Genomic DNA, 72,089 nt, shown 5'->3' with positions numbered 1-72,089 from the left:
CAAAGCTTCAGTGGATGTGTGACACTGGTACTATCTTTAACACGGATCATTTCTGAGTATATTTTCCCTCTTCTGGCTTTCTTTAAACTATTTTCTCAGGTTCTCTTCCTACCAGAAAACTAGATTTGTTCAGTCCTCCTTACTGAGTCATCACTTATCTGCTCCAGAAAGATGAAAATCCTTAAATCTATCTGGGACCATCTTGACCTTCTTGGTGATCTCAGAAAACTTCCATGTGTTCATTTATCACCTTTTTGCAGAGGAGTCTAAATCTGTGTATTGAACCCTTATCTCTATCTGAATCTCCAGTCTCACATTTTCAATTGCTTGCTAGATTTCAGTGCCTGAATATCTCAGCATCATGTTAAACTCAATATGTTCAAATAGAACTTATTCATTATGAATAATAATGCGTAATGAATTCAATGCAGATGAAAACATATTATTTTCATTTTTTTTGTTTTTGTTTTGCATGGCTTCCCCTTTTGTTCAGTTTCTTCTTTCACAATATGACTAATGTGGAAATATGTTTAAAATGATTGCACAAATTTATCCTCTATCTTATTGTTTGTAGTTTTTTGGAGGGGCGATGGAACAGAGGGTGAAAAGTTTGGATTTCAAATTTTTATTAAAAGTAATGTTGAAAACTAACTTTACATGCAAGTGGAAAAAATAATAGTATTTACAAAAATAGAATATCTTAGTCATAAAAAGAATTACAATTTAACTATTATTTATTAAATGCCTATTATATGAAAAGCACATATTCTTTATTAACCCCACCAACTCCTCAAACTTTACTATTCTTGTTGAACACACCTCCAAACCCATATTCATTGAGATTCAAAATGCAAAAGCCTTTGAATTGGTCTTATTTGTTCCAAGCTCCCCCTTCTGTAAATATACCTTTTATCTGCCAAAATAATCTACCACAGCTGTCTGTTGGAATGACTCCCCAGTTTTACAATGTCTTTGGGATAACATAATATGTCCTTTGAGTGGCACTTAATAGTCTTTGGTTTATACCTTCCAATTAACTTTCCAGCAATTTTATATACTACTTCTTTTTATCCAAGACAGTTTCAGATCAAAATGGAAAATTATTTGCTCCCCAATTCAGCTTGCTATCTTCCCCATACATTTCTTCATGCCTAGAATGAAGACCCTTTCCATTGCTACCATTCAGAAGTAGTGTCCTCCTTCAATTCAAGACCATGCCTATCTCCTCTTTCATTCAGCCTTATCTTATACAATTTGACTGATACTATCTTGAACTGTCATGTATTATATCATATGTGTTATACTTGTATCCATCTTATCCATATGCAGGATTCTGTATAAAGATAAGAGGAAAACTTCTTGAGGCCAAGAATAATTTTGTCTCCTACTGGCTAAAACAGTGCCATGCAATGACTTAATAAAAGTCTGTTGAATCAAAGAATATTATCTGAGAGTAACTTAGTCGTAATGTCAGCTAAATTTCTAAGATAAGATAGAAGAGTTCACTATTGTTGATTGTTTTAAACTAAACCAATTAATGTTAATTACAACAAAATAGTTACACTACAGGGATATTTTAAATGACTAAATGTGACTATATTCAGTCAAAAATGGCATGTCTTTCAGAGACTTCTAATTATTTCATAAGCATCTAAATATGGACTATTTTAAAATCATTAAAACCTTAGTCACAGAGTTTCCTAAATCTGGAAAGTTGACTATGGCTGTTAAACATTTCATTTTACAAAGTAAGACATAGAAGTCTTTTTTAAAGAAGCATTAAAATCTACTTTATTAAAATTTTTTTCCTGAATAATAATAATAATAATAATAATAATAATAAAAACCTGAGTTAAATATCTGGCTTCAGACACTTGTTGATTGTAATGACCCTGGACAAATTACTTAATTTTGGCTTGTCTGAGTTTTCTCATTTGTAAAAATAATAATAGTACCTACTTCTCATGGTTGTTGAGAAGAAAAAAATGAGACAATAATTGCATTGTTCTTAGCACAGTGCCTGGCACATAAATATTACATATTATTACTATTAAACATCTCAATATCTCTGTAAGGATAGGTGTAAAGATAATTGACTAGTTGCTATCTTTTCTAGTTCCTGGGATACTAATTTCTATATGTATTAAATTAATTTTAAGATATACAAACTGAAAATTCCCCCATAAAACACTGCGTTATTAATCAAAGGGGAAAACATCAAAGGAAAAAGTCACCAACCTTATATTTTCTAAGCACTGGAGCATTCAAAGAAAGAAGTGAGGAAAATTCCTTTATTCATTAAGACTTCATGATTTTACTTTTGTATTTACTTACAAACTTGCATTTTACTTACACATTTTACATATTTGCATATTTACTTATATAAAAATATGTTGTTCAACAAATATTAGACTATTCATTTAGATACTACAATGAGGCCAAAAATATGTGCAATGGTTCTGCAAAGAATGCAGAGATCATTGAATATAAAGATGTTAAAAGAATCTTTGAGTTTGGGAGTTGAAAGGGACTTGGGGGATTATTTAATCCAACTTCCTTTTCAATGATAGAATATCTACCACAATATTCTTGAGAGCTGATCTTCAAGTATCTGAATGCAACCAGTGATGAATTCCAATAAATTATAATGGATTATGAAATATGAAAAAATCTATGTAATAATTACAGTAATTTATTTACCATTAATTGTTTGTATGTCGATTATTACCACCATTTGGTATTGTTTGAGTTTTACAAAAATAAGGCAAATTTGTCCGCAACAAAATAGAAAGCAGCTCCTCTTTCCACTTTGATTCAATTAAATTAAATGCAAAGTTCTGCATACTGTATACACAACATGCATTGTACATTGTGCAGTGCCTTGGAAAAACAAAGATATGGTACAGAGCCTTCTCTCAAGGATTTCATGATGTAATATTGACAATGCCCTGTACACAATTGAAAAGGAAACCAGTCTTAATGGTCTAAATGCTAAGAAGCTGTATGATCAAAACGCTTATAGAAGTTTGAGGAGGAAGAGATAATTTTTGTTAAGGGACAGGGGATTGGGAATAAGAAAAGCTCCATGGAAAAGGTGGCACTTGTGATGTATCTTAAAGGATAAGAATAGGACAGATAATATTACATCAGTGGGACAGTAATTCCATTCCCAGTAGATAAATGAGAGGAAAGGATGAAGATAAAGAAAGAAAGCAGTTCAGCTTGGGTTATGGTGTATGAAAGGGGAAAAATAATGAAATGAATTTTGAAAGGTGAGGTAGAGTCAGACTGCGAAGTGATTATAATACTAGGACATAGCGTTATACTTTAGTTAGTGGGTGATGGGAACTGAATAAAGTTTTCTGAGTAGAGCAGTTAAGGAGCAAGTTTAGGGCACTTAGAAGATTCCTTAGACAATGGTATGAAGGATGGAGGATGGACAAGTTAGAGATAGAAACATTATTTAGAATTTTATTATAGTAGTCTAGTATCATAGCTACTATGGGAGTAGAACTAGGGAGATGACTATAAATGATATTGCGAATGTAGAATTCATAGGGTTTGGAAATTGATTGAATGGATTTGGGGCAAGGAGTGGGGTAATAAAAGAATGAAAGATAAACTGTGTTACTGAGATTTGTTTAGGCCAATCTAAATAAATTGAAGTTTTAGGGAGACAGTGGGAGGAAAAATACAGATAACCCTCAAATTCAAGAAAGCATAGCAAATCTGGAAAGGTCAGTGGTCAGCAATTAGCACCTCAGTGATACTGCATTATAGAAACATGTACTATTGTAGACATGATTAAGTAGCAAATAAAGCATAGCCTTTATTCTCCTTTAAAGAAAACAATGTAAAATTATTATAACATGTAATTTGCCATTGATTTGTCCTTATCAAATCATATAAAGCAGAGGTTTCAAATAGTCAGGAACTATATGTGGCCCACACCTTCCAACTGGGGCCTGAAACAGAGTAAAAAGTAATTTGGAGATATTCAACGGACTTAATTTCTATTTGAATTTGATACAGAGAACTGTGTCCAGTTCTGGGCACCACAAACTAGGAAAGATATTGACAAGCTGGACTACAGTAAGAACTTTGTATAATGTGGGAGGAATCTGAAGCTATGCCATATGAAGAGCAGTTGAAGAAATTATAAATATTTAACCCAGATAAAAGAAGAATTAGAGGGAAGAAAAAAAGAAAGAGAATTTGCATTGTAATTTTGATTGTATATTTGAAAGGAATAGCAAGTTGAATGTAGAAGATTTGCAGTTTGATATGCAATTGTCTTTTTATTGTGTTATGTTATGAAAGTGCTTGTTTTATTTCATAAATTATAAAAAAGAATTAGAAGATCTTGAATAAATGGTAACTATATTCCAATTTTTAATGGATTCTTACGTAGGAAGAGAGTTTTGGCTTATTTTACTTTGCTTCTATAAGGTAGACATAGGAGCAGTGGATAAAATTGTCATAGAAACAATAGAAACAAATTTGGGTTTATTACAAGGGGGGAATATCCAAACAATTAGAGTTGTTAAAAAATGGAATGGGACCCCAAAGAGACCTTCAAGTCAAGTAGAGTTGACAATGTGCCAAAGACATTGTGAATATGATTCGTTGCCTAGATAAACTCTGAGGTTCTTTTCCATTCTGTCTGCCATCTACTAGTCTAATGCCACCATGACCAAAATCAAATTCAGAAATCCTTTCTGCACCCTCCCTGGTTGACATTTTCCAACCTTTGTTTTAATACTCTGAAGCTAACATTTAATAAATTTGTCCTCCTTGAACCTAGGATCACAGTTAAGGTTTCCTTGATTTTTTAAACTATGGGATGCCCAGGGGTATTATATAATGGCCTGTTTCTATGATGTTACAGAGATTTGTTTGCATAACACATCTCTAAAGACATTTAAATAAATTCCTTATAACAGCAGGTAAATTGATGCTATAGGGCTCAGTGGGAAGTCAACTAAATCTCCTTCTAAAGAGGTGGTGCTAAGAGAGTGCAAAACTGTTCTGCTGAGGAATTTAGATGCTTTTTGAGGGGAGAAAAGGGGAAAAAGGACCCTATGGAAGTTACCACTGTTAGGAGCTGCCACCAAAGAAGCACTGCTGACAGGAACACCTGTTCCTGTTACAAAGTACAACTGGGAGTAACACATGCCAGCAACAGCTGTTAGAAACTTGTTTCTAGTAGCTAACCCATTGAAAATATCAGGCAGGATTAGACATGCTTGCTCAGAAGACCTGATTTCTCTGTGACATTAGAATTGGGTTCATTTTTGGAAAAGTCAACCAAACTCCTATATTTCCTTAATAACCTAAAGGGGGAAGGCATTATTGATCTTGTATGATATATGTGACAGAGAACAAAATGGCACCTCTTCAACAAAAACAGTGGATTTAATTAACAATTAATTTTAGGCCACATATGCAAGCTTTAAGCAACAAATCAAACCTATACATTGCCAATTATGGTAGTGTGGTTGAGAAGAAGAGTTGGGCTTTATGTTCAGTTGAAACCTGATCCCAACATATTCTATGCATTGGTCAATGTATCTTGCACATCTCGAAATGAAAATCCTAGAGATACTTTTTTTTCCAAATATTCATTTTTAATTCTCCAGAGCAGATGATATAACTCAGTATATTCCTTCTTCCTCTACAATCAGCTCCCCACACCATGCCCAAACATAATTATCTTGAAATTAAAACACTGTTTTCTGAAGGTATTCCATTATAAATACCATGGTCATATAGATTTCCCATATAGCAGGCTTATTTCCATGCTTATTTTTTCTTCCACATCTTTATTTTCTATACCTGTATATAAGTCTGCCAATTCTGTAAAATATACACTAAACTTTGTTCAGGAAAACATTTTTTACTAATGAAGATATCAAGAAGTATTTATTTTTTTAAAATGTCTTCTATAAGCCAGGTACTTGGGTGTATGATGGCTTCTAGTCTGAGAGAGTGCTGATCCCAGAGGTATTTCAAATATCACATGTCCAAAACAGAACTCATTATATTTCCTACTAAGCCCTCATCTCTTCTCTATTATATTAGAAGATACCAACATTTTCTCCATCACCCAAGCTAAAAGTCTGGATGTCATCTTCAATTCCTCACAAATCTTGATGTTCTTACACTCATTAAATTCACTAATTTTTCATGCATACAACTGGCATCCAAGTTTAGGCTGTCATCACTTTTCACTTTACCTATGATAATAGCCTTCTAGCTATTCCTTCAGCCCAGAGTCTTTCCCCACTTCAAAACATCTTACATCTTGCTCCAAAGAAGATTTTTTAAAAGCTGGTCATATCACTCCCACCCACCACTCAGTGCTCTTCAGTGGCTTCCTTTTTACCTCCATAACAATGTTTTATATGACATTTAAAGTTCTTAATAATTTGGACTTTTGCTACCTTTCCAATCTTTTTTTTTAACTTCACTTCCCCCTCCTTTGAGCTCTGTTATCCATCTACATTTGTGCTTTTGCACTTAGCCAAACATGACACTCCCATCTTTTATCTCCCTAACTTTGCAATAGCTATCTTTCATGCCTAGAATGCTCTGCACCCACTTTTGAATCAAGTAGTTTCTCTAGCTTTCTTTTCAACTCAAATCCTATGTTCCTCAAGAAGTCTTTGTTGTCCATGGCAGTTGTTAGTGCATTTACCATAGATTGCCCGTCCATCTACTCAGCTTTATGGTTGTTCTAAAATACCAAGTACGTTACTGAGATAACAATAAAATGAATTAATCTCAGAGATGTATAATCTCTATTCCCTAATATGCTCACTCAGAATTACTTCCCACTAATTGCATATGCCTACAGTCTGGATTGTGGTACAACTCAGCTCCATCCTCCCACCTAATCAATATTGTGGGGTGGGGGAGAGGAAAGGCTTTGTTACAAAAGAAATCAACCAGAGAATTACATGATGTAGAAAGAGTTAGAACTGTGTGGCACTGCACTGAGGCTAAAACAAAGCACCCAACATCCATCCAGGACCAGTTAGTTGCCCCCAGTAGCCACTTGAATGGAAATTGGGGTCAGCCAAACAAGAATTGCCCAGTTCTGGAGGAGGTTGTGAGGGATTTCAGGTTTTCAGGCCCAGGAAACTGCTTCCAAAGGGAAAAGTTAAAATGTGAGCAATAGGGAAATACAAGAAAATAGCAACACTGAATTACCAAAAGTCTCAAGAGTAAGAAAATGCAGCATAGATAAACTAATAGTGAAAATGTTCATAAGAAAATATTCAAAGGACAGAGCCAAGATAGTGGAGTAGAAGTAGGAACCAATGCAGCTCTCCCCTCCAAATCCATTGAAAACTTTTTATAAAATGACTCTAAACAAATTCTAGAGCAACAGAAGTCAGAAAATGACAGACTGAAGCAAATGGTCAGCCCAAGAAGGTTGGAAGGTTGACTGGAAGGACCTATCTCACCATGCTTGGGGCAGAGAACAGTTGGGCTTGAACTGTGCCAGCAGGGACAGAGCAGGAGCAGGCCTTAGGTGACTGAATAATGGTTGGCTGCTTTGGATTCCAGACTTCTCAACCCCCAAATGTTAAAAACAATTTCAGAGGTCAGTAGGAAGGGTCTTTCACCTGACTACCTGGGGTCCAGGCCCAGCCCAAGCCCCTGACACAGACGGAGTTCCAGTCCCAGGTTGGCTGTAGCCATTGTTGAAGTGGAGGCTGCTTCTGGAAAACTCCACTTAACAGAGCTCAAAAGTCAAGTAATTAGCTGGAAAAAATGAGTGAAAAGGTATTTTCTTGCATCACTAGTGATGAGGAAGATCAAAACATGAAGTCAGAAGAAGATAACAAAGTCAAAGTTCCCGCATCCAAAGCCATTAAGAAAAAAATGAATTAGTCTTGGGTCAGGAAATAGCTCAAAAAGGATTTTGAAAATCAAATAAAAGAAGCAGAGGAAAAATTGGAAAAAGAAATCAGAGTGATGCAAGAAAATCATGAAAAATGAGTCAACAGCTTGCTAAAAGAAACTCCCAAAATGCTCAAAAACATAGCACCATTAAAATTAGACTAACCCGAAAGGCAAAAGACATCCAAAAAGCCAATGAGGAGAGGAACACCTTAAAAAGAGGAATGGGTGAAATGGAAAAAAGAGGTCCAAAAGCTCACTGAAGAAAATAATTCTTTAAACATTAGATTGGAGAAAATGAAAACTAATCACTTTAAGAGAAATCAAGAAATTATGAAACAAAACCAAAAGAATGAAAATATAGAAGACAATGTGAAGTATCTTATTGGAAAAGCAACTGACCTGGAAAATGGATCCAGGAGAAATAATTTAAAAATTATTGGACTACCTGAAAACCATGATCAAAAAAAGATCCTAGACATAATTTTTCAAGAAATTATCAAGGAAAATTGCCCTGATATTCTAGAAGCACAGGGTAAAATAGAAATGGAAGGAATTCATTGATTATCTCCTGAAAGAGTCTTCCTTTCACTGGAATTGGCTTCAGGAGGGAATAACACACACACTCAATTACGTATGAACATTTTTCTTACCCTGCAGGAAAGCAGGGAGAAGGGGATAAGGGAGGAGGAATAATAGAAAGACAGTATATCGCGGGAAAGGGTGATCAGAAGCAAACACTTTTGCAGAGGGACAGGTCAAAGGAGAGAACTGAATAAATGGAGGGTGGGGCAGGATAGAGGGAAATATAGTTAATCTCCAACATGAGTATTATAGAAGTCTTTTTCATGACCACACGTGTATAATCTGTATCAAATTGCTTGCCTTCCTAATGAGGGTTGGTGGAGGGGGGTAAGGGAGAGAATGTAGAACCAAAGCTTTAAAAATGAATATTAGAGGTTTTTTTACATACAATTAGGAAATAAGATATATAAGCAATGGGGTATAGAAATCTTCTTACGCCACAAGAAAATAGAAGGGAAAGAGATAAGGGGGGAATTCAATGATAGAAAGGAGGGCAGATTGTAGGAAAGAGCAATCATAATATACATTGTCTTGGGGAACAGGTAGGGGAGAGATGGGGAGAAAATTTGAAATTCAAAATTACTTGGAAGTGAATGTTGAAAACCGAAAACAAATTTATTAAGAAAAAAATAAAATATTCAGATCCTCTAGAAGAATCCACACATCTATGAATGATTATAGAATGGAAATGAATGACTTTATTACCTGAAATTAATAAGCTTCTGCATGCAAACACACACATACACACACACACACACACACACACACACACACCGATAAACATTAACGTAACTAGAATAAGAAAGCTAGTGTTCAAATGAGGAGAAAAATACTCCATACATACATAAATGTGTAAACAATTTACATACATATATGCATGCATGTATATATGTGTTTGCATATTACATACATAACTGTAAGCTTAATTTTATGGGTTTGTGTGTGTGTGTGTGTGTATGTATATCCAAAAGCCAGGCCCTAGTAGATCAAGTTATGAGCAATTCTCAAAACAAAAAAAAAGAATTAAAAACTATTAGTGGGCATAAGGAAAAAAAACGCTTAAAATATTTAAAAAGAGAAACTCAAATTAGAAAACTTCACTCACTGAAAAATGCAAATGATAACAAAAGATGAGAAGGGCAGATGACTGCTCAGTATTTTACTTATGGGCTATGTAACCCAGGAAATATCTTGATGAGATATGGTTATGTTCCTTATTGAAACTTTCCAAAAGAACCTTCAAAGACCTTCTATAGTCCTTCAAAGGAGTTTTAGTCAATTGGACTTTCAATCCTACAGTGATATATTGCCTCATTTTTCCATTTTCTTTTAATTTCCTGGAAAGATATTAAATTCAACTGGATACAAAATTTAGGGCCTGACTCTTAGATTCACCAAAATTATTTGGAAGCTTGTCTTGAAATACTGGTATGAAATATTCCATCATCCTCAAGAGTATTTGGGACAGGAGGCAGGAGCAAGTGCAGATAATAGTTTTACCTACATACCCTTTCACTTTTAGGGATTTCATTACCAGAAGGGCCTTGTGAATTATTTAAATCCTGATATCAAATAATATAATAGGTGATAAAATATTTCTGGTTCATTGTTGAAAAACGTGAATATAGATAAAGTTCTTATCAAAGCAGAATTAAAACTGTGAATCTTTTGGTTAGCACCTATAATTGTGTAGCACTTCAAGTAGAAGCAGAAATAGACAAAGAGAAGGAAAAAACACATAAAAGAAAAAGAAGCTGAGACTATGACATTTAATTTATTTGGCCTGTAGATGGCATTGTTGAACTTTGTAAAAACTTAGAGAAGTCAGAAAACTGAATTAAGAAGAAAAAAATTAAACTTTTTTTCTCTTTTCCTCCTTCTCTTCTCCCTTTTAACCTCTCATATCCTTACTTCTGTCTCCCTCCATCCTTGCCCTTCACTTTCTCCATCTCCTCTTCCTTTTTTTTCTCAATCTCCATCTTCCTTCCTTCCTTTCCTCTATTTCCTTCACTTTCTTTTTCTTCCTTTTCCTGTTCTCCTCTCCTTTGCTCTGTCTCTGTCTCTCTCTCTCTCACATACAATTTTATAAAATAGAGTGATAAAATAACATGAAGATTAAATTTAAAATCCATATAAATCATGATAATGGATAAAATATATATCCTGATAATTAGATTGACAGATTAGTTAAACAAAAGCAAGAAGTAGAAAAAGTTTTACATTAAAATAAATATTACTTAATGTGACAACTATTAAAATTATTTTGTTACAGAGGAGAAAAAGGAAAAATAAATATCTTAAATTAAGGACTAGAAGTTTGTTTTTGTAAAATGGTGAAAGAGGAAAGACACCAGAATTTAGAAAGAGGAGACATCAGGCCAGCATTTGTGATTAAGTACTAATGGTATAGTTATGTGAAAGGTTAAAGATCCATCATCTCCTCTCTCTGGGGAGTACTTTAAATGCAAGTTTCATTAAAAAACGAACATGGTTGAACCATGTTTGGTCAAAAGCCTTACAACTCTTGGTGGCATACTTGCTTTGAATTATAAAATACAAACTCTCCTCATGCTCCAGGGATCATCTTGACTATTAAGAAAAATTTCTTTTAAAAGAACCAACTGAACATATGTAATACCTTACATCAAGATCATTTTCCATAATTTATTTATTAGTGAACATGCCCTGGAGTTTTAGGTCTATAAGCTTTTAACCTGAGTAGCATGAAAATGATGATATAACCAAACTTCTAATCAGAAATTTGAATATAGAATTTCAAAATTAGAAGGAAACAGTCAAAATTTAATGAACACTAACACTTTCCCCAATTTTAAAAAAATGAGGAAACTAAGCATTAGATTTGTGAGGCAACTTCCCTAAAGTCAAACAGATGATAAGAGGGAGAGAACAAATTCTTTTGGTCTTTTAGAATGTTTTTTATAGAAAGATTCCAATACTTTCCCCATTATATCACTTGTCATCTCCAATGTGCCATTCATGGGATTTCCACGGGAAATTTTCATTTTAATAGGTTGATGGCCTATTGTTTATTAAATCAATTTTAAATTACTCAGCCTAGCAGACTGGCAAAACTATCAGCCCCAAGATCCCCTCCACTTTTCCTGATGTTTTATTGTCCCATTGTATAATCCTTTTGCTCTCTATGGGTTAGTCTCCTATTTTTCTTTGGAGAAAAAAAAAAAACTTTTTCTTCTTTCATACTCTATCTTTGCCTCAAAAATGCTTTCATCGTCTGTCTTCCAGTGAAAAATATCAGCTCAAGTGAAAAATATCTTTGCTATACTGAGGCAGCTTTAAAGCTGATCACTTTCCTTACTAAATTTTGGTGCATCATCAACTTCCTCCCTCTGCAAAGGGAAAAAGAAATATAACACCCTTATAAAGAATAAGGACAATCAAACAGAACCATTTCCACATTGTCCGTATCTGAAGATACATTTCTCATTCTGTACCATCACCCTTCTGTCAAGAAATGGTTAGCAAATTTTCTCATCATATTCTGGTATTGCGGTTGGCTATTGAATTTATTAAAGTTCTTATGGCTTTCAAAGTAGCTTAGTCTTTGTTAATGTTCCGTTCCGGTTTTGCTCATTTCACTCTGCGTCAGTTCTTGCTACACTAAGTCTGAAATTGTGTCTTTCATTATTTATTATAGTGCAATAATAGAGCAAAAATGATTAGGTGTTGTGAAGATGGTGTTTTGTTCAGTAGAGATGGCACTCAAAGGACATGCCAATTCTGAAATCCTGTGATTTTAAAATTGATCTCATGTTAAGTGTACCCAAGACAAATGAGATTTTCTTATAAATTCAGTTTATTTGAATCTGTGATCCCATTACTAGTGCTTACTTCTTATTTCAATTAAGTCTGCAGTCCTTCCATACTTCTTCACCTTGTATAATGATTATCCACATTTCTGATTAATATTAAACCAATAATTATTCTGAATCTTTTAATACTTTGTGATATTAATTCAACAAAATAATTTTTAAAAACTCATAACTACCTTTGCCCACTATATGCTACATTGGCATGTTTGACAAACTGATACATACTTAAGTAAATATGTGTGTAACATTTATATACATATACACATATACATACACAATATGGATATATACATGCACACAAATATAATATACATGTGTATATACATATATGTATCATAAATATATGTCATATTTTCCTTTCTAAAGCATATTTTAAAAAATAATTTGGACAAATTTGATTAGGTTTCTTGCAGTTGTAATCATGAGTCTAATCATCTCTTCCTTATTTTCTTTTACCATTAAGAAAGAATCAGTGTGTCTCAAAAGGCAATTTCTATTTCTTAATTATACAATCATGTATGATGTTCAAGATAGTCTATCACCTCAGATAACTTGTCCTAAATCACCTAGCAGTGATATATATACATATATATGTATACATATCATATATATATATCATATATATAGTGATATAGCAGACTAAGTGATATATTATACACCAGTTTTGTTTAATTCATATATATATATATATATATATATAGTTTCAAGATGTACAGATTTTTTTTCTCTCCTAATGCCTCCCCTACAAATTACTTCATATTCATTTTGTATCTACCTAAATGTGAAAGTGTCCCTTCCACTCCACACACTAGAATGTAAGCTCCTTAAGGATATGGACTTTAATCACTGCTGATTTTTTATCCCCACTGGTTAATACAGTGCCATAAATGCTTGCTAATTGATTGATTCAAAGGATATCTTTTTTTCACAATGTAAGAAAAGCTTAAGGTTATGTCTCCAAACTAAGATAAAAGCTATTTACTTGTTCCTTTTTTACTCTTTATTATGCTTCAGATAACAGAAATGGCAGATTAGGAAACTACAAAGAGAAAGATATCGGCCAGCATAAGAAACAAATGTCCTCACGGGTAAGTTGCCCAACAATGGAATAAGCTATCTTGTAAGATGGTGATAGTTATATAATATGAAGTATTCATAAAAGGACAAACTACATTAAGGAATTTTTATAAGAACCATCATATTAAGTGAGAATTTGAACTTATATCTCCTTAAAAATGGTTCTTTTCTATTCTAACATTCTCTCTCTCTCTCTCTCTCTCTCTTTTTCTCTTTCCATACAAACCCACACCCACAAATACTTGTGTAGGCATGTGTGTGTGTGTGTGTGTGTGTGTATAATATTGTAGAAAAGGGTTAAACCTTCCTCATCACCACAAGCAGTAATTTTGGACCAACTGCCACTAAGAGATGCTTATAAAACCCTAAAAGTGCCAATACCACTCATACCACTGGTCCGACTTCCAGTCCAACTCTGACAGCCATTACTCACAGGAAAAAGCTACCATGGAGAAGACCAGCCAGTAACACCAATGATCAACCAACCAAAGTTCATATGGCAGGAAAAAGTACTTGGTTGAAGCAGGCAGGTACCCTCAGGAGAGAATGGAAAAAGTATAATTCAAGCATGTCAACTCATTGTCATCACCTTGCCATCATTTCAAAGCAGACCTTGAAGAATAGAGCCCAGAACCTTGAACCAAGAAACTTTTAAATAATAATACCCTGTAAACTATCATCCTTACTTTTATCCCATTACCCATGATTATCATTATGGGGAAAAATCAATGTGTAAAGAAGTTCTACCTTCTTCACCATCTCTGATAACAAACACATGACCATCTGTCACCTATAGATGGGCACAGGAGTTATGGGAGTAGAAGAAACATCCAAGACCACTGTGCCTATTTTAAATGTAGCTTTCACAGTCCTTATATTTGGAAGCACTGTCTGTGGAGACATAGTCGAGCAACTACTCCTCCAGATACTACAGTCACAGTTACTGAAGATATAAAAGGGAAGATGTTGATGCCAAAATCTTTAGCAGTGTAGAATGATTCAATGTCAGAAAGTGATAGTTAAATAGTGGAAACAGAATTAAAGAAGAGGCAATAACAGAATTAATAGCAGTTTTTCTCCCACCTTGAAGACTGTGACACTAAAGAATTTGACTTGCGGCAGATACTCTTCCATATTTATTGTCTCCCTGTTGAAATGTGAACCCCTTGAGAGCATGATTAGTCTTTCTTTTGCATTTCTAATTCCAGCACTTAACAAAATGTTTTGCACATAGTAACCACTTATTAAAATATTATTAACTAATTTGTTCATTCATTCATTAGAAATTTTTCTGTAGCTGAAATATTTTCCTATTTGTTTGCTTTTATCCATGACAGTTACCAAGTTTAAAATTACAACTTCCTAACAAAATCCACCATTTTCCTTCCCCTCTTTATCCTTTCTGTCAACTTGTTTTTTTCAAGCTATTTATTTATTTGTTTATTTACTTTTAGCTTTCAACAGACACTTCCAAAGCTTTTGAGTTCCAAAATTTTTCCCCATCTCTTGCTTCCACCCACCCTAAAACATCATGATTTCTGATTACCATTTTACCATTTCCCTCAATCTGCCCTGCTTTATATCACACTCTTCCCTTCTAATATCACCATCTCCTCTATTTTCTTGTAGGTTAAAAAAGATTTCTATATGCCATTGCCTGTATGTCTTATTCTTATTTTCCAGTTGCATGTAAAAACAATGTTTAGTATTCGTTTTCAAAACTTTGAGTTCCAACTACTCTCCCTTCCTCCCTCCCCACCCATCTCCACTGAGAAGGCAAGTAATTCAATATAGGTTATGCATGTGTAGTTATGCAAAACACTTCCCTAGCAGTCATATTGTGAATTACTAACTATATTTCCCTCCATCCTATCCTGCCCCCATTTCTCTGTTTTCTGTTTTGACCCTATTTGTCTTCAAAAGTGTTTACCTCTAATTAACCCCTCCTCCCATTTGCCCTCCCTTCTATCATTCCCCAATACCTACTTAACCCCTTCCTCCCTACCTTCATATATTGTAAGATAAATTTTCATACAAAATTGAATGTGCATGTTATTTCCTCCTTAAGCCAAATGTGATGAGAGTAAGGTTCATTCTTTCCCTCTCACCTCCTCCCTCTTCTCTTACATTGAAAATTTTTTTTCTGGCTTTTTTAATGTGACATAATTTGCCCCATTCTTTTTCTCTCTTTCTTTTCCTGATACACTCCTCTTTAAACTCTTAATTTTATTTTTTTAGATATCATCCCTTCCTATTCAATTCACCTTGTGCCTTCAATCTATATGTATATAATCCCTCTAACTACTCTAATGCTGATAAAACTCTCAAGAGTTACAAATATGATCTTTCATTGTAGAATTTCTCTTTCCTGTTTGCCTCGTTATGCTTCTCTTGATTCCTGTGTTTGAAAGTCAAATTTTCTATTTGGCTCTGGTCATTTCAACAAGAATGCTTGAAAGCCCTCTATTTCATTAAATTATCACTTTCCCTCTTAAATATATATTCAGTTTTACTGAGTAGGACATTCTTGGTTTTAATCCTAGCTTCTCTCACCTCTGAAATCTCATATTCCAAGCCACGTGATCCCTTAATGCAAAAGTGACTAGATCTTGTATTATTCTGATTAAATTTGCACAGTACTCAAATTGATTCTTTCTGGCTGCTTGTAATATTTTCTCCTTCGCGTTGATTTTCTTCATCACTCTCATTTCTTTTCCCAATTTTTGCTCTACTTCTCTTACTTGATTTTCAAAATCCTTCCAGTCCTTCCATGGACTGAGACCAATTACTGTTTTTCTTGGAGGCTTTGGATGTAGAAGCTTTGACTTTTTTGTCTTCTGTTTGTATACTTTGGTCTTATCTCCAAAGTAAGATTCAATAGTCTGATTCTTTTCCTACCTATTTACTTGACTTTTGAACTCTTTGTGAAAGTAGTTCTCTTCTTCCAGTAGGAGAGGTTTAGGTTAAGCCTCTTGATCTCCCCACAAACTGTGGACCTAGAACTTCAGAACCAGTCTCTGCCACTGACTGTGTCCTTGCTGCTGCAACCAAGGGCTACCTTGGGGCTGAGGCTCAACCACTCTGCTCTCTCACACAGGTCCCACAGGTTTTTTGCTTGCGTCTTTTATTAGAGATAATTTGCCAAATTTGGCAATGGTCAATGAGACTTACCAATTTATCTTCAGCATCTTGGGGTCCTGAAGTCTGGAAACCACCACAAGTCCCCAAGATTCCATACCATCAAGGTCTGCTCAGGTACCATCTGTGCAGGCATGGCCCACACTGGAAGTGCTCTGCTGACAGGGTGATATAATAGACACTTCCTAGTGACCTTCCAGGCTGTCTTGGGTTGGAGATTTGTTTCACTCTGTCATTCTGTGGGTTCTGCAGCTGTAGAATTTCTTTAGAGCCATTTCTTTATAGGTATTTAGCTGGGTTTGGGGAGAGAGCGCTAGCAAGTTCTTGCTGTTGCTCCGCCATCTTGGTTCTACCCTTAATTTTTAATTATATCAATATCCTTTGAAAATAAATTGATATTTTAAAGTTTATTTGTTTAATATGGATTTTATCTTATATTACATATATATATATTTTATTTATTCATTATTATGTGTTTGGTTTTAGCTTTTCTGAATATTTTAAAATTGGTTGATTTACTTAAAAAAAAACTTTAAAATTCTTCTAATATCTAATTACCAAAAAAAAAAAAAAAATTGATTATCTGGTCAGAAAGAGGGATTGTGGATTTTTTTTTAAATCTCCTGCAATACTTGCTACTTTTCTCTCCTAAATAAATATTTCAGTTTTCATCTAACACAAAACTTCTCTCAGGACTGGAGGCCTTCTCACTTTGGAACATTCATGTGTCCCTGCATTTTTCACAAACTGCATTTTCCCCATCTTAGGGAACATTATAATCTTCTGTAATGTTAATGTAAGGTTAATGGTGGGAGTGTGGGAGAAGAGTTAAAGATCTTCCTTGCCTATTAATAGGCCTCAATACTGTTTGTTAATTTCTACTAAGGCACTGGGTTAGAAGGTCCTGTCCTCAGGCTCTGAAAAGCATCTAAATGCTCTGAGGTGAGTTTTGCCTTTGAGATTTATTCATTGGAAGTGTTTCTTTAGCCAGACGAGACTTTGAGTAGCCACTAAGGAGCCCCTAGGCTTTGAAAACCCAGATGTTAGTGCTTCTTTTTCTGGTAACTACATATGTATGTAATAGTCAGACTGCTGAATCTGTCTGTTGATCTGTGATGGATGTATTGCTCATGGTCAGACAGTTAGAAACAGGGTTTGTCGGTCTTCATTTCTCTGCCTGTGTTTTCTCTGTCCATATATTGATTAAAGAAGATTGTTGACCCCTCAAAAGCTGCTTTCTTTTAGAAAAGCAGATATAAGAATCTATACAGCAGGCCCTCTTGTGTATACTGGGGTACTTGCTATTACATCCTTTTGGGCCTCCCATTTGGAGATGGGTCCAGGACAGTTAAATTTCCTTTTTCAGCTTCTAAATTCAGAGAATTAAATCATGCCTTCCTTTCCTGCCACTCGCATTCCCCAGTTTCAAGGTCCCCTTTCATCTTCCATTAGAATGTCAGATCCTTTTGGACAGAGGTTATCTCATTTTATTTGTTTTTATATCTATAATACTTAGCAAGCTGCCTAGAACAAATTAAGTGTTCAATTATAATAAATATATATTGTCTTGCCTTATCTATAGGGTGTGGATATTAGATAATATGATTATTACTAAAATGGAAGATAACAATTGTTCAAAACTATTTTTGTCGAAAATTCACATGACATGACCTGAGTTCATAAGTTCATATCCTGGTTTTCATACTTAGTTGTAATATATATGGTTACAAGTCACTTCATCTCTATGGACTTAAATATCTCTGCTGTAAACTCAGGATGGTAACAGCAATACTGTTTATCTCACAGAACTATTGGAAGAGGAGAAACACAATTTTAAGCTACTGTATGGATTTAAGGAATTTTGACCATAGAAAATAACATTTCCTCTTATGAGTCAAGGGTGCAATGGACATGAAAATATTTGGGAAACAAGATTTTTCTTCCTATTGTCCAAAATTGAGTTGCATATTTTAGAACCCCAACTTTACGTAGTTAATGTACATAAGTATATAGAATATACCTAAATATGGCATGTGCCTAATACAATCCCACGAAATACGGAGATATGCAAAAAGAGTGGGACTAAATTTTGAGTCTTAAATATTCTTCATAAGAGATGGTATGGCTTGGTATATGTCTTAGGGCAACTCTTCGATTCAGGAAGGAATAGATTTTAGTTCTTCCTCTCATAGTGGTGGCTACTTCATCAATGGAAATTCACTGAACTTCTGAGTGGACTAGAAAATTTTCTGACAAGCAAAATTTCCACACTGGAATATCTTACAATGATTAAGTCAAATGAGGAACAGAACCATATTTATGCATGGTTGTGCATATGCATGCATGTGTATAAATATACAGAATAGCAATTTCTATATTTTAATACACATTTAATTTTCTCTGCTGTTTTTTAGTCTATTGGTTCTATTTTTCATTTTCAAAATAGCTGGTTATTGGATTACCTTCTTTCTTAAGTGGACAAGATGTACATATGTGCAGGCAGGAAAGGGGAATCTTGAAATAATAAACAAATGAACAAATAAATGAATCAAAATGAATTGATAAATTAATTGATAAAAATAAATAAATAAAATAAAATACTCATCTTCTATAAGTATATGCTATTTAATATATTTTCACTGCATGGCCTATATAAATCATAATCACAAAGGATATACATATGTGGGTACCTTTTATATGTATAAATGTGGGACTGAATACACATTTTATGTACTATGTACAACATATATATATAGATAGATAGATAGATAGATATAGATAAAACACATGCATGCATGAGTGCCACATATATGTGAAATGTGATATATACATACATTTCACAAAAGTGAACATGTATGTACATGGTCAAATGTTATCTCTCATACCCTACAAATGAGTGGGATATACCTCATCTATATTATGAATATTGCTCATGCCTCTAATTATAAAATTTAATTAAAATTGAACTTTTCAATAAAAGGCTTAAAGATACCCTCCATACATTCACATGAAAATTTACATATACACATGTTTCATATACTTGGTTGGAGTCAGGAATTGGTAAAATATTGGACTAAATTGTCAGTGTAAAACAAATGCAGCATGAACGAATTTCAGTAGAGAAAGAATGCATACAGATTTCTAGAAATTAGTATTTTACATCATCTAGAAGAAATATTGTTTTTCATAGATACATGGCAACGTTTCCAGCGTTTCCTTAAACATCAGTAAGTGAAGTATTTCTATTGGAAGAAATCTTCATGGGTGATAGGAAAATTCTTAGTGACACAGACTTTCTTTTTTTTGGTGCAAAATGTAGCATTTTTCTGATGTATTACCTGCATGATATCTGTGTTTAATAAGTCAAGGTCAGCTCATCTTTTCACATATAAAAAAAAAATATCAAAACATTGAATCCCACTATAATAGGCAGCTTAAATGTTAATATTTGTGTGTGTGTGTGTGTGTGTGTGTGTGTGTTTTACACTAGGCCTCAAGGAGCCAATCCTAAATAGTGACTGTGATAGAAGCTGGGCTAATCACTAGCCCCTTACCTATGTTTTCCCTTCAGTGTCAATTGTTCTCATAGGCAGTCTTAAATCACCTGCCTACACAACCTTCCTTTTCCAGAGTCTGGGGCTTAAAAACGCTGACTCATTTTTCAAGTTTGGTGCTCTATATGTAGTCCTTTCTATCTTTCCAATAGCAATATTTACAGTCTTTGCAAAATTCATTAGTATTTCTTTCCAAACTTTAACAAGAAAACATAAACTTACGGAAATGCCCTAATGCTACTCTGGTCTTGCTGAGTTGAAAAACTGTGGAACAAATTGGGCAGAAAATATCAACTGAAACTGTGAATTGTGAATTTGTGCACATATGTGTGAAGTAACATTTAACATGAAGATTGTCTCAAGAATTTTTAGAGATTTTTCCCAGCATTTTAATGGGAATAGAAATGCTGCTAAACATCAAATCAAAACTATAGAGAACAGTTTATTAGAAAATATTTCTAAAACATATAGTGTTTCTAGATTTCCTTGTTAATAGTACCCAAAATTCACATTATTGCAAGACCCAAGAGACAGCCTTATTGCCCAATATCTTTCTGTTGTGTCACAACTTGATGCAAATTTTATCTACATCTATTTGTATGTCTATGTGCATACATCTATATGCATATATATGTATGTGTGTATACATTTACATATACATATGTGTATATAGCATATTTACCTAAATATGGTTTCTATTTAGGAAGCAAGGACTCAGTCAGAAGACCCTTAGATCTTTCCTAGAATATATAAATGTTGTGAAGTGACAGGAAATGGAACTAAATTCTGTGAAAAGGAAAAGAAGGTTCGGCATCATATAACCCCCTATTACTGAAAAACATGACACAGCACTGAGTTATAGATCTTGAGAGAATTTGAGATTACAAGGACCTACTTACAGTAACAGCTGCCCTTTGACAAAATATGTCTCACAACAAAGTCTATGCTGTAGTATAATAATATATGTAAGTAGTTCTGTTCAAATATGTGGTGCGCTGCATCAATGTTTACCTAAGCTTTAGACCCAAAGACTAGCTATAGAAATGCCTCACTTTGAATATGTTACATTTTTCCATAATTCCTCTGTCACTCTCTTTCCCACCTGCTTATCCAGTTGTTCCCATATATCTTCTTTCAAAACTTGTAAAACCCTAAAAATAAATCAATATGATTTTCTTACTATTATCATAGAAAGGGGAGAGAACAAGAATGGAAAAGTTCTGGAGAAAACATCCCCATGAATTTTTCCTGCTATATTCTCTTGTACCATGTGCTAACGCAGAATATTAGCTCCAAGTTATTTTAAAGTTTCCTCACCAAGACACTGTAACAGTAAGGAACCATACAGGAGGGCCTGCTATCACAGGTTTTTAGATCTGCATTTCTAAATGGAAAGGCAACTTTTGAGGGGTCAACAATCACTGTAATCACACACATTTATCATTCACTTAGTTCAGGGGGAAAAGTGAACACCCTCAACTTCAGAGAAAATACAGAAAAACCAAAATCAACAGTGCTTCCAGGTGCCTGACAGATGACCATTCATCCATAATTACCGGGGAGGAAGGCACCAACATCTGGGTTTTCAAAGCTGGGAGTCTGCTTAGTGGTTGCCCCGAGTCTCATCTGGCCTAACATTTCCAATCAGTAAGTCTCAAAGTAAAACCTCACCTCAGAGTCTTTGTACTCTTTTTAGAACCAGAAGGTATCACAACCTTTAAGAACCAGTGTCTCATTAACAAAAGGTGTGGACCTTTCTACAAATTTCCCCAAGTCCATTAATGGGTGGATAAGATCTTCTTAAAACACATTATTCAATCAGAGACACTTGATTATATCAAGACAAAAAATGCATTATTAATACAGACTCACTTTTGGTTACTATAAAGCTTATTCTACTCCTTGGCAATGGTTTGCTAACCCAGCTCAAAGATATAAGATTCCCCAAGCCAAACACCTCTTCTCTTCACCAATGAAGCGTCTTTCTAGAAAAGTCTTATCATCATCATGATCATCATAGCAATAATAATAGCCGACATTTCTAAAATATTTAGAGGTTTTTGAAGGATTTTACACATATTTTCTAATTATATCTTTACATCATTCTGGGGAGGTAGATGCTAGTACAGATGAGCAAATGAGGCAGAAACTTTAATGACTTTCCCAGTAGATAACAGCTAGTAATTGTCTGAGGCTGCAATTGAACTCAAGTCTTTCTGACTCTAGGTCCAAAAGTCTATCCACTGTACCACTTAAATACCTCTCAAGTTGTTTCATGATTTAGATCTTGTAAATCTAAATTTCTCCCATACATATACATATATATGTATATATATATATGTATATATATACACACATACAGGCATATGTATATATGTACATATATAGATATACATATATGTATATGTTCACATGTATACACATATATACATAAACATACACATACACATATATGTTACAGAATATATATCCTGCAACATTCTCACAAGACACTTTAGGTGAATATGACTGATTAAAAAAAAGGTGTTGAAATCTTGTATATATATATATATATATATATATATATATATATATATATATATATATTTCCAATAAGAAAATTTCAATCTCAAGCAGAGAACCTCAATGTCTGAACTTTTGTTAGCATATTATTTTGGAGGAATGAAGATGAATAGAATTTTGTAGAATAACTCTCAAAGTATTCCACTCAGATAGGTATTTAACATATTTATTTCATTGTGCATTGACAGATGTGAGCAACAGGAATCGTCTATAAGAAAATGACTAGACTTAGAAGTTCAGGTATGATCATCCATTCCTACTTTATTTTTTCTCTCTCACATTACCAGGTTAAAGATAGAGTACTAGATTGTTTATTTCACATTTAAAAGAGGCAGGGTTAAGAGAGAATTGGATCTTAGATTTTATATATGAAGTGATGATGCCAATATGAATACCAGACCTGCATATACCAGAGTGTACTCAGTATATGCAAATTTGTCCATTAATAAACAATTTTCCATATTATGTAGATTAATAATAACTGTATATTCCTGCAGTTTGTTATGTACATAATTTGAATTTTCACATTTTTAAAAAGTGTTAAGTTCCATTTTTTATTTTAGTTAAAAATTAATGACATTTGATTTTCTTATTGTACAATTTTGTAAACAATAGCATTGCATCTTAATACTGTTTTAATGAATGGTTCTTTTTAATGGAGTAGCTTTGAGTAAATGGACATATTTCCATTTACTGAGATGTGGCCTTAAAAATAATGCACAATTCTACAGTGCAAGTGCAATTAATGTCACATTCTAAACATCGTAGCATTCAATTAAACACTATTTCCTTTAAATGTTTAAAAGACTACAATAAATACTCAGTATCCAAATGCTTTCTACTTTTCATTTAATAATAACCCACATTCATGTATATTTTCACATAATTTTGCAGACTCTCCCAGTTATGTTTCTTTTAAAATTATCTTCAGTCTAAATGATTTCTGACAAATCAACTCATCCAAAGCATAGATCATTTCAGTTTTCATCGTTTTTCTTTACCTATTTGTTTCTTTATGCTTTGTATTTGATATCAAGTCACATATATTGGGTCAGAAAAAGACAAAAAACATTGCTGCAAAGATAACACGTTTTTATCATTAATTTGGGCATCATTCCCCAATCACAAAATCATTCTGTAAACTCTCTTTTCCATCATTGTGGATTGATGGGTATCAATCCTATCTGCAGGTAAGCATGGTAAGTAGAATCTGTAATACATTTCAAAAAAAGGTAATAGAAGAAGCTGAGATGTGGAAAAGGCAGAAGTAAGTAGTAGAGAGTAATAATTATACATCTCTGTCTTTTCTTCTCTGTTAAGTGACAGTAATTGTTAACTACAGAGTCCATGGCATCAGTCCATTTCACCCTCATTCTCCACTCCTACAGTCACTACAAATATACATTAAAAATAATAATTATCAGTTGAGTCCAAAATGCTCCTCACTGTGATATACTGCCCTTCAACTATTCAGCCTCTGCCCTTTGTGAGAGATCTGTACCACCTTACCTAAAAATGAAATGCTATGAGTGGCACGTAATATTTCTGACAGGAGAAGACAAAGTTGGAATAGTTTAAATGAGAGGCCCTTATACAGATTTTCATTGAGAGTAGGTATGCCTTGTACACTACACAAGTAAAGGAGAAATCATTTTTTGGATGAACTGTTCTGTACTAAATTATAGAAAAGTTGGTGAATTTTTTAAAATATGTATTTGAAACCCGTCATTGAAACAGTAGTGAGGCTGGAAAGGGATATGCCGTGACACCATTAGTGTGATATCTGTCAGGCAGTTGCATATTAACATGAAAGTAAAATACTACTCTATCTTTCCAAAGCACAGAAAACTCTTTACATTTTCAAAATGAAAGCTATATTCTAGAAATGCTTTGAAGAGTGTGTTTGAATGAGTTTTAAATACAAATTGGGAAGGCAAGTAATCATTCCAGCTAGTAAAAGAAGTAATGGGATGGAGAGTGAATTGCACTTGCAATTAGATGGAGATATGACCACAGTCAATTTTAAGATTGAGTTGGTGCTTTGTCCTATGGGAATTTTCCAGGTTTGAAGCAACATGATTATTTGTGATTACACTGGACTGAAGGTGGACCAACAAAATATTACCTTATATCTAGCTCTTATACTCTTATTCTTTTAATCATGATAAAATTAATTTCAAAATCTGAGGACATTCTGGAGTGGCAAAGCAGTGTCTTTCCCTGAATAGAAACCATTAAACCACTAAGAGGATTTCTCCCCCAATTCAGAAAATAAAATTGATAGATAATTATATTTAAAATATTACATTTTGGGGGGGTAAGGAAGAAAAGGTAGTATAGGAGAGTGATGATTACTTTCAAATAATAATAGCAAATGGAAATGTTAGGTAGACAAGATCTTAAAAAAATACATAACACACTTTCAAAAAACTTAGTAGAAGGTGTTTTTGGTGAACTTTTTCTCAATATCACCTGAATTGGAAGGACACAATCAAGAGGAAAAGCTATGCTACTTATACGTAGTAAATGCATTGGTTAAAGGTTTTCAGTGAAGTCATCAAGACATAAACCAAGACTCACAATTGTTCAAGATACAAGACTAAAAGAGATGATTTATGGAACAGAGGTGCTAGCTTTCTCTTCACAGAGAACAGTATAAAGTAAAAGTTGGAGTGAGGAGAGAACACTGTATATTCAGAAGAAAGAGAGATCCTATATGTGCAGAGGAAGCTTTAAAATGCATGGAGAGAAATAAGAGATAAAGTTTGAAATACCAAATAGTTCCAATTCAATTTAATGAACAATTATTACACATCTACTATATGTTAGTTACTATGTTCAGTGCTGGGGGTACAAATAATAAAAAGAAAGGTAGTACCTGTCTTCAGAAAGCTAACAATATAATCAGTCAAGACAATACATAAAAGGAAGCTGAAAATCAGGAATGAGCAGACACCAAGTGGTATAGTATTCTGTGGAGTGGAAACCAACCAGGCCTGTCAATAGACAATTGAAATTACCTGGGAATTTCTGAACCCTTAGGAAATAGGATGTTTAGGGAAGAGTTATTGCTTCTTCCCAAAGTCTTCAAATCAGAGGATTATGTAGTTCTTTGAAAAATAGATAAAAATGGTTTGTATACTCATGACTCAGAAATAGGGAGTCACTGAAGATAGTAAGCCAAAAAGAGGGACATAACAAATTCAATGCATAATTTCATAAAATTCATATGCACTCTTAAAAGGAAACAATGATTAAAATGGATGCAATTTTTTTGATCAGAGACCTATGAATCTTAACACTTGTGAAACAGGAGAACACAAGTAAGAGGAACCCCCTTAGTTATTTTCCTAGCCTCAGGTGCTACAAGCCTGTTTGCCCCTTCTGCTGATCCCACTGATCCAGGATTTTTCTGAGGAAATATTTTATGGTTCTTTCAAGGTCAACAAGAGGAGGGGGTGAGAGCATTTACTGATCACTCTGTCAATTTGGCTCCCAGATGTTCAAGAAGGTGACTTACTGACCTTTAATCTTCGGGCTGAAAGTCTCAGGAGCAGTTGCTGCAGATATCTGTGGCTCCTTCCGTGGCTCTCATTTGCTCAACTCCACTGGACTCTCACCTTGAGCTGCTATCCCACCATGCTGCCCCGTCCTCAGACTGCACTGGGGTTTTCCTGCTTGGCCCTGCCATGGCAGGAACATTGTGCTGTGCTCCTCCAGTTCTGTGGAACAGATCCTTCCCATAGACTTTCCAGCCTGTCCTGGGCTGTGAATCTGCCACAGTCTGTCTCCTATTGGATTCTGCACTTCCAAAATTTGGTCAGATTCTCTTTTTAGAGGTATCTGAGGGAGTGTGTCTAAGACTTAGGTGAGTAGTTGCTCTCACTCCACCATCTTGACTCCACCCCCAGAACAGCCCTTTAATACAGAACCAGATATAATATAATTATTTAGATAGAATATATATCTAGATTTTAGCCCGACATTTGACAGTGTTATCATGTTATTCTTAGGACAAGACAGAGATGTATGTTATAGATACGAGAACAAATAAATGAATATAGGCATGAATTAGTGACAGAACTCAAATAGTCATCATTAACAGAGTCATCATTAATAGCTTTAAGTTATGTTAGTGTGATATTTCTATTAGAGTGCCCCAAAGATTATTTCTTGGCTCTATCATTCTCATTATTTTTAATATCAATTATATGGATGGTTGAAAGTATGCAATAATTATCAAAGTTGCAGATGACACAAACTGGGAGAGATAAATGAGGTTCTAGATAACAAAGACAAGATCCAAAAAAGATCTTGAGGATACTAAAATGTGAGACTGAAAGGAAATTTACTAAGGACAAATGTGGTGTGTTCTACACAGATTTAAAAAAATAAAAGGCTTTTAAAGTATAAGATGGAGAAGGCATATATTAGTAGTTAATTCCTTTAGGGGAAAAGTAATTCAACATTTCAGTAGATAAAATTCAAGACTGCAACATGGGACGGCCAAAAAAACACAGTATGACAATTCATAAGAACGGCATAGTATGAATAGAGAAATGCAAAATTAAAATCAAATTCAGAGGTGCTTCTTTATTCATGCCTACTTGATTGGCTAGCAGGAAAAAAAAGGAAAATGAAAAATGTTGAAGAATTCAGACATTAAGTGTTTGAGATGGAATTTGAACTCAAATTTTCCAGATCCAGTACTCTAAGTATTCCTTGATCTAGCTACATTTATGTATATATACACATATATATATGTATATATACACACACATATATATACACATATATGTATATATGTATATACATATGCATATATGTGTGTATGTGTTTATACATGTATGTCTGTGTTTGTGTATGTGTATATGTATGTGTGTATGTATATGGGTGTATATGTATGTATATATATATATACACATACACAAACAGGTATATATATGTGTGTTTGTGTGTGTGTATGTATGTGTATATATATATATATATATATATATATATATGTATGTATGTATGTATTTTCTATATGTATATGCCTGTGTCGAGGGAGCAGCTTGGTGGGGCAGTAGATACAACACCAGTGCAGGAGTCAGGAGAATGTGAGTTCAAATCTCACCTCAGACACTTGACACTCACTAGCTGTGTGACCTTGGGCAATTCACTTAACCCCAATTGTCTCATCCTGGATCATCTCCAGTTATCCTGATGAATATCTGGTCACTGGATTCAGATGGCTCTGGAGGAGAAGTGAGGCTGGCTATCTGCACAGCCCTCCTTCACACAAAATAAAGTCAAGTGCACATCATGTCATTATTTCTCTGATGGCATGGACTTCTTCGGCAAGAAGGATGAGCACACACCCTACATACCTGTGTGTATCAAAGGAGGAAGAAAGAAGATACTTAAAACTAAAAAATGATGATAATCTTGGGCAAAAATACTTAAGTCTTTTATTCCTCAATTATATGTCAAGACACATTTATTATTCCTTTCTATAACATTTTAAGTGCCAATTTTTACTCACTCCCTCTCTCTCTGTCCCTTTTCCAAAGATGGTAGACAATTTGACATAGGTTTTACATGTGCTATCATGCAAACCCTATTTCCATATTGGTCACCATTTTGAAAGAAGAAACATATCAAAAGACAACAAGACATGGAGAAGAATGGAATAAAAATAATGCTTCAATCTGAATTTGCAGCCCATCATTTCTCTATCTGGATGTGGACATTTATCTTTGTGAGTCCTTTGCACGTGGCTTGAACCGTTGTGCTGTTGAGAAGAGCTGAATAATAATTTGTAGGTGATCTTCACAAAATGTTGCTGATATTATGAAAAATGTTTCCCTTGTTCTGTTCATTTCACTTTGCATCAGTTCACACAAGTGTCTCCAAGTTTTTTTTTTTCTGAAATCTGTCTGTTGATCATTTCTTGTTGCATATTTCAATTAATATACTATAAGTGGTTCAGTCATTCTCTAATTTTTTGGTCTCCCCTCAATTTCCAGCATTTTGCAACCATGAAAAGGGCTACTGTAAACATTGTTTGCACAAGAAAGTGCATTTTCCTTTGTAATGATATTTTTGGGTACACACCAAGTTAGTGGCAATCCTGGATCAAAGGGTATGGATGGTTTGGTTGCTCTTTGGCCATAGTTCCTAATTGCTCTCCAAAATACTTGGATTAGTTTACAACTCCAACAACACATTAGTGTTTTAATTTTTCCCACCTCCTCTTCAACATTATCATTCTTTTCTTGTCATATTAACCAATCTGACAACTATAAAGTGGTATCTCAGAATTGTTTTAATTTACAGTTTTCTTGTTAATAGGATTTATAGCAATTATTCACATAACTGTAAATAACTTTTATTTGTTTATCTAAAATTTGGCTGTCTATATCCTTTCATCACTTAACAGTTGGAGAATGATTTGTATTACAAATTTGACTCCATTCTCCATATACTTAAGAAATGAGACCTTTATCATAACCCCTTGCTATAAAGATTATTCCTTGCTTTCTGATTTCCTTCTAATTTTGGTTGCATTGGTTTTGTTTGTACAAAAGCTTTTTATTTTAATGCAATGAAAATTATCTATTTTATATTCCATAATGTGCTCTATCTCTTGTCTTGTCATGAATTCTTCCCTTCTCTATATATCTGCAAGGTAAAATATTCCTTGTCTTTTCATTTGTTCGTGGTGTTACTCTTTATGTCTTAATCATGACCCGTTTTGTCCTCATCTTTCTATATGATGTGAGATGTTGGACGATGTCTAATCTCTGTCATACTATTTTCTAGTTTTCCCAACAGTTTTGTTTTTTTTTGTTTTGTTTTTTTGTCAGATAGTGAGTTCTTATTTCAAAGGCTACAGTCTTTGGGTTCATCAGACACTAGGTTACTATGGTCTTTGACTACTGTGTTTTGTCTACCCAATCTATCCCACTGCTAGCATTAGCAAAGAGAGATTTTGTTGTTGTTGTTGCTTTTTTTTTGGAGGTCAGTTTCCTAGGCTCAGGTTAAAGTATAAATATCTGAGGGATTAATCTCTTGTGAACCTTGACAACTCACAGCTATGCTGAGTCACATAGGTTTTTGTGCCTTTTGAGTCTGAGCCAACCAGAGGCCAAGTCTTTGTTATATATTCTGGGAGGTTCATATTTTGCTTTGGGGTCTGGCTAATGAGAGGGATCTTTGGATTCCTGTACCAAACTCTGGGTAGTCATTTGTTAAGAACCCCCTGACTACTCAGATGTTGGTGCTCACCTGCTCTGGTGGTGTATGTAGGTGGCTGTATTATTCTATTTATACAGTTGGAGTCCAGTCTATTATATTCTTTCTTGAATTGGTTATCTGTATTTATCTGTTTGTTAATTAAAGTAAGATTGTTAATCCCCTAAAAGGTATCTTTCCTTTAGGAAAGCAGATAAAGGAATTTGTACTAGTAGCCCAACCTGTTTGATATTGTGGTTTCTACTATACACACTGATCCATGACTCTATTCCTTACTCAGTACCATCTAGTTTTGATCAGAATATTCTTCAATAGTATAGGTTGAGATCTGTTATTGCTAGACTACCTTCCTTTCTATTCCTTTTTATTAATTCTCTTGATATTCTGGACCTTTTGTTTTTCCAGATGAATACCCTTTTTATTTTTGTAGCTCTAAAAAATATTTTTTGGGTAATATGTTTGGCATGTCAATGAATAAGTAAATTAGTTTAAACACAATTGTTATTTTTATTATGTTAGCTTGGTCAACCCATGAGTAAGTGATATTTTTCCAACTGTTTAGATCTGATTGTATTTGTGTAAAAAGCATTTTGCAATGACATTCATTCAGTTCCTGGGTTTATCTTGGCAAGTAAATTCCCAAGTATTTTATGTTGTTTAAAGTTATTTTACATGGAATTTCTCTTTCTGTCTCTTGATACTGGATTTTGTTGGTCATATAAAGAATACTAATGATTTATGTGGGTTTATTTTATATCTTGCAGTTTTGTTAAAGTTGTTAATTATTTTCAGTAAGTTTTAGTTGATTCTTGAGAATTCCTTAAGTATGCCATCATATCATCTTCAAAGAGTGATAATTTTGTGTCCTTATTGCCTATTATAATTTTTCACTTGATTTTTCTTCTCTTATTGCTATAACAACATTTCTAATACTATACTGAATAATAGTGGTGGAATAATAGCAGTCATCATGGGCATCTTTGTTTTACCACTGATCTTACTGGGAAGGCTCCAAGTTCAACCTCATTACATATAAAGCTGGCTGATGGTTTAAGATATATAAAGCTCATTATTTGAAGGAACAATCTCTTTATTCCTTTGTTCGTTATTGTTTTTATAGGAATGGGCACTGTAAATCTTCAAAAAGTGGTTTTTTTTGCATCCTTTGTGATGACTCTAAGATTTCTGTTGATTGTATTATTGACATGAGCACTTACGTGAATAGTTTTCCGAATAGTGAACCAACCCTGCATTTGTGACATAAATCTCACATGACCAGAGTGTATAATACTTGTGAAATACTGTTGTAATCACCTTGCTAATATTTTGTCCAAAGTTTTTGAATTGGTATCTATTAGAAGTATTTGTCTATAGTTTCTTTTCTCTGTTTTGCCTTTACCTGGTTTGGATATCAGTAAGGTATTTGTGGCATAAATAGGAGTTTAATAAGTCTCCTTCTTCACCTATTTTTTCCCCAAATAGTTGATATTGTATTGGAATTAGTTGTTCTTTAAATGCATGGTAGAATTCATTTGTGAACTCATCTGCCCCAGAGGATTTTTTCTAAGGTTGTTCATTAAATGATCATTCAGTTTCTTTTTCGACAGTGGTGTTATTTAGGCATTCTATTTCCTGATTTGTTTATCTTGATAATTTATATTTTTATAAATATTAATTGACTTAAAAATATTTCCTGAATACTTTAATTTCTTCTTCAGTGGTATTGATTCTACCTTTTTCCATTTCAATGCTGGATATTTAGTTTTCTTTTTTTAATCAAATTAACTATTTTTTTTCATAAAATCCACTGCTAAATTTATTTATTATCCAATAAGATTTTTTTTAACTTCCAGTCATTAATTTCACCTTTCATTTTCTGAATTTCCAATCTGGTCCTCAATTGCAAATTTTAATGTGTTCTTTTCCTAGACTTTTTAATTGCATGCCCAATTTATTTATTTGTTATTTTTATATTTTGTTAATGTAAGGATTTAGAATAATAAATTTTCCTCTAAGTACATCTTTGTCTGCATCCAATTAATTTTGATAAGTTGCCTTATTGTTGTTATTCTCTTTAATGAAATTTTTGATTATTCCTATAATTTGTTCTTTGACCCACTTACTCTTTAGGATTAGATTATTTAGTTTTCAAGTTATTTTTAATCTATCTTTACAATGAAATACCTTGAATGTAATTTTTATTACATTATGATCCAAAGAGAATATGTTTAATATTTTTGCCTTTCTGTATTTGATTTTGAGGCTTTTTATGTCCTAATATATGATCAGTATTGTGTAGGTACCATGTGCTGCTGAGAAAAATGTATATATCCCTTTCTGTTCTCTGTGAGTATCTCACAAATTCTCTCATATCTAACTTTTCTAATATTTTCCTTACCTCTTTAGTTTCTTTCTTTTTTTTGGTTGGATTTATGGGTATCAGAGGAGACAATTGAAGTTTTCCAATGGTAAAGTTTTGCTCACAATTTATCCCTGTAACTAACTTAACTTCTTTAATAATGTAAATATTATACCACTTGGTGATGATGATTAACTATCTAGTTCACTCTATCTTAATTTCCTCATGTTTGTCCTCTCTCTCATTCTACCCTTTTCTTCCTCACCAGTGTTTTGCTTCTGTCTACCACTTTTCCACATCTGCCCTCCATTCTGTCAGTCCACCATCTTTGCCTTTACTTAACCTCCACCCTTCCTACTTCCCTGATTCATTTTTTTTATGTTGTTCACTCAAATTCTCCTTATACCTGTACCCTTTGTGCTTCTAGACATGGTACAGTTTTTAAGGATTATAAATATCATATTCCCATGTAGGGATGTAAATAGTGTAGTTTTATTGAATCCCTTCTGTTTTTTTTCCCCCTTTTATCTGTTTATGCTTCTCTTGATTCTTGATATTGGTCAGATTATTATTCATTTTGTTCATTTTTTTTGTAATCTTCCTTTCTTTCTAATTTGATATTTTCTCCAGAACAGATGGGACACTGTCTCAAGCTTCTTGCTCCAGGGGCTGTAGGCCCCAGCTTTTGCCTGTTACTGTGCTACTGTTACTCTGTAGCCCTTGGGGGGACCTTAATTTCTGGTGCTGACTTGAGGGTGCAGGTAGTGGATTGCTGATACAACTGGTGACCCAAAGTGTCCAGTAACTTACCTAGTGCTGATCCAGGATCCTAGTATGGTGTCTAGCATGTGATGAGGCCACCAATGTATTTCTGTGTTTTCTTGAGGATGCAAGCATGGTGTTTTTGCCATTGGAGGTTGTCTGTTTGCCCAAGGCTCTATTGAATCTCATGGCAGTTTCCAGAGTTGGAGTCTTTCCATTTCCCTGGCTTTGCCAATGCATGCAGGGGGTCATTGTGCTAGGGTTTGCCTGTTACTCTGTAATGAGGTTCAGTATCTACTGCTGGTTTGGCACAGTCTAATTTGTTGATGACTTTCTGGGATGCTTCCTCTCCTTAACTGCACTTCTCTTTTACCTGATTGAGACAGATCTTTCTGGACAATCTTCGGAGTTTCTTGGATAAAAGGTTGTTTCAGTGTGGCTTTTTAATGGTTCTGCTTTTCCAGGATTTGATTGGGGACGTCCTTTTATGATTTTTTGGAATTGAATATGGAAGAATTATGTCACTTCCTGGTAGAATTCTAAAATGAATCATTCCTATGATTATTTTTAAAACCTTAGAAAGAAGAGGAATGATTGGAAAGACCTACCAAGGATCCCTACAAGTAAGTTATCCTCCAATAATGTCATTATCAATCAGGGAGCTATGTGGTTATGGTTTCTGTACTAGTAGATCATAGACATGGTACTAATATTGTGTAGGTGGTTTTCAGTAAGACATTTGACAGGTTATTTTCATTAATCTTGTCAATAAAATGAAATAATGACAAGAATATTGCCATCTGGGTACAGATCTGGTTAATTTACTGGTAATTGCTGGCTTTACATAAGTCTACAGAAGGCATTATAAACTTTAGTGATATTAATTTTATTTGATAACTTTTTAAAAATATAATTACTTTGTTATAAAACTTTATCTTGAAAAAAAATTTTCAGCAGATTGCCATAGCATAAGTGACATAGAAATGCTTAAGAACTTAACTAGGAAAAGGGTAGAAGTTTAAAGTACTACATGCTTGACCTTATTACATTGAATATTCATATCAAATAATTGAATTGATATATTGCTGGTATATTTATTGACATTTTTGATGTTAAAGTTGGGAAAATAGATGCCATATTTGATATATAAAATAATCTTATACAAAAATGGTGATCTGAAATTATATGGTTTAAATGTAATAGAGATCAATAATGTACTTGAGTTAAAAAAGAAATATCAACTAAATAAGTACAAGATTTGTAAAATATATTTTAGAATTAGTTCTTAAGAAAAAAATCCTAAAGGATTTCAAATTTAATTGGTATCACTAATGTAATGTGGCAGCTAAGAAAAACTAAAAGCGACAGTCAGGTTGTAATTTTCCAGTTCTGGGTGACACCTTTTAGAGAGGACACTAACAAGGTGGAGAAAGTCCTAAAGGTGATGACAAGGATGGTTATAGGAGAAGAAAGCATGATCTATGAGGAACGGTTGAAATAATTTGGAAGATAAAACATTTGGTGTTTTGGTAGGGGAAAGGGACAGGATTCATTTTCAAATGTGTTTCACAGTTTATCACATGGAAAAAGTATTGGACTTGTTTTTGTTTTCTTGGACTTTTTATATAGAAGTAGGGATATACCTTGATTAAACATAAGAAAAATAAATTCCTTAAAGTTTATATTTGAAAATTAGAATAGTAGCTAAGTTTAAGGGATTTCATTGGTAATAGTAGGTCTCCTACTATTGAAAATATTTAGCTACAATTGAGTTACTACTTTTTGGGTATGGTAAAGATAGGTTTGTATTTTCAGTTAGAATGAACTAAATGACCTCAAAGGTTGCTTCTAAGTTTATGCTGTAAGATCTATATAAGAGCACATGAATTTATCAAAAGGTAAGTTGAGACATAGACATGTCCATCATGAGTTGTTAGATCTTGTGTGTACCTGACCCGAACTTTAGCTACCTTATCTCTAAAATGAGATCCAAAAACTGGTCCTAATTACCTCAGAAATGCTATGGTGAAGCACAGGTTTTTAAAATCACTGTATAAAAGTCAATTATTTAAGTGATCCATTGTGCTGATCACTTTTACAATTTGCTGATATTACTATTCTCCATTTCATTTGAAATGCTTTTGATTTACAGTGAATCTCCCATTGTAGTAGACTTCATTGTGGAATGAAAGTTCTGAAATTCAGAGATAACCATTGAGTTTAACATTCTGAAATCAAACTCATAAGATAAATGTAAAGAATGAACAATTTATTCAGTTTCATGGGAGTGTGTTATGAGTGAGTAGCTAAAAGACCAAGCTGATATCTGCATTTCTAGAAAGGAAAAGTTCCAAGACTAAATTAGATTCCAGGGTGGGGGAGGCTGAAATTTGTCACTAGATTTGTTTCCTTTGATTTGTCCTCTCAAATAATGTGCCAAAATTTTTGAAATTCCATATCTATATATTTACATATATGTTTATAGATAGAGATATATAGATATCTAGATAGAGTTACATAGACATGTGCATGTGTACATACATATGGATATTGACATATGTGTGTATTTTCAACTTTTTGTTCACTTGAAGAGTGAATATATTGACAATGAAATAAAAAGTTCCATATCAAGCAAGACATCTATTAAAGATAATATTCAATCAGAATGAATTTCATAAAAACAATACATGGCAATATTAACCTAAAGAGCTCATCTCTTGAAATTCTTGATCTACAGTACAATGATGGAGAATGTCTTTATAGAAAATGATGTAGGAATAGACTAGATTTTCACAAGACTAGAGAGATTTTGAGGATTAAGGAATCTTCAATATCCATTATTAGGGTGATAGAAGAGTAAGAGTATTCATATTGAGAAATAACAGGGAGATATTGATTCAAAAGAGAAAAGCAAGTCATCCATTTTAATAATGATAAAAATGGTATATGCATCATCAGATAAAGAGCTGATAGTCTCAGAGTGCTGTGTGAAGCATGTCAGAAAGGGGAGATGTAAGAGAGAGAATTAAGAACTGAAAATAAAATAAAATTGATTTCAAAAATCAATAATATATCATTTAGAATCATTCTAGATCTGAGATTTTATTTCATTTTTTCTACTTTATACTATTTTATTTTTCTTCCAATTTCATATAAAGACAGTTTTCAACATTTACGTTTATAAGATTTTGAGTTCGATTTTTTTTCTCTTTCTCTCCCTCTCTTCTGCAATCCACAAGATGTCAAGCAATCTGATATAGACTATACATTTAAAATAATATTAAATATATTTCCACTTTATGCTTCTTATGAAAGAAGTATCAGAACAAAAAAGGAAGACTGTGAGAAAGAAAAGAAAAGAGGAAATAGTATGATTTGATGTGCATTCAAACTCCATAGTTCTTTACTAAATGTGGTTAGCATTTTCCCTCATGTGTGTTTTGGAATTGTCTTGGATAATTGAATTGCTGAGAAGAACCTATCAAATTTATTCATCATTCAAAGTCACTCTTACTGTGTACAATATTCTCTTGATTCTGCTAAATTCACTTAGCATCAGTTCATGTAAGTCTTTCCAGTTTTTTTCTTCTGAAATTTGCCTGCTCATTATTTCTCATAGCATAATAATATTCTATTACATTGATGTACCACAACTTGTTTCGCCTTTACCCAACTGATGGGTAAATTTCAATTTCTAATTCTTTGTTATCACAAAAAGAGCTGCTATAATATTTTGGGGCACATGCACCCTTTTTTCCTTTAGAAATGTAATTTCTTTGAAATACAAACTTAGAAGTGCTATTGCCAGATCAAAGGGTATGCAGTTTTATAACCATTTGGGCATAGTTCCAAATTACTCTCCAGAATGGTTGGATCAGCTCACAACTCCATCAGAAACAGTGTTCCAATTTTCCCACATCTTCTCCAGCATTTATTTCTGTTCCATCATGTTTGACAATCAGATAGATGTGATGTGCTACCTCAGAGTATTTAAATTTGCAGTTCTCTAATCAATAGTAATGTAGAATATTTTAATATGAATATAAAACTTTTCCTATCTTTATTTGAAAACTGCCTGTTCATATGTTTTTGACTATTTATCCATTGGGGGGTGATTTGTATTCTTATAAGCTTGACTCAGGTCTCTATATAATTTACAAATAATGCCCTTACGAGAGACACTGATTGTAAAAATTGTCTCCCAGCTTTCTGCTTTCCTTCTCATCTTGGTTGCATTAGCTTTGTTTCTGCAAAACTTTTCAATTGAATGTATTCAAAATGTTCCCATTTTACATTTCGTAGTGTTCTTTATCTCTCATTTGGTCACAAATTCTTCTGTTCTCTATAGATCCAACAGGTAAACTATTCCTTCTTCTCCTGATTTGTTTATGATGTCATCCTTTATGTCTTAATCATGCACTCATTTTGACCTCCTATTGAAATACAGTTTAAGATATTGGCTTATGCCTAGTTTCTGCCATACCATTTTCCAGTTTTTCCAGCAGCGTTTTGTGAAATAGTAAGTTCTCATCACTGAAGTCAGAATCTTTAGGTTTAACAATTAGTAGATTATTATAGTCATTTTCTACTGCTTTTTGTGTTCTAAATTGTCCAGTGATCCGTCACTCTACTTTTTATCCAGTATGAAGCAATTTTGTTGATTGCTGCTTTATAATACAATTTAAGAACTGATATGACAAGGCCACCTTCCATTGCATTTCTTTTCAATAATTACCTTACTGTTTTTGACCTTTTGGTCTTCCAGGAAAATTTTATTATTTTTCAAGCTCTATAAAATATTCTTGTTGGTTTGATTGGTATGACACTGAATAAGTAAATTAACTTAGGTAGTATTGCGATTTGTATTACATTAGCTCAGACTCCCCACGAGCTACTGATATTTTTCCAATTATTTGGATCTGGCTTTATTTGTGTGAAAAATGTTTTGCAATTTTGTTCACATATTTCTGGGTTTGTCTTGGCAGGTAAAATGCAAAATACTTTATATAGTCTACAGTTATTTTAAGTGGAATTTATCTTTTGATCTCTTGCTTTTGGATTTTGTTAGTAATATATAGAAATATCAATGATTTATGTGGGTTTATTTTATGTCTTACAACTTTGCTAAAGTTGTTAATTATTCCAAGCAGTTTTATACTTGATTCTCTAAGTATACCATTATATCATCTGCAAAGAGGGATAGTTTTGTTTCTTCTTTGCCTATTCTAATTCTTTCAATTTCGTGTTATTCTCTTATTGCCAAAGCTAACATTTCTAGTGCAATATTGAACAACAATGATGATAATGGACATCCTTGTTTCATCCTTGATTTTATTGGGAATACTTCTAGTTTATACCCATTACATATAATACTTTCTGATGGTTTTAGATTCCTTATGATTTTAAGGAAAACTCCCATCTATTTCTATACTCTATATTGTTTTTAATAGAAATTGGTGCTGTATTCTGTCAAAAGTTTTTGTGCATGTATTATGATTTCTGTTAACTTTGCTATTGATAAACAAACCTGTTATTTTATAAGCTTACAGATAACCTGATTCGAAAATCCCACCACCAATAATTTAAAACTCATCCGTAATTTACATAGTTGTTTAAGACATTAGAATATTAAACGATTTACTGAGGGTCACACAGTCAGAAAAGGTGAAATGAATTATGGCATGATAGTCTTGCTTTAAGTCATGAAGATTCGAAATCATGTCTCTATCTTTCACACTGCAGTTATATAAGAAACATGATTATGATTTATATGATTCTAAGTTAAATCTTCTTGGTTGGGGAGAGGGTTCTTAATTTAACTGTGTATATCACTTCACCTATTCTGTGCTGATACATTCATTGGCATATTGTTAAGAAAATAGTTTATTTGTTTCCAGTGATTAAGACCATCCCCATTATACTGACTAATTAGGACTCTGAAGGAGACTGTCTTGCAGTAGAACTCTACTTTTTGCAATGGAAAATAAAAGAAAATCATAAATGTTAAATTAAAACACATTAATTGTAAATGAGATAAAATTCTAAAATTAAAAATGTTAGACAAAAGGAAGACTTCTAGTGAAAATTTGTTTTTTAGTACTTTAGTCATTTCTGACTTTTGTGACTCCATGTAATGTTTTCTTGACAAAGATACTGGAGTGCCTTACCATTATCATCTCCAATGGATTAAGGCAAACAGAGATTAAAGTGACTTGCCCAGGAGCACACAACTAGTGAGTTTCTGAGCCTAGATTTTAGCTGATGTCTTGCTAACTGCAGGCCCAGTGACCTACATACTGAACCACTTATTTGACTCTATGGAAATTCATTATTATTGAAATTAACATATATGATATATGATCATAACAATGTTTCATATCTAGCTCATAGTATCTAAGAGACAAACATGATATTTGGAAAGCTCGTTGGATTTAGAATAAAAGCACCTACCTGTAAAATCCTTCTTCTCAGTTTTCTTACCTAAAAATATGTCCTATGGCAAATGTGACAAACACTAAGTGCTTCAGTTTCACCTTCTATAAAATGTGATGTGGTTGGATAAAATGTCCTATAACTCTAAATCTATGATGATTCTATAAGATGCTGAATAGTGCTCACTATTTTATTGTAAATAAAACATCAAATGAAAATCTAGATTATTCACTAAAAAGAGAAAAAAACACTCATGTTATAGCCAAGTAGGTCTATGAATTAGTTTCCAAGCCCAGAAGTCACATATTTGTGTTTCCTCTCTACACTGGAAAAAAATGTAAAACCTTGTAAAAAATTGAAAATATTTTTAACAGTGGACTAAGCTACAAAACAAATTTCAGGTGCATTTTGATATTCTTTTACTGTGCTCCCAAATCTGTTCTAAATCAGTCATCTCTTTGCAAAGCAATGATGAAACAAAAAGATAAATAAATGTGAATTGCCAAGTGGTCAACCAGAAAAAGAAGATTCAATTTGTTCAGTCAATTAATTGCATCAAAATAGAAAGTCAATTTCTATTCATGTCCGTGTTAGGCCTACAACTACAAATCAACACACTGCCACCTTCTTCTGACTGTGGTTGGTCAGGAGCAGAAACATCTTACTCTCTACTAAGTTTTGGCACAAATAAACTTGAACTTCTAGATGTAATGACAGAAAACAAATTGCCTGCCAAGGAAACAACAGGCAGTGAAAAATCTAGCTGATGCTGCCTGCAGTGCTATGCCTCATTCTACAACAGATGTTCTGATAGTCTTTTTTATAATGAATCTAATTCCACAAATGTAAGGCGGAGAGTGTAAAGAAAGGAACATGGAAACTGATCATGAACACTTTAGCATCAATGAAATAACTTTAACATTTTAGTATTTAAAATAAGCAATTATATTTTCATGAAATACTTGAAGATTAACTATTAGATTAGATTATTTCAACCAAATTTTGCATTAGAAATATTACTTTATAGTACATTTCTTGATCAGTTCGCGATACTTACAGCTACAGAAATTAACAGCCATATTGCTCAGTCCCACCTGTGAATTCCTTATAAAGATGAGATTTTTGAGATGTGCTTTACAGAACCTTTCTTTTCCTTGTCTCAACTAGTTTGCTTAAGATAAAGTTAGTCCTTAGATAAAAATGAAGCTTATATGTTGTGGGTACAATCTAGAGAGAGTCTGTTCTTTTTTCATCAAATCCAATCAGTACAGGAGTTTATCAGTCTTCTAATAACAACCCACCTCCTTGAAAACATGAATCTGTGTGCATGTCTTGTTGGCTCTACTGATTGAAACGTGGTGCTTATGAAATTCAGGTCATTGTTCTGATCCTTTTGCAGGACATCTAATTTTGGTAAATTTATCCTCAGCATGCTTTTCACGCTAGCCTCATCTACTATCTCATCATCTTCAGCCATTTGCCACAGGGGGTCAGCCAAATTTTGTTGCCACTATGAAAAATAAGATCAAAGTTCACAGCCTGTTAGTGGTAGGTGAATGAGACTATCTTCATTTTCCTGGATGTAAAATGGATATGCAAGGTGTGTGGAAAGTTTAATGGTAGTTTTCATCTTTTAAAGTAATAAAACTTAAATCTACACTAAGACATTCAAAGCATAATGTATTTATTCTGTATCCAGTCCTGTATTTTGAATAGTATGTTTTAGTACTTAAAGCTTAATTGAAGATGTTTTCCAGGTCCACTTCTACTTATTTCAGAGAGAAACAAATTTTTACAAACTGAGAATAACCAAGAAAAAAACAATGAATAAGTTCTAAGAGTGGAATGAAAAAGTCCTCTGGAGAGCACATACATGAACTCAACTACATGCCAACAAAGATAGTTCAAAATATTACTGAGTCATATACATTTGTTTTAGAAACAGTGAACTTTATGATAATAATTCAAGACCAGGTCATCAGTATAGAAATTACAAAATAAGTTATCTTTTAGTAGCTCGAATCTGTTAACCAGAAGATAAGAGAGGAAGAAAGAATCTATTCATGGCATCATTGCCAGAGGCAAATAAATCAACACCTTCTGAATGTCTGGCAATATGCAAATTGGTGGTTAGAATTATATAAGAGATGTTTAGTATTTCTCACAAATTAAGAGATGGGAAATCCTCACATTACAAAAGCAGACTGAATATATCTTTAAGAAGTCAGTGAATACTCTGTATTGAAACCTAATTATTAGCACTTATATATCTGGTGCCCCAAATTCCCTGAATATAAAATAGATATACAGATTATTCCAAAAGTCTTAATGTACATTTTATGTATTAAAATTCAAAACCACCCTAAGACATTTGAGACATGATTTTTAAGCTTTTTTTTGGGGGGAAAGGGGCACTAGATTATCTTATTCCACCACATCTGAAAGTATAACAACTACTCATAGACTTGACCTTCTTGTTTACCAGTAGAGAAGCTCTGAACTGCTCATTGTCTGACCTGGGCCAATCCTCCCCTCATTAAGAAGCCTAATGGTCTCTTGAACTCTGGTACTTTCTATACTAGTATCAGATTTAATGTGGGCACCCAGTGTTTTTATTCCTACTTCATATCAGAATTGAATTCAAGCCTTTAGTTTCAGCATGCACTGTAGCAGGGAATATATGTGTGTAAAACAACATCCATCCACAAATATTTAAGAATGAAAGTTTTAGTAGTTTAGTAGTCACTAAACCACATAACCATAATCTCTAATTTCTGTGTAACAAAAAGTATTCATAATGAAGATTTAGCTGAAAAATATGTGTGTGTGTATGTGTATGTTTAAATATAGTTGTGTGCACACATACATATACACAAAGAGAGAAAAAAAGGGGAAAAAGTTGAGGCACACAACATCTCCTATCCTGTATACTATTGGAGCTGTCCTAGACAACTTCAGGTTTTAAATGAGTCTATAGAATATGAGTTTACATTTCAATACTTTTATTATTTTTTAAAAAGTTATTTTATGCTACAGTACAATAAATAGTCTACAGAACATTATATCAAAGGACAATAGGATCATAGGTTTAGAGTTTGAAGGGACATTATAATTCATCTAGTGGAACTCCTAAATTTATAATTGTGAAAATTGAAACCAAGAGTTTGAGATTTACTTAAGGTCACATAGATAGTAAATGGGAAAGAAAGGATTTCATCTGAGATCCTTGACACTACATGTAGCTCTCTATTCATTGTACTATTTTGTCCACATCCAGTATAGCAATATGATGATTTGTTCGAAGTCCATTAATTTGGTAGGCATTAGAAAAAAGTTGAGCAGAATGGGATGAATACCATTAGTATTTTAACTACTAACTGATATTTATGTATTACTTCCAAAATATGATTTATGCTTAGTTTCTCATTTGATGTTTGTTTAATTATCCTATTAAGCACATACTACAAATATCCTTTTACGTATTTTTACAGGTGAAGCAATTGGAACTGGAGAGGTTAAGTGACTTCCTATGTTCACATGCTAATAAATGTTGAAGGTAGGATATAAATAGTCCTCTCCTTTATGCCAAATCCAACAGTCTTCACATTCGCCATACTATGCTACCTTACCTTTTTAAATTATAATAACAATAAGAGTTTCGTTACTGAAAGAAAGAAGTGAAAAATGGGATATTAATTTTACCCTATTATGCCACCTTATTTAAGAGTCTTTGTATGTCTTTTAAGTTCAGCTATATTCTGGTTTTCCCCTTCAAAGTATACTACTGTATTGGAAAGATTTCATTCTGAAAAGATAACAGTAAGTCACTTAATTTCCTTGTTAAAGTTGTTTCCACCATTAAGCACTTATGTGCCATTTTTGCCTCCAGTCATCTATTAGTTGGTATAAATGCTATCATATTAATTGCTTCACAGAGCCATGAGATTTCTCTACAGTAAATCAGGAAATGTAATTTGTTTATTTCTTCCCCATGATATCCAGATTGATATAAGTTTCAACTCAACAATAAAACTATGTTTATATAAAGTCTGTATCAAAGAACCCACTACTGACAATAGTTACAAAAGAAACTTTCAACAACTTATTTATTTGGGCAACAAAAGCTCAGTGTGGATATGCATCTTTCCAAGTCTGTTAGATTCAATTCAGTTTCATATGAGGTACACACACACACACACACACACACACACACACGTATACATATACACACACATCCATGCAAACATATATGCATGTATATATTATATGCATATATATTATATATATTTCATATGAGGTATATATACTCACATCCATGCAAACATATATGCATATATATAACAAGTAAGCATACATATAATATATAATATGCATATATAATACATGCACAAACATATGTATGTATATATGTATGTATATGTGTGTGTATATACACACACACACACATATATATATATTCTATGTATTAGTTTTGATAACCAGAAATCACATTGGCCTACTGATGTTCACCAGACAAAAGAAATCACCATTAACAAAATCCCTGATACTGTTTAAAGAATGATGTTTTTGTTGACATGTCCAAAAAACCACTATTCTTCAACTGAGAAATAGTAACAAGCATTTTAAAAATAATTTCCTTATATTTCAAACTATTAATGATTATGTGAATACCTGCAGTTGTCCTACCAAAGTAAAAAAAGAAAAGAAAAATAAATTCCAATCAACACATATATTGAATTCTTATCTCATACTCAATAAATTATGAAAGGATTTTTTAAAAGACCAGAATTAGCTGAAGAAGGGTGGGGATAATTATTCATTGTTAGGAATGCTTTGAATTGCTTCAATCATTCTGAAAATCCAATTGGAACAATGCTTTTAAAAATATAATTAGTTGAAATATTTATAGTCTCTGAGTCAGAGATCACACTGGTAATCATATATGTATACCAATGTAGTCAAAAAAAGGAAAGGTCTTATATACACAAAATATTCATATCAGTCTCATTTATACTAGCAAAGAATTTTTAAACAGTAAGTGCCCTTCCACTTGGCAATTCTTATACATGCTATAGCATATTTAATGGAAGATATAGAAATGTGAACAGTTCAACTTTAAAAAGTCCCTTATAATTTCTCTTTGTTATCTACTTTTACATGCTTCTTTTGAGTCTTATATTTGAAAGTCAAATTTTATATTCAGCAGTGGTCTTTTCATCAAGAATACTTTGAAGCCCTCTATTTCATTGTAAATCCATTTTCTCCTTGATCTGGGAGCTCTGGAATTAAGCTATAAATATTCCTAGGAGTTATTTTTTGGGGGAGGGACAGAATCTCTTTCCTCTGCTGATTAGTGGATTCTTTAAATTTCTATTTCTATTCCCATAGTTTCAATACCCTCAGGTTCTAAACTATCAGAGCAGTTTTTCTTGATAATTTCCTGAATGATGATGTCTAGGTTTTGTTTCTTTTGTTTTTGATCCTGGTTTTCAGGTAATCCAATATTTTGTAAATTATCTCTCCAGGATCTAATTTCCAGGTTAGTTTTTTCAATGAGATATTTCACATTGGCTGCTATTTTTATTTTTATTTTGGTTTGTAATTTCTCGATTTCTCATAGAGTCATTAGCTTCCATTTGTTTCATTCTAACTTTTAAGGAATTATTTTCATTGGGGACATTTTGGATTCCCATTTTCATTTGAATATTTCTGATTTTTAAGGAATTCCTCTTCTCATTTGCTTATTGAATTTCTTTTGCCATTTAGGATAGTCTATTTTTAAGATGTTATTTTCTTTAGTATTTTAGAGGTATCCTTAAGCAAGAAGTTGGTTCATTTTTTATGTTTTTATGGAATCACTCTCATATATCTTACCAATTTTTTCTCTACTTCTCTTACGTGATTTTTCACAATCCTTTTTGAGCTTTTGCATGGCCTGAGACCAATTCATATTTTTCTTGGAGGCTTTGGCTATAAGAGCTTTGACTTTGCTGTCTTCTTCTCATTATGTGTTTTGATGTTCTTTGTCACCAGAGTAAGATTCCATGGTCTTGAGTTGTTTTTCTTCCAGTGCTTGCTCATTTTCCCAGCCTGATCATTGTCTTTTTAAAACTTTGTTAAGGTGGTACTTTGCTTCTAGTGTAACAGTAGTTCTTTCCCAAACTTCAGGGGTTTCATGCAGCTGCTTTCAGAGATACTTCTAGGGACCTGTGCATTTTCAGTTCTTTCAATGTGGTATGATCAAAGGAGAAGTGTTTACTCTTCTCCTGGCCTGTGCTCTGATCTGTGAGTGCCTTGGAACTGTGAGGAGTATTCCCTCTTCACAAGCTCGACCACACCAGCAATCCTCCTTGCCCCAGGACCACCACCCAGAATTGCAATCCATATCCAAGCATGATCAAAACAAGAGAATCCTGCCTCAATGCCAGTAAGGAGATCCCCCAAATCCACATCTGATCAGCCACTTGATCCCCCCCCCCACACACACACACACACACACACTTTCTGTGGACTGAGAGCTCCAGGTGTAGCCACTGCTGCTGTGACTCTAGGGTCAGGGCCAGACTGTGCTCCTCACTCAACCATGTCCCACAGACCTTTCCTATTGGCCTTCTAAGTTGTCTTTGTCATTTGGGGTTGAGAAGTATGGCATCAACCACAGTTGCCAATGATTCAGTTTCTGAGGCCTGCTCTAGGATTTCTGGGGCCTGGTCTTTGCTGGCATAGTTTGCACTGGACTGTACTTCTCTCCCAGTCCTTTTCCCATTGACCTTTCAGGTTGTCTTGGACTGGAAATTTGTTTCACTCTGTCATTTTGTGGGTTCTACTTTGCCAGAATTTGTTTAGAGTCTTTTTCCAGGTCTTTGGAGAGGTTTGGTGAGAGCTCAAACAAGTCCCAGCTTTTACTCCATAGTCTTGGCTCCATCCAGTCAAAATCTTGATAAACATAGATATATCTTTTTCTAATTGGCTATCCATCACTGTAAGATTTGAGATTGCATAATTTGGATCTTCCCTTCTGAAATACCCTGAACCACAGCCAAAATATGTGATCCAAGTCACAGAAGTGTGCAGGCAATGGAAGTGGTCTTCAAGGGCAATTGTCATAATGGTTTGATTTGATTTTTTACCTTTAGCTTAATTAATTTTCTCTGGAAAACAGATGATTTTGTTTGATCTTTATTTTCAAAGAGGACCTATACCATCATGGTATTATATCTTGTGCATAAATTGGATTTAAATAAGACTGAGTTGCAAAAAGTCATCAGCCTCACTTTCACTCCAGAGTCATCTAAGTCCAGTGGCAAGGAAAAAGGATGATTAGCAATGACCCAGAATGCACTGGATATCCTTGGCTTTTTCTTCAATATCTGATCAAGTCCTTAGTGCTCAACAGCACCTGCTTTAGCTGCCTTCATGAAAGCAAATTGTTCCCAGCCCCCATTTTCATTGGGAAAAGTCTCATATGTTTGAACTACACATCACCTCAGTGGCTGATTTGAGGCCTGTTGGATACCCTCAATCTAGTCTAGCCGATCTGTCAAGTTTTACTGGTGTAGGGTTTCCGCACATGCTACAGCTTCTTGGAGCCCCAGGTGAGAGTTGAGGGCCCAATGGATACAAAACTTGGATGAGAGCCCTTGAAAAGTGCTCAGAAATCCCTCACATCACAGGTGCTAATTCTCCTTGAACACCCAAGGATAAGGGTAAATATAACAAAAATACTTGAATTTTCAGCAAATTTCTCTGGGATGCAGGTAGTGGATGAAGTTTACAAAGGGAAGGAATTGCAAAAAGGACTATTAAATCTAGCTTGATTGAGTCTTAACAAAATAGAATTAAAACAAGTTTTAAATGTTACAATCTAATCCAAAATTTCACTGAATTTCTGTATTTGTATGTTAAGTTTGTAGATATGCGAGAGAAATCTTCCTCAATTCAGCTTCAGATATGCCTGTAATGATGGAAACAATAATGGAATTTTACTAAAACAAAGGCTTTCGTAGGTCAAATACATTGTTACAATGACAGTCAAATTAATAAAGAATGCAACAGAATCATTGCAATGTTTCTTTTTTTATTAATTTTATTTATTTTTGGTGATCTACAATCATTACCATATAACAGATTTTTTTCCCGTCCTCCACCCTACCTCCCCCTCTTTCCCCTAGATAGCACACAATTTTACAAAGGTTCTAGAAATACATTCCTATTAAATACATTTTCACTATAGTCATGCTGTGTAGAAGAATTAAAATGAATGGGTAAAATCATATAACAAACCAAAAAATAATACAAAAGAAAATGATCTGCTACATTCTGTGAGTGAATTCCATAGTTCCTTCTCTGGATGTGGAAGGCATTTTGCCTTAAAAGACCATCAGGAATTTTTTAAGTCCTTGCATTGCAATGAAGTTCCATGTCTACCAGAAAAAACCTATGGCACACTGTGGTCGTTGCTGTACACAAAACTCTCCTGGTTCTGCTCCTTTCCCTCAGCATCAGATCACATAAGTCTTTCCAGGCCTCCCTGAAGTCTTCCTGTTCATCATTTCTTGTAGCACAATAGTACTCCATTACATTCATATACCATAATTTATTCAGCCATTCCCCAATTGTGGGCATCCCCTTGATTTCCAGTTTTTGGCCACCACAAAGAGTGCTGCTATAAATATTCTTTAACATTTTTATAATCTCTTGGGAATACAGTCCTAGAAGTGATATTACTGTGTCAAGAAGTAGGCATATTTCTGCAGCTCTTTGGGCATAGTTCCAAATTGCTCTCCAGAATGGCTGGATCAGTTCACAGCTCCACCAACAATGAATTAGTGTTTCAACTCTCCCACATCCTCTCCAACATTTATCATCTTTCTGTTCTGTCATGTTACCAAGCCAATCTGATGGGTATGATGAGGTACCTCCGAGTTGTTTTGATTGGCATTTCTCTAAGCAATAGTGATTTACAGCATTTTTTTCATATGACTAGATTTTTAAAATTTCTTCCTCTGAAAACTGCTTGTTCATATCCTTTGACCACTTATCAACTGGGGAATGATTTTTATTCTTATACATTTGACTCAGTTCTTTATATATTTTAGAAATGAGGCCTTTATCATAGACACTAGCTGCAAAAATTCTTTCCCAGTTTTCTGCATCCCTCCCAATCATAGATGCATTAGGTTTGATTGTGCAAAACCTTTTCAGTTTAATGTAATCAAAGTTATCCATCTTGCACTTCATGTTGATTTCTATCTCTTCCTTAGTCAAAAATTCTTCCCTTCTCCATAAATCTGACAAGTATACTATGCCTTGCTGACAAACTTGTCCATACTATCAATCTTTATACCTAGATTATGTACCCATTTGAACTTTATTCTTGTGTACGATGTCAGGCATTGGTCTGTGCCTAGTTTCTGCCACAACTTTTTCCAGTTTTTCCAGCAAATTTGTCATAGAGTGAGTTCTTTTCCCAGAAGCTAGAGTCTTTGCATTTGTCAAATAGTAGATTTCCATATTCATTGTCTACTGTATCTTGAGTACCTAGCATGTTCCACTTCTCTACTCATCTATTACTTAACTAGTACCAAGTGGTTTTGATAATTGCTGCTTTGTAATACAATTTGAGATCTGGTAGAGCTAGGCTACCTTCTTTAGCATTTCTTTCCATTAGTTCCCTTGATATTATGGACCTTTTGTTCTTCCAGGAGAATTTTGGTACTATTCTTTCTAGCTCTAGAAAATAATTATCTGATAGGTTGATTGGTATGGCACTAAATAAGCAAATTAATTTAGATAGAATTGTCATTTTTATCATATTGGCTTGGCCTACCCAGGAGCAAATGATGCTTTTCCACTTACTTAGATCTGACTTTATTTGTGTGAAAAGTGTCTTATAGTCGTGTTTATAAAGTCCCTGGATTTGTTTTGTCAGGTAGCCTCCCAAATATTTTACAGTGTCTACCCTACCTTTAAATGGGGTTTCTCTTCCTATCTCTTGCAGTTGAGCTTCATTAATAATATATAGAAATGCAGATTTATGTGGGTTTATTTTGTAACCTGCAAATTTGCCAAAGTTATTTATTGTTTCAAGTAGTTTTTTACTTGAATCTCTGTGATTCTCTAAGTATATCATCATATCATCTGCAAAGAGTGATAAATTAGTTTCTTCTTTGCCTATTCTAATTCCTTCAATTTCTTTATCTTCTCTAATTGCTGCAGCTAACATTTCTAGTACCATACTGGATAATAGTGGTGATAATGGACAATGTTGTTTCACCTCTGATTTTATTTGAAATGCATCTAGCTTATTTCCATTGCATATAATATTTGCTGAAGGTTTTAGATAGATACTGATTATTTTATGGAAAGTTCCCTTTGTTCCTATGCTCTCCAGTGTTTTTAATAGGAATGAATGTTGTATTTTGTCAAAAACTTTATCTACGTCTATTGAGATGATCATGAGTTTTCTGTTAGGTTTGTTGTTGATATGATCAATAATGCTAATAATTTACCCAATATTGAACCAGCCCTGCATTCCTGGTATGAATCCTACCTGATCATAATGTATTATCCTCTTGATACTGTGCTGTATTATTTTTGGTAAAAATCTTATTTAAAATTTTGGCATCTATATTCATTAGAGGAATTACACTATAATTTTCTTTCTCTGTTTTGTCTCTCCCTGGCTTAGGTATCAAAATAATATGTGTATCATAAACAAATTTGGGAGGACTCCTTCTTCCCCAATTTTCCCAAATAATCTGTAAACTATTGTAATTAACTGTTCTTTAAATGTTTGATATAATTAACTTGTAAATCCATCTGGCCCTGGAGATGTAGTCCTAGGGAGTTCATTGATTGCTTGTTCAATTTCGTTTTGTGAAATGGGGTTGTTTAAGTATTCAACTTTCTTGTCTCTTAATTTGGGCAATTTATATTTTCTAAAATAATGATCAATCTCATTTAGATTGTGAAATTAAGGAAATAAAGTTGGGCAAAGCAATTTCTAATTATTATTTTAATTTCCTCCTCATTGGAGGTGAGTTCACGCCTTTCATTTTTGATATTGTTAATTTGGTTTGCATCATTTTTTTTAATCAAATTGATCAAAGGTTTATCAATTTTATTGGTTTTTCTATAAAAACAACTCTTTGTTTGATTTATTAGTTCAATAGTTTTCTTAATTTCAATTTTCTTAATCTCTCCTTTGGTTTTCAGTATTTGTAATTTGGTATTTATTTGAGGATTTTCAATTTGTTCTTTTTCTAGCTTTTTCAGCTGCCCGCCCAAATCATTGATCTCCTCTTTCTGTATTTCATTCAAATCAACAGAGTTTATATCTTATATCACAGATATAAAACTTCCCCTAAACACTGCTTTTGCAGCATCCCATAAGATTTGGTAAGTTGTCTCATTATTGTCACTTTCTTGAATGAAGGTGTTGATTGTTTCGGTGATTTTTTGTTCAACTCACTCCTTCAGATTATTTAGTTTCCAATGAATTTTTGGTCTATCTTTCAATGGAATTTTATTACATATGATTTTTATTGCATTAGGATCTGAGATGGATGTATAGCTTATCTCTGCCTTTCTGCATTGGATTATGTGGTTTTTATGTCTTAGTACATGGTCAACTTTTGTATATGTGCCATGTACCACTGAGAAAATGGTATATTCCTTTTCATCCCCATTCAATTTTCTCCAGAGATCTATCATATCTACCTTATCCGGAATTTTATTCACCTGCTTAACTTCTTTCTTGTTTATTTTAAGGTTACAGTTATCAAGTTCAAAGAGGGGGGGTTGAGGACCCCCACTAGTACAGATTTGTTGTCTCTTTCTTCCTGTAACTCCCTTAACTTCTCCTCTAAGAATTTGGATGCCATACCACTAGGAGGATATGTGATTAGTAATGATATTGCTTCATTTTCTATGGTGTCTTTTAGCAGGATGCAGTTTTCTTCCCTATCACTTTTGATTAGATCTTTTTCTGTTTTTGCTTTGTCTGAGATTAAAACTCCTACCCCTGATTTTCTTATATCAGCTGAAGCACAATAGATTCTGCTCCAAACTTTCACCTTTACCCTGCATGCATCCTCCCATTTCAAATGTGTTTCTTCTAAACAACATATTGTTGCATTATGCCTTTTAATTTATTATACTATCTGTGTCTGTTTTATGGGAGAATAATTCACATTCATCATTATGATTACTATCTGTGTCTTTCCCTCCATCTTCTTTCCCACCATTTGTGCTTTTAGGTAACTCTTGTCCCTTCACCTCCACAATGGAGTTTTATTTATTTGCCACCACCTCCCTCAATCTTGCTTTCTTTCTTTCAGTCCCTCTTCCTTTTACTGCTCTTTACCCTTACTACTTCTTCCCTTTCTTTTATCTGCTCTTTCTTTCCCCCTTCCCCTCCTAATGTCTATAGAGCTACTTAAATTTATATACTTAAATAAGTTTATCGTTCCCTCCTTGAACCGAATCAGATGAGAGTACCTCTCAAACAATATTCATCTTACTCCCCTCTTTCTCTTTATTGTAACATGATTTTGTACTTATTCCTGTGATATTATTTACAATTTTCTTCTTTCTCCTTTTCACATTTACTATTACAATCCCTTCACATGCTTAAATCACGTTTTTATCATTACATAATTTACTTTATACCCATTTCCTCCATCTCTGTATATCCTTTTTATATATCATAATAGATATACAATTCTCAACATTAATGAGTGTTGTCTTCCTTAAAGGGAAGTAAACAGTTTGTCCAAATTGAGTAACAAGTTTTCTTTTCTCTCGTTTACCTTTCTTTGCCTCTCTTGAGAACTGCTTTTAAAGACAAAATTTTCTATTGAGTTCTGGCCTTTTTATCAGGAAGGTCTGTAAATCCCTTATTTCATTGAATGTCCATCTCCTTGCCTGAAATGTTATGTTGAACTTTGCTGAGTAATTGATCCTTGGTTGTAGTCCCAGCTCCTTTGCCTTGCAAAATATTATTTTCTAAGTCCTTTGATCTTTCAATGTAGAAGCTGCCAGGTCCTATGTAAACCTGTCTGTGCTCCTCGTTATTTGAATGGTTTCCTTCTAGTTGCCTGTAGTATTTTCTCCTTCACTTGATAGGTCTAAAATTTGGCAACAATATTTGCGATCCCTTTCAGGAGCCGAAAGGTAGATTCTTTTGATGATTATTTTGCCCTCTGAATCTAGCACTTCTGGGCAGTTTTCCTTGATTATTTCATGGAACATGTTTTCCAGACTCTTTTTTTTTCATCATGGCTTTCTGGTAGGCCAATTCTTAAATTTTCTCTCCTGGATCTATTTTCCAGGTCAGCTGTTTTGTTTTGTTTTTTTTTTTCAATTACATATTTTAAGTTTTCTTCTATCTTTTAATTCTTTAGATTTTGTTTGACTGATTCTTGATATCTCATAGAGTTCTTAGTTTCTACTTGTCCAATTCTGATTTTTATCAAATTATTTTCTTCAGTTAACTTTTGTATTTCCTTTTCCATTTGTCCAATTTTTCCTTTTAAGGAATTATTTTCTCCAATTTGGTTTTTTACTTCCTTTGCCATTTGTCCAATTTTCCCAGTTAGGTTTTGTGCTTCCTTTTACATTTGTTCAATTATCCTTTTAAAAGAACTGTTCTCTTCAGTGAATTCTTTTTTCATACTTTTAAAATCATTGGCCATTTGTTCTTCTATTTTCTTCTTCAGCTCTTCCAGGAGTACTGTTTGTGCATAGGAGCAGTTCATATTCCCTTCTGAAGTTTCTGATGGGAGTACAGTCTCAATACTAACCTCTTTGATATTCCTGTTTTGGTCCTTGTCCCCACAGAAAAATTCTGTTGTCTTTTCCTTCCCTCTTTGCTTCTTGCTCATAATGTTGAGACTTTGTGGGTTGTGGTCTCTGGTTCTTTCAGCTAGACGCTGAAGAATCTGGTACTGAACTGGCTGGTGTGAGACAGTGAAGGCAGTTGAATTCTGTTTGTGTTTCCCTGGATTAGTCCTGAAGCTAGCTTGTTAAGTGTGTGGGAGGGATGTTCTCAGCATTTGATGATCCAGACTGCTCTATTGTCTTGTCCTTTCCCCTGGAGCACTTAGGCACACCTGGGTCCTAATGCAAGGCTCCACCCCCATTAGCTATTCTCCTAGCCTCAGGTGCTACCAGATTGTTTGCTCCTTCTGCTGATCCAAGTGATCTAGGATTTTTCTGGGGAACTATTTTATGGTTCTTTCAAGGTCAACAAGTGGAGGGAGGGAGAGAATTTACATACCTCTCCATCATTTTGGCTGGCAAAGCTCAAGTAGGTGACTTATAGACATTTAATCTGTGGTCTGAAAGTCTCGGGAGCAGCTGTTGCACATACCTGGACCTCCTTCTGTGGCTCTCACTTGATCTGCTTCACTTGACTCTCACCCTGAGCTGCTATCCCACTGTCCTGCTGCTTCCTCAGACCTCCCTGGGGCTTTCCTGCTTCACTGTGCTGTAGCACAGATGCTGTGCACAGTGCTGTATGCTCCTCCACCCTTGTGGAACAGATTCTTCCCATCAATCTTCCAGTCTGTCCTGGACTGTGACACTGCCATAGTCTTTTGACTATTGGATTATGCACTTCCAAAATTTGGTCAGATTCTTTTTTTAGAGACATCAGAGAGTTTGTCTAAGAGCTTAGGTCAGTAGTTGTTCTCACTATGCCATCTTGGCACCACCCCAATGTTTCTTTTATTCTTATAAATACTACAATAAAACACTGAGTTACTAAAAAATTGTACTTCACTAATTTATATGAGTAAGCAACATTTATAAAATCAAGTCACTATAAACCCCAAGTAGTTTATAAAGGGTAAAGGGAAAGGGCTTATTCATAACAACAACATATAATAATAGGTATTGTGTGTGTGTGTGTGTGTGTGTGTGTAATCCCTCCAACGACTCAAATACTGGAAAAGTTTCAGGAGTTACAAATATTATCTTTCCATGTAGGAATTTAAACAGTTCAACTTTAGTAAGCCCCTTGTGATTTCTCTTTCCTGTTTATCTTTTGATGTTTCTCTTGATTCTTGTGTTTCAAAGTCAAATTTTCTTTTCAGCTCTGGTCTTTTCATTAAGAATGCTTGAAAGTCCTCTATTTCATTAAATGACCATTTTTCTCCTGAAGTATTACACTCAGTTTTGCTGGGTGGATGAATCTTGGTTTTAATCCTAATTCCTTTGGTTTCTGGAATATCATATTTCAAACTCTTTGACCACTTAATGTAGAAGCAGCTAGATCTTGTGTTATCCTGATTGTATTTCCACAATACTACAATTGTTTCTTTCTGGCTGCTTGCAATATTTTCTCCTTGACCTGGGAACTCTGGAATTTGGCTATAATATTCCTAGAAGCTATTCTTTTCAGATCGCTTTCAGGAGGAGAATGGTGGATTCATTCAATATTTCCTTTACCCTCTGGTTCTAGAATATCAGGGCAGTTTTCATTGACAATTTCATGACAGATGATGCCTAGGCTCTTTTTTTGACCATGGCTTTCAGGTGGTCCCATAATTTTTAAATTGTTTCTTCTGGATCAATTTTCCTGATCAGTTGTTTTTCCAATGAGATATTTCACAATATCCTCTATTTTTTTCATTCTTTTGGTTTTCTTTTGTAATTTCATGAAGTCCATAGCTTCCTTCTGCTCCATACTAATTTTTAAAGAACTATGTTTTTCAGTGAGCTTTTGAAACTCCTTTTCCATTTGGCTAATTATGCTATTAAAGCATTCTTCCCCTAATTGGCTCTTTTGTCATTTGGAGTATTCTGTTTTTAAAGGTGTTATTTTCCTCACCATTTCTTGGGTCTCCTTTAGCAAGCTGTTGATTTGCACTTTATGATTTTCTTGCATTATTCTCATTTCTCTTCTCAATTTTCCCTCCACCTGTCTTACTTGATTTTCAAAATTCTTTTTGAGCTCTTCCATGTTCTTAGAATTGCATATTTATTTTGGAGGTTTTGTATGCAGAAGCCTTAACTTTTATATCTCCCTCTGGTGGTATCCTTTGTTCCTCCTTATCTGAAACGGTTGAAGATAATACCTGTTTACCAGGAAAGTAACATTCTATAGTCTTATTTTTTCCCTTTTTGGGGCATTTTCCCTGCTAATTACTTGATTTTTTTAATCCTTTATCAAGTGGATGTTATACTCTAGGGACCTGTAAGTTATCAGTTTCCCCAAGGTGGCACATTTTAATTAGTCTGGTTGTAGACTGATCACATTTTTAACTAGTTTAAAGAAATAGTCATTAATCATGATTAAATCACTACATTCATGGCTCAATTAAAACAGGCAGTGATTATTTATTATTTAATATGTTAAAAAATTTTGAAAATCATCTTGTGTCATACATAATAAAGCAAATGAATTGCTTTTTAAAACACTTTTTACAACAATAGAAGAGAATTACTCTATCTTGTTCTTCTGTAAAATAAAACCTCACATTTAACTTCTACTCATATTACTCTCTTCATGTGTGTATACATGTGTATAGATGTATATACATATGTGTGTATATTTATAGGTATGTGTGTAAATATTATATGTATATATGTATACTTCAGTGTATAGTTCAGATTTATATTTGAGTTAGATGAATAAGCCCCAAGTAAGCATTACTACTTCATGGTATTAACTTTAAACCAGAAACTGGATCTCCTCTCAGAAATAAGTACATGAGGTCATACTGGTATATTTCTCCTTAACAATCAGACAGCAGTCTCACTTTTTTAGTGCAGCTATTTTTTGTAATGGCAAGAAGATCAGGAAGAAGAGCTACAGAGCATTTTCCACTACTACAGAGACACACTCTCCCACAATTATGCTCATAATCTGAGTAGGGAGAAGGAGAAGAGTGGATTCAAAGCAAAATGATACCAAAGCAAAGTTGTAAGAAACATATGTGGTCAAGATAACTTCAGACAAGTAGACCCTTAATGCCTTTTCTTTCTCCTGAAGGTCACCAAAAAATTCAATATGACACATTAAATCATAAATCTGAATGGACTCTTCTAAGGGCATGTTAGTGTCTCCAGTGGAAGTTCAGGTGTATTCCTGCTAGGGTGTGGATGCTCAAGATGGGCCACTTTGCTGATGAGCTGTGCTGAGTCATTTAGTGTTATGTTCAATCCTCAGCAGACTTTGCTGTTCCTGATTGGGATAGACAGCCCCACTGGACAGTGCATGCTGGATGGGGTCAACATTATCTACTTTACCACTGTCAGGTAAAGCCAGGCAGGGTGTTAGACCTGCTATGCTCTTCTTAGGGTATGATATCTTTGCTGAATGAGTTTCTCTACTATTCTTGACCTGCTTTTCAATGGATACTTAAAGGTATTTTTTCTTCAATTTTCATCATTTATGGTGAAAATATTAGAGTACAATAGCCATTAGTTTAGAATTGGTAGTAGCTTCTAATCTTTAAATCTCTCAAAGCATCAGTTCTGAGGTTGTTTGTCACTTCCATAAAGAAAGTGGAACGAAGCTTACTTCTCAAATTATGCTTTCTTCCTGCCTCAAAAGTCTAGTGAGCTATACTGCCTTATAGTGTTAACTTGATTTCAATCACTTAGACTTTCCATACTTCTTTGAAATCCTATATTAATGTTTAGGGACAAAGGCATAAAAGCATTCCATGCTTTGGATATTACATTAATTGCATCGGTGGCCTCCTCATAGAAAATTGAAGTAGTCAAGTCTTTCATCCATGTAGTAGGCCATAAAAACCTCAGAATCCAGTGCAGAAAAATAGAGATAGTCAATGCATCCTTCTCAGATAATAATGCAGTAAAACTTATATGTAAAACCATGAAAACATAAACCAAAAATTAATTGGAAACTAAACAGTCTAATCCTAAAGAATGAGTAGGTTAAACAACAAATTTTAATTACATTAAATTGAAAAGTTTTTACACAAACAAACCCAATGCAACAAAGATTAGGAGGGTAACAGAAAACTGGGATTTTTTTTGCAACTAGTATCAGTGATAAAAGTCTCATTTCTGAAATATATAGAGAACTGAGTTAAATGTACAAGAAGACAAATCATTCCCCAATTGATAAAATGTCAAAGGATATGAACAGGAAGTTTTCAGAGAAAGAAATCAGAGTTATTTATAGTCATATGGAAAAATGTTCTAAATCACTATTGATTAGAGACATTAAAATCAAAACAACTGTGAGATAACACATCACATCTATCAGATTGCCTAACATGACAAAACAGGAAGACAATAAATGTTGGAGAAAATGTGGGAGAGGTGAAACACTAATTCATTGTTGGTGGAACTATGAGCTGATGCAGCCATTCTAGAGAGCAATTTGGAACTATGCCCAAAGGGCTACAAAAATATGCATACCCTTTCACCCTGCAATACCTCTTCTAGGACTGCATCCCCAAGAGATCATAAAAAAGGGAAAGTGTCCCACATGTACAGAAATGTTTATAGTAGCACTCTTTGTGGTGGCCAAAAACTGGAAATCAAAGAGATGCCCATCCATTGGAGAATGGTTGAATAAATTGTGTTATATGAATATGATGGAATAATATTGTGCTCTAAGAAATGATGAAGAAGACGTTAGAGAGTCCTGGAAAGACTTATATGAACAGACGCTGAAGGAAAAGGACCAAAGCCAGGAGAACTTTGTACACAGCAACAACCACGGTGCATGAGGATTTTTTTCTGGTAAACTTAGAACTACATTGCAATACAAAGACTTTAAAAATTCCTGATATTCTCTTAAGGCAAAAATGCCTTCTACATCTAGAAAAAGAACCATGGAATTTGATCACAGAATGTAGTAGATCATTTTCTTTCCTATTACACTTTGGTTTGTTTTATGGTTTCTCTTATTCATTTTAGTTCTTTCATGCAACATGACTAAGGTGAAAATGTATTTAATAGGAATATATTTGTAGAACTTATTTAAAATTGTATGCCGTCTTGGGGAGGGAAAGGGAGGGAAGGGGAAAAAATCTAAGTTATATGGAAATGAAAATAAATAGAATAATAAAAAAAAATGAAGCATCAACACGGTTCTAGTAAAAGCAAACCAGGAGTCTTGGGAGTGCCTGAATCAGCAGAGGTGGTGGCAACATCTGCTTCAAGAGCACTTAGCCCACAGATGGGAAGGAGGTTGAACAGATGGTCAGGAGACTACAGGTGTAGAGGAAGAGAGGGAAGGTGAGGGAGAGTTTATCCCATTCACACTCACAGTTATGATTATTGTTTGTGTCTTTGCCTCCATCACTTTTCCCCTTGTTTATGCTCTTATTTCTCCCATTTCCCTTCCCCTCCTCAATAGAGTTTTAGTTTTTGACCACCACCTCCCTCAGTTTTTCCTCCCTTTTTTCAACCCCTCTCCCTTTTAATACCTTTTCCCCTTACTACTTTTCCCCTCCCTTTTAGCCTCCCCTCTCTTTTGTTTCCCCCTTCCCCTCTTATTGCCTATAAAGCTAGTTGAATTTCTATACTTAACTGTGTTTGTTATACCCTCCTTGAATCCAATCAGATGAGAGTTCCTCTCAAATAATACTTATCTCCCTCCCCCTTTCCCTCTACTGTAATATATTTTTGTACTTCTTCTTGTGATGGAATTAATTTTTTTCTTCTGCTTTTCACATCTCCCATTACAATCTCTTCACACCCTTAAATCACATTTGTTATCATCACATCATTTAATTTATACCCACTTCCTTTATCTATGTATAACCATTTTACATTTCATAATAAATATATAATTCTCAAGATTAACAAGTATTATCTTCCCTTATAAGTTTTACTGCATTATTATCTGAGAAGGATGCATTGACTATCTCTATTTTTCTGCACTGGATTCTGAGGTTTTTATGGCCTACTACATGGATGAAAGACTTGACTACTTCAATTTTCTATTTTTTTTTTTCCCTCTTTACCTTTTGATGCTTCTTTGAGACTTGAATTTGAAAATCAAACACTCTATTGACTTTTGGCCTTTTCATCATGAACATTTGGAAATCCCTTATTTCACTGAATGTCCACCTAGTTGCCTGAAATATTATGCTAAACTTTGCTGGGTAATTAATCCTTGGTTATAGTCCCAGCTCCTTTGCCTTACAGAATACTGTATTCCAGTTCCTTCCATCTTTTAATGTAGAAGCTTCAAGTTCCTGTGTGATGCTGACAGTAGCTCCTCAATTATTTGAATGTTTCTGGCTGCCTGCAATATTTTCTCCTTCACTTGATAGTTCTGAAATTTGGCAGCGATATTCCTTGGTGCTCTTAGTTTTGGATCCCTTTCAGGAGGTGATGGTGGGTTCTTACAATGACTATTTTACCCTCTGGATCTAGAGGCAATCTGGGCAATTTTCCTTGATGATTTCTTGGATGATATTGTGCAGTCTTTTTTTTTTTTTTCATCATGGGTTTTTGATAGACCAAAAATTCTTAGATTTTCTCTCCTGGATCTATTTTCCAAGTCAGTTGCTTTTCCAATGAGATATTTTACATTACCTTCTATCTTTTCATCCTTCAGATTCTGTTTGACTGATTCTTGATGTCTCATAGATTCATTAGCTTCTACTTGTCCGTCTATTTTTTATCAAATTGCTTTCTTCAGTGAACTTGTGCATCTCTTTTCCATTTGCCCAATTGTTCCTCTTAATGAGTTATTTTCACCAGTTAGGTTTTGTACTATTTTTTCCATTTGTCCAATTTTCCTTTTTAAAGGAGCTGTTCTCTTCAGTGAATTCTTTTTTCATTTTTTAAAAAATCTTTGGTCCGTTTTTCTTCTATTTCTCTAATTTGAGTTTTACAATACTTCCAGAGCTCTTCCAGCGAGGCTCTTTGTTCTCCCGACCAGGTCATATTCCTTTCTGAAGTTTCAGATGGCAGTACATTCTCAATGCTGAATTCTTTGGTATTTGTGTTTTGGTCCTTCTCCCCACAGAAAGATTCTATGGTGTTTTCTTTTCTGCATTTCTTTTTACTCATGATAATAACTCTTTTCCTGGCTTTTAAGGTAGATCTTTGCATCTGTGGCACAGGGAGCTCTGTCCCACAGTTCTTGTGCCTAAAATTTGAGTCTTTGTGTGTTGTGGCCTCTGGTTCTTGCAGCTAGAAATTAAATGATGTAGCTAACCTAGTACTGAGCTGGCTTGTGTTTGAAAGAAGAGGCTGATTGGGATTTTTTGGGTTTTCCATGCAGTTACCCTGGAAGTATCTAGTTAAGTGAGAGGGAGGGGTGGTCTAGAGACCAGAGGCTCCTCTACTGAGCTAGAGCATAGGCAAGCTCAGTTTTCTGTGTAGTATCTTCCCGATTCCACTGGGGTGCTGAGGCATGTCTGGGGTCCTGGTGTTAGCAGTTGCTGGCTTCAGCCTCCTGGGGTTCAGGATCTTCTCCCAGTTTGCTGAGGTGGAACTGTCTGAGACACCTCTGATACTGTACTGTGGCCACAGCCTTTGGCCACAGCAAGAGGAACCCTTCTTAGAGATCTTTTTAGTCTCCTGTGCTGAGAGTCTGTTTACCCCTTCTGCTGCTCCCAGTGTTCCAAGGATTTTCTGGGGAAATAATCTCTGGGCTAATCAAGGTCAACAAGGGGAGGAAGATAGTAGTTACCAATCACTCCAGGCATCTTGGCTCCTGGAAAATGTGTGTTGGTGCTTTTTGTGCTGTACTTTGCTCCACTCTCACCCAGGTATGATAGATCTTTCCTACTGACCTTCAAAGTTTTCTTGGGCTAAAACCTTGTTTCATTCCAACTTTTTGCATGTTTACCCCTCTAGAATTTGTTCACAATAATGTTTAAAAGGTATTTGGAGGGTATTAAGGGAGAACTCGGGTGAGTCTTTACCTTTACTCCACCATCTTGGTTCTTCCTCCTTATTCTGTTTTTTTTTTTTTCTTTTAGACAAATGGTGGAACTTGAATATATAATTAAAAGGAAAATCCCAACCCTATAAACATAAATATAAAATAAGGAAAGAAAAAAAACATGTAATATTCACAACAGAACCTAGGAGAGGATTCAGATTATATAGTAATAATTTTTCATTTCAAGGAAGTCTATATATTAAATACTGTGCATTTTGTTGAAAACTGTACATCTTTACTTCTTTGAAGGTTTTCTTTTGCTCTTTGCTGTACACTTTCTACTTTGTTCTTTTTTCTTCCTGTCTACCTGCAACCCCAAGGTTACAATTGATCATGGGTATATTTATGTTAGGTGTTGATACACACACACACACATACACACACACACACACACACACACACACACACACACACACACATATATATACACATGCATACATAAATAATCATACACTTTCCCTAAGAAATTGTACTTCTAATCTTTGTTTTTATGTTTGTGCAAATGTCTTTTTTCCTATCTCTCCCATATCCCAAGCTTCAGGGTTTTTTTGTGCAACTGTTTTGAGACGAAATTCTTTTTTTTTTTGGACTGGGGGTGAGTTGAATGCTCAAAATTGTTTGTTTTTTTTTTATTTATTTAAGTTTGAACATTCATTTCCACTAAATTTTGAGTTCCAAATTTTCTCCCAATCTCTCTCCTCCCCCACCCCAAAACACTGAGCATTCTAATTACCCCATCACCAATCTGCCCTCCCTTCTATCATCCCTCCCTTCTTTTATCTCCATCTTCTCTTTTGTCCTGTAGGGCAAGATAAATTTTTATACCCCATTACCTGTATTTCTCATTTCCTAGTTGTATGTAAGAACAATACTCAACAGCTGTTCCTAAAACTGTGAGTTCCAACTTTTCACCCCTCCCTCTCCACCCATCCCCACTGGGAAGGCAAGCAATTCAATATAGGTCATATCTGTGTAGTTTTGCAAATGACTTCCATAATAATCATGTTGTGTAAAACTAACTATATTTCCCTCCATCCTATCTTTCCCCACATTTCTTCTACTTTCTCTTTTGACGCTGTCCCTCCCCAAGAATGTTGACTTTTAATTGCTCCCTCTTCCCATTATCCTTCCTTCCATCATGCCCCCACCCTGCTTATCCCCTTCTCCCCCACTTTCCTGTATGGTAAGATAGATTTTCATACCAAAATGAGTGTGCATTTTATTCCTTTAGCCGAATGTGATGAGAGTAAGCTTCATGTTTTTCTCTCACTTCCCCCCTTTTTCCCTCCACTGAAAAGTCTTTTACTTGCCTATTTTATCAGAGATAATTTGCCCCATTCCATTTCTCCTCCCAATATATTTCTCTCTCACCCCTTAATTTCATTTTTTAAGATATGATCCCATCCTATTCAACTCACCCTGTGCTATCTGTGTGTGTGTGTGTGTGTGTAATCCCACCAACTACCCAGATACTGAAAAGTTTCAAGAGTTACAAATATCATCTTTCCATGTAGGAATATAAACAGTTCTACTTTAGTAAGTCCCTTATGATTTCTCTTTCATGTTTACCTTTCCATGCTTCTCTTGATTCTTGTGTTTGAAAATCAAATTTTCTTTCCGGCTCTAGTCTTTTCATCAAGAATGCTTGAAAGTCCTCTATTTCACTGAAAAGCCATTTTTTTTTTCCACTGAAGTATTATACTTGGTTTTCCTGGGTAGGTGATTCTTGTTTTTAGTCCTATTTTCTTTGACTTCTGGAATATCATATTCTATGCCTTTCGATCCCTTAATGTAGAAGCTGCTAGATCTTATGTTATCCTGATTGTATTTCCACAATACTTGAATTGTTTCTTTCTAGGTGCTTGCAATATTTTCTCCTTGACCAGGGAACTCTGGAATTTGGCCACAATGTTCCTAGGAGTTTTTTCTTTGAATCTCTTACAGGAGGTGATCAATGGATTATTTCAATATTTATTTTGCTCCCTGCTTCTACAATATCAGGGCAGTTTTCCTTGATAATTTCATGAAAGGTGTTGTCTAAGATCTTTTTTTTTTTGGATCATGACTTTCAGGTAGTTCCATAATTTTTAGATTATCTCTCTGGGATCAATTCTCTAGGTTAGTTGTTTTTCCAATGAGATATTTCACATTATCATCCAGTTTTTCATTCTTCTGATTTTGTTTTGTGATTACTTGGTTTCTCATAAAGTCATTAGCCTCCATCTGTTCCATTTTAGTTTTAAAGAATTATTTTCTTTAGTGAGCTTTTCAACTTCCTTTTCTGTTTCGCTAATTCTGCTTTTTAAAGCATTCTTCTTCTCATTCACTTTTTGAGCCACTTTTGCCAATTGAATTAGCCTATTTTTAAAGGTGTTATTTGCTTCATCATTTTTTGAGGTCTCCTTTAGTAAGGTGTTGACCTGCTTTTCATGCTTTTCTTGCAACTCTCTCATTTCTCTTCCCAATTTTTCCTCCACCTCCCTTACTAGATGTTCAAAATCCTTTTGGAGCTCTTCCATGGCCTGAGACCATTGAATAATTATTTTGAATGTTTGGGATACAGAAGCCTTGACTTTTATGTCTTTTCCTGATGGTAAGCATTTTTCTTCCTCATCAGAATGGATGGGAGAAGATATCTGTTCACCAAGAAAGTAACCTTCTATAGTCTTATTTTTTTTTCCCCTTTTTGGACATTTTCCCAACCAGTTACTTGACTTTTGAGTCTTTTGTCAAGAGTAGGGTATACTCTCAGGATCTGTAAGATCTCAGTTCCTCCAAGGTGGCATGATCAAGCGTGTACACTGGTCTGGGATCAGGGAGAGATTTTTGTGCCCAGAATCTTATTAGACTTTCCTCTTCACAACCAACTCTCCTTCAGTTCTTCCAAACCAGCACTGGGGGGCTGAGATTCAGATAAGTTGAGGGGGCAGGGCTGCCATTTAGTGTGAAATAAAGATCAGCTGCTGCAGGGCCTCTACACAGGGCTGGGGTAAAAATCAGCTGCTCAGCGCCCCCAGGCATTTTACAATCAAACAATGGATGCAGGCTGCTGTAGGGGCTGCTGTGAGAACTGTTGTTGCCTGCCAGATGTGGCCTCTGCAGCTTCTGCCTGAGGCTGGAGATATGGAAAGACCCTTTGCCCTTGTCCCTTCTCAACCAGCTGAAAAAACCCTGTCCCTGGCCTTTAGCACCTGTGGGTTGAGGGATCTGTGAACCCCTGCTATTTTGACTGGAGATTCCACCCTGAGGCCTGCTTGCATCCTCCTCCCAGAGCAGAACAAGGTGACTAAGGCTGGGCTGGACTCAGCTCTATGTCTGGTGTCACAGGTGCTTCTTCTTGCCCCTCAGGTCACCCTGGGCTGGAAATCTCCTCCACTCTGTTGTTCTGTGGCTTCTGCTGCTCTAAGATTTGTTGAGAGTCTTTCCTTACAAATATTTTATGGGCTATGGGGGGAGCACTAGCATATGTGTGTCTTTCTACTCTGCCATCTTGGTTGCACCCCTCTTCAGAGGTGATTCTTGAAACAAAGTTTTTAACTCTTCCAACATGATTTAGTGTGTTTACCACCCAACAATATTGTTCTTTTATGAATGACCTCAAGCTCTCTTTTCAGCCCCCGAACTCTTACCATTATCCATTCTTCCCTGCTGCCACAAGCATTGCTGTACTAATGCTCTTCCTGACCCATGGACTAAGATTCAGGACTGTGATTCAGATTCATATATAAGTGCTGCAACAGAGTCCTGCCCCTGGTACCAGTAAAGTTACCCCATTGTCTGATCATTTTACTGTGTGTGGGCTGAACGGTCTGAAAATCACTTCTGCTGCCATTCACTCACCTAAAGTGACTGGTTAACTGGGACCTGTATTTGACTGCACTCTTCTCACCCTGGTATAGTAAACCTTGCTGACTTTCTAAATTGTCTTGGGCTGGGAAATTGTTTCACTACATCTTTTTTATGTTCTGCCACTCTAAATTATGTTTAAAATGTTTAAAGTCATTATTTAAAGGTATTTTGAGGAATTTATAGAGAGCTAAGGTGAATCCCTGCCTTTATTTAGCTATCATGGATCTGCCTCCCCCTTGGCTTTGCCTCCTAAAAGTTTCTTATAATAATAACATCCTACTTGGTTTTCTTATCCTTTTTTGAATTTATCTTTCATATAGCCACAAAAATAATAATCCTCACTTTCATAATGTTCTCTTGTAGCAACATCTCCCCTATATTAATATATATGTGTACATATGTATGTGTATATATGTGTATATATTTGCATCCTCCATTTCCTCTAGAATATAAGGAAAATCTTTTATCCTGGCATTCATTACCCTTTACAATATGTTTCAAAAACATATATCTAGCCTTATGCCATATCACTCCTTGTCAAATTCTGCTGTTCTTGCCACATTTGTTTATTTACTATCCTTAGGATATTTGCATTCTTTGTCTTTCATACTTGTCATATATTCCTTCCATGTTTGGAGAAACGTATATTCTTTGACAGTCCAAATTAGGTGCCAGATCTTTCACTAAAATTTTCTGTCCTATCTCTTGCTGAAAATACTTTCTACTCCTACAAATATTTTATGGCAATATTTCCAGAACCTTTTGACTTAATTTGAGTCATCTGCATAAAATATTTCCTTTGTGCAAAGAATTGTGATAGGTATTGTTGATATAAGGACAGAAAGTAAAGGATCTTGTGTGCTTTTGGGGAATGGTAAGATAAATTCAATGTAAGTAGTAGTAGAAGCATTCAATGTGGCAAAATGCCTTAGAAATAAGTGAGAAGGAAGATAACACATATGGGGAAATCAAAGAAGGCTAAATGATAGCTGATATGAGCCTCAAAGCGGGTAAAAGAAATTTAGAAAGTGAAAATAATGATACTGTTTATGTGTTGGGGATGGACTTAAGAAATATGCAGTGGCTGGAAATGGCATGTCATTGATTCATCACAGAGAAACAGTTTGATTGCAGTATGGGGTGTGTGAAGGGAATAACATTAACTAAATTAAGTTGTTGCCTGATTATTTAGAGCATTACATATAAGGAGTTTGCATTTTGCTCTAGTTGCAGTAGGCTGTCACAGACATTTTATTTAGAGTAGGTGGGTGATTTAGTCAGATCTAGGTGTTAGGAAATTTATTTTGGCAACTGAATGAATATTGAACAAATGAGAGACTACAGTCAGCAGGGAAGTTAATAAGGAGGTTATTGTATCTTTGGCCTTATCATGTTCTGCCTTGTGTTATATTATTTGTGCACATGTATGGGGAGGAAATTTTGGGTGGTAATTATCTCATTCTAGCCATTAGCTTGTAAGTTCTGTGGGGGAAAATAATACACTGGTTTTCACATTTGTATCCCTAGAAACCAAAGCCTTATAAAAATTAATACTGATCTACTATTTGTTTCATTGGACTGAGTTATCTGTATTTCATGTGATCCTGCACTTATTCTGGTGAGTTAAACTTTTAGAATATAATTCCACAAAACTATCCTAGGATTTCATAGAATGATGATAAATCTTTTATAGGTATGAAACTTGTGATAACAATTTTTAAATTTTCATTAATTTATTTTTAGATTTTAGTATTCATTTCTACAAAGTTTTGAGTTCCAATTTTTCTCCCCATCTCTCCCTCCCCTAACCCCATCCTTCCCTTATCCCAATCTTCTGTTTCCTTGTAGGGCAAGATAAATTTCTATACCCCATTACCTAGATTTCTTATCTCCCAGTTATATGCAATAACAATTCTCAACATTCATTTCTAATACATTGAATTCCAACTTCTCTTCTTCCCTCCCCCCCACCTATCCCCACTGAGAAGGTAAGCAATTCACTCCAGGCTATACATGTATTATTTTGCAAAAGATTTCCATAATAGTCATGTTGTATAAGACTAACTATATTGACCTCCATCTTACCCTGTCCCCTGCTTTTTTCTATTCTCTCATTTGACCTTACCCCTTCCCAGAAGTGTTTACTTGTAGCTACTCCCTTCTCCCATTTGTCCTCCCTTCTATTACCCCCTCACCCCATTTGTCTCCTTCTTCCCTACTTTCCTGTAGTGTAAGATAGATGTTCATTCCAAATTTAGTGAGCATGTTATTCCATCCTTAGGCTTTATGTGAAGAGAGTAAGGTTCATTTTTCCCTTCTCACCTCCTTGCTTTTCTCTTTCATACAACAAGATTTTTCTTACCTCTTCCCTTTCTCTTGTCAATATTTTCCTCTCTCAACCCTTAATTTAATTTCATTTTTTATGGTTTCATCTTTTCTGATTCAACTTAACCTGTACACTCTGTCTATATGTGTGTGTGTGTGTGTGTGTGTGTGTAATTCCTCCACCTACCTAAACACTGAGAAATGTCACCAGAGTTATAAATATTATCTTTCCATGTAGAAATGTAAACAGTTCAGCTTTAGAAAGTCTTTTATGATTTCTCTTTCTTGTTTACCTTTTCATGCTTCTCTTGATTCTTGTGTTTGAAAGTCAAATTTTCTATTCAGTCCTGGTCTTTTCATCATGAATGCTTAAAAGTCCTCTATATCATTGAATGACCATTTTTCCACTTGAAGTATGATGCTCAGTTTTGGTGGGTAGGTGATTCTTGGTTGTAATCCCAGTTCCTTTGAGTTCTGGAATATCCTATTCCAAGCCCTTTGATCTCCTAATGTAGAAGCTGCCAGATCCTGTGTTATACTGATTGTATTTCAACAATACTTGAATTGTATCTTTCTAGAACTCTGAAATTTGGTCACAATATTCCTGGGAGTTCCTCTTTTCATGTCTCTTTCAGGAGGTGATCAGTGGATTCTTTCAATATTTATTTTGCTCTCTGGTTCTAGAATGTCAGGGCAGTTTTCCTTGATAATTTCATGAAAGATAATGTATAGACTCTTTTCTTGGCCATGGCTTTCAGGTAGTCTCATAGTTTTTAAATTATTTCTCCTGGATCTATTTTCCATGTCAGTTGCTTTTCCAATGAGATGTTTCACATTATCTTCAATTTTTTCAATCTTTTAGTTTTGTTTTGTAACTTCTTGGTGTGTTATAATACATTAGCTTCCCTGAACTCCATTCTCAGTTTTAAAGAACTATTTTGTTTAGTGAGCTTTTGAGCCTCCTTTTCCATTTGGCTAATTCTGCTTTTTAAAGCATTCTTCTCCTCATTGGCTTTTTGGACCTCTTTTTCCAGTTGAGTAACCTCTTTTTAAAAGGTGTTACTTTCCTCAGCATTTTTTGGTTCTCCTGTACCAAGCTGATGACTTACTTTTCAAGCTCTTCTATGGCCTGAGCCCATTTCATTTTTATTTTGGAGGTTCTAGAGGCAGAAGCCTTGACTTCCTCTGACAGTATGCATTATTCTTCCTCATTGAAAGGATGGAAGGAGACACCTCTTCACCAAGAAAGTAACCTTAGTCTTGTTATTTTCCCTTTTTGGTCATTTTCCCATCCAGTTACTTGACTTCTGAATTATTTTTCAAGAGGAGGGCCTTAGTGCTCCTCCTCCCCTCAGGACCATGCTCAGGGCTGAGGTTTAGATCCCCTGCTCAATTCCCACAGAGGCTTTAAGCTGAGCTGCTCAGACAATGGACCCAGGTTCCTTCTTTGGCCACTGTAGCTGCCTGTCATTTGCTGCTCCTGTTGTGACCTCTGCCACTGCCTGGGGCCAGTGCTGGGGGTACCCTGCTCCTCTCTCACCCAGCTGGGAAAGCTCTCCTACACTGACCTTTGAAGTTTTCTTTTTTGCTTGTGGATTGAGGGATCTGAGACCCTCCCTGCTGGAAATTCTGCCCTGGAGGCCTGTTCTTGTTCTGTTCCTCCCTTTGCCTCGAAGCCAGGGCTGGGCTCCACTCTACTCTGCATCCTGTGGGATAGACCTTTCCTGTCAGTCTTGTAGATTATCTTTGGCTGGAAATCTCTTTCATTGTGTTGTTCTGTGGCTTCTGCTCCTCTAGAATTTGTTGAGAGTCATTTCTTGCAGTTATTTTGCTGGCTGTGGGGGAAGTGCTAGATCATATGAATCTTTCTATTCAGTCATCTTGGCTCCCAACTTATCATAACAAATTAAGAATTGTAAGGCATACTGAAATAATAAAGCATTATTTAAATTAAGATTATAAAAATAACAAGTTTTCAGTCATGTTAGTAATGGTCAAATTAGCTTCTTGACCTAGGTGAAATTTTGAGATATACTGCCTGATTTGAAGAGATCAGTTAACTTTTCTTAATGGTGCTAGAAATAGTCTGTGATACTTGCAAGAATACCTCTGTCAGTAGTTCTTTTTTTCCTGTCCAAAGATCTCAATCTTATTGGTAAATATTAGTAATTAAATAAATAGTGATCATTATGGAGATGTCAGTGATGGGAATTTTCAATATAAGGGGATACTATTTAGAATTTGAAATTGAAGAATCCCAGCCCTTTTACTTATAATTTATAGCTTTGTTCAAGGCATCTCAGTTTTCTCATGTGTATTTTGAGAATGTTACATCACTAGGTTCACTTCTAGCTTCAAATTCTATGTATGATAGTACTTAGAGGGCTGACACATCCATTTATGAAAATCATATGTATATTTAAGTGATTGTATTTTCATTATTTGTTTTCTTTTACACAGATACACACAAAGATACACACACACACACACACACACAGCGACAGAGTAATATGATGCTAGATTCCTTCCAAAGGCTTTTCATTCTTATTATCTTCTATATTAAGTAGGAAGTAAGGTATTAATGGTGATATATTTGTAATAACAATTTTATGTTGATATACTTATTTTGGGGGGTTAGTTTAATATATAGTAACTGGTCACAGCTATACCTATGGAAATGTGTTCATTTAATAAGGAATATTTTTAAACTAGGTGCATATAATTTTATTCAGTTCTAAGAATTGGATTTCTGTCTTGATACTATAATACAGTAACTTTGTATTTTCTCATTTAATCTGAATTCTTGTATTTCTCTTCTTTAGGGTAGAGAAATGAAATTTAAAGTCAGCTGGTGTCAGTGCTGTCCTCATCTACAGTAAAAGATTAAACTAAAATCTCATGCTCTAACAGTTTGATATTGTAGCTTCAGTATTAAAGGGAATCAGCATTGCAGAACTTCATATATCAAGATAAATTGAATTCTTTATCCCTTTTTTTTACATCTCATAAATAATTTTTCAAGTGCTATTTTCTTCTGTATCATATTACTTCGTGTCTTCATATGAATTTGACTTCAGTGTAGTCGCCAACCAAAATCAAGGTAGCATAGCAAACTATCTTATTTCCTGCTCACCCTTCTGTTTATTCCAACATGCAATCAAAGTGCTTTTTTAGTGATTCATTTACAAATTATTTAAATAAAGAATACTTCAAACCAAATTTCAGACTATATCATTTTCCACTTTTTAAAAAAATATATTTTATTTTCATCGTATTTATATTTTTTGACCTAAATGTAAGTAATTTGTTTTTATTTGATAAATACTTATGTTTAATATCATTTTATAAACATCAATGAATCATGTGCAAAACATAATGCAAGGTATTGGATATAGTAAAACATAAATGAAATAGTTTCTACCCTCAATGAAATTGTAATCCAGCTAATAATATTTCACATTCATAATAGAAAATAATTTAAAAGTATTTCCTCTTAAATTATTATTTTCAAGTTAATCCTATGATGAATTATAATCTATAATCACTTTAGTTAGAAAAATACCCCAATGCCAAATATAACATTATCAATATTCAAATCAAGAAATTAATTAATTTTAATATCTGTGAGAAGAACATTGCTTTAACTGCATTATCTGCCTCTGCCTCAAGATCAGTGGCTTCTACATAGAAGTTGTTTCATAAATTGAAAAAAAAGACATTATTCAGGTAATAGACATGGGTTAAGAGAGATTGCATATGTGCTAGGTTCTGCCACTAACTTGTTGTTTATCCTTTTTTGAAGAGTACCAATGACATCACAAGGATGGTGTCAACTTACCCATGAATTGGATATGAGTGAGCCAGAGCAGTTCACATTCATCAGCCTCACTCTCTCCTCCAGGGTCATCAAAGTCCAGTAGAAAAGATGACTGATGATGGGGCATGATGCAGCAGGTGAACTTGGCTTTTCTGAATTATGGTCTTTCTAAGGTCTTATTTTTTTTTTTCTGAGACCATCCCATTCACTGACAAAGTGCTGCATAAGAACTGAAACAAAAGATGACACAATTTACCATCAAAGAGATATTGATCTGGGAGGGGAAGATCCTGAGAATTTCTGGGCAGAAGAACAAAATTGATATTTATACTCATCATAAACCATCAACACTTAAACAGTAAGATATAGAAGCTTGAGTTGGTATTCTTGTTATCCATTGAAAGAAAACAAAAGTGATTTGGATTTTAAGGTGAAGTCAAGTAGCTTCATTTAAAGTGGAATGGACTTCTAAAAGCCTTTTTCTTCAGAGCTATATTTCAAGTAATCACAATGAATACTATGCCAGATAAAAAGTAATTTGTCTCAACTTTTTGAAAGAAGAAGGAGGAGGAGTAGGAGGAGAAGAAGAAGAAGAGGATATGTCAGTAAGCACCCAAACATACACCAGAGGGGAGCTGGGAAGGCTGCTATCACAGGTTCTTAGATCTGCATTTATAAAAGGAAAGGAAACTTTTGAGGGGATGACAATTCTTTTATTTAGTTCAACCAAATGCTTCTTGAC

This window comes from Notamacropus eugenii, chromosome 6 (assembly GCF_028372415.1).
Source record: "Notamacropus eugenii isolate mMacEug1 chromosome 6, mMacEug1.pri_v2, whole genome shotgun sequence".
Lineage (NCBI taxonomy): Eukaryota > Metazoa > Chordata > Mammalia > Diprotodontia > Macropodidae > Notamacropus > Notamacropus eugenii.
This window is presented reverse-complemented; position numbering follows the sequence as displayed.